Source organism: Mustelus asterias, chromosome 16 (genome assembly GCF_964213995.1).
Source record: "Mustelus asterias chromosome 16, sMusAst1.hap1.1, whole genome shotgun sequence".
NCBI classification, from domain to species: Eukaryota; Metazoa; Chordata; class Chondrichthyes; order Carcharhiniformes; family Triakidae; genus Mustelus; species Mustelus asterias.
In genome coordinates, this window is record NC_135816.1 from 11,380,683 (window position 1) to 11,452,771 (window position 72,089).

The 72,089-nt window shown below is 47.5% G+C and overlaps 1 protein-coding gene across 1 annotated transcript; it reads left to right on the top strand.

Moving 5' to 3' along the window:
- Nucleotides 1-8,117: 8,117 nt before the first annotated feature.
- LOC144505448 (arylsulfatase I-like) lies at nt 8,118-37,332 on the top strand. Its single transcript, XM_078231550.1, has 2 exons — nt 8,118-8,646; nt 35,835-37,332. The coding sequence occupies exons 1-2, from the start codon at nt 8,339-8,341 to the stop codon at nt 37,228-37,230; spliced, it is 1,704 nt and encodes a 567-aa protein (XP_078087676.1). The 5' UTR covers nt 8,118-8,338; the 3' UTR covers nt 37,231-37,332.
- Nucleotides 37,333-72,089: the final 34,757 nt, after the last annotated feature.

The following is a 72,089-nucleotide window of genomic DNA, read 5'->3' on the forward strand; positions in this document are numbered from 1 at the left end:
TGCACGGAGTTGGGGGTAGGGTGTTAGCGTGGATTGGGGATTGGCTATCCAACAGGAAGCAGAGAATTGGAATAAATGGGTGCTTTTCTGGTTGGCAGATGGTGACTAGTGGCGTGCCGCAGGGATCGATACTGGGGCCTCAACTGTTTACTATTTATATAGATGATCTGGAGGAGGGGACTGAGTGTAGGGTAACAAAGTTTGCTGACGACACGAAGGTAAGTGGGAAAGTGAATTGCGTGGAGGTAGCGGAAGGTCTGCAGAGAGATTTGGACAGGCTGAGTGAGTGGGCGAGGATCTGGCAGATGGAGTATAACGTTGGCAAATGCGAGGTTATTCACTTTGGAAGAAATAATAGCAAATTGGATTATTATTTAAATGGAAAAAAATTACAACATGCTACTGTGCAAAGGGACCTGGGGGTCCTTGGGCATGAGTCGCAAAAACTCAGTCTGCAAGTACAACAGGTGATCAAGAAGGTAAATGGGATGTTGGCATTTATCGCGAGGGGGATAGAATATAAAAGCAGAGGAGTCTTGCTGCATCTGTACAAGGCATTGGTGAGGCCGCAGCTGGAATACTGTGTGCAGTTTTGGTCCCCTTACTTGCGAAAGGATATATTGGCCTTGGAGGGAGTGCAGAGAAGGTTCACCAGGTTGATACCGGAGATGAGGGGTGTAGATTATGAGGAGAGATTGAGCAGATTGGGTTTGTACTTGTTGGAGTTTAGAAGGCTGAGGGGTGATCTTATAGAGACCTATAAGATAATGAAGGGGCTGGATAGGGTAGAAGTGGAGAGATTCTTTCCACTTAGAAAGGAAACCAGAACTAGAGGGCACAGCCTCAAAATAAAGGGAGGTCTGTTTAGGACAGAGTTGAGGAGGAACTTCTTCTCTCAGAGGGTGGTGAATCTCTGGAATTCTCTGCCCACTGAAGTGGTGGAGGCTACCTCGTTGAATATGTTGAAGTCCCGGATAGATGGATTTCTGATCAGTAGGGGAATTAAGGGTTATGGGGAGCAGGCAGGTAAGTGGAACTGATCCACTTCAGATCAGCCATGATCTTATTGAATGGCGGGGCAGGCTCGAGGGGCTGGATGGCCTACTCCTGCTCCTATTTCTTATGTTCTTATGTTCTTAAAATACGGAAAGCTCTTTCAAAGCACTAGCATAGGCAGGGTAGCATACCCAAGGTAGAAATGTCAGTTACTGGGGGACCACAGGTTTAAGATAAAGGGGGGAAGGTTTAAAGGAGTTGAGAGAGGCAAGTTTTTTACACAGAGCATGCTAAGTGTCTGGGATGCGTTGCCAGAGGACTTGGTAAAAGCAGATACTATAGCAATGTTTAAGAGGCATCTTGACAGGTACATGAATAGGCAAGGAAAAAAGGGTGGCATGGTGGCACAGTGGTTAGTACTGCTGCCTCACAGTGTCAGGGGCCCGGGTTCAATTCCGGCCCTGGGTCACTGTCTGTGTGGAGTTTGCATGTTCTCCCTGTATCTGCGTGGGTTTCCTCTGGGTGCTCCGACTTCCTCCCACAGTCCAAAGATGTGCTGGTTAGGTTTATTGGCCATGCTAAATTGACCCTTAGTGTCAGGCAGATTAGCAGGGTAAATGTGTGAGGTGACGGGAATAGGGCTTGGGTGGGATTGTAGTCGGTACAAACTCAATGGGTCAAATGGCCTCCTTCTGTACTGTAGGAATTCTATAATTCTATGAAAATCACAAAAAAAAGATACGGATTGCATAGAGACAAAACATTTTTAGGTGAGAAAGGCATCGTGTGTCAGCATAGGCTTGATGGGCCGAAGGGCCTGTTCCTGTGCTGTAGTGTTCTTTGTTCTTTGCTCTTTGGATGATGGATGAAATGGCCTCCTTCTGCGCTGTGCTCTCGGGTGAATTTTCCCATTCTGCCCGCCAGTGGGTGAGGGGCAGACCATGGAAAGGTCCATTGACCTCAGGTGGGATTTTCCGGTTTCAGGGCAAGTATGGTCGGAAAATCCCGTCCTCTACCCTTCTGTGTCAGTTGGAGAAAGAGTGGCATGGCCAGTTTGGTGGGCGAGAGAGGGTGGTTAAGAAGCCCTCATCCTTGCCCACAATCATTCTGAGGTCAGCCACATTTGAGGGGCCAATTCCGCTCGCAAGAACTTCTATCTCACGTCAGTCTGCGGGTTTGGTTCCCAGCTCATCCTGAGGACAAGGCCCAGTCAGTCTATCTTCATATTCCCAGCTCAGTCCCATCACCCTGTTAAGTCAGACAAATCTCCAATTCGCTTAAGTCACCCCTGTCCTCCAGTTGCCCACCGAACCCTCATTTCAATCTCCCTCCTCTTTGGGGGCGGCACAGTGGCACAGTGGTTAGCACTGCTGCCTCAGAGCACCAGGATCAGGGTTCGATTCCCAGCTTGGGTCACTGTCTGTGTGGAGTCTGCACATTCTCCCCATGTCTGAGTGGATTTCCTCCGGGTGCTCCGGCTTCCTCTCACAGTCCGAAAGACGTGCTGGTGAGGCGGATTGGCCATGCTAAATTCTCCCTCAGTGTACCCGAACAGGCGCCGGAGTGTGGCGACTCGGGGATTTTCACAATAACTTCATTGCAGTGTTAAAGTAAGCCTACTTGTGACACTAATAAAGAAAACTATTTTCCCTTTCATTCTTGTCTTGCTGAAAATCTCTAAAACCTCTTCCAGTTGTGTTGAAAGGTCAGTGCAGTGAATCTGCTTCTTTTGGGTATCGGAGTATTTCTAGCTTTTTCTGTTTGTATTTAGAGAAACAATCTGTTCTTCTGGCTGCCCTTGGCCCTAGATTCAGGAATGACACGTGCGTTGGTTTCGGACCACGCCTGACGCAGTCTCTTGGCTCAAGTACACTCTCCTGGGACGGAAGGAAGTTTAAACTCCTGCCAGCTGCCTGATTTATCGCCAGCGCACAAGATACCAGAAAGAATAAAAACCTCAAAAAAACTAAACACAGAGAACACATCCACGCCACATTTGTAATGAGACTTCGCTAGCCCAGCAATTTCTATCCTTCAGTTACCCGTTTACCTGTCAAATCGACTCTTTCTCACATTAACCTTTCACTTTCCCGACAACTGTTGGAGAGAGGCAGAACGAATGAAAGAGAGAAGGAGCGAGGGAAAGAAAAAATAAACAAACAGAAAGGAAAAGAAAACGATGAAAGATAAAGGGCCTGATTTTACCAAAACTTCGCGCCTGTTTTCGGGCGCACAATCGCTGTAAAGTTGGGCGTCGGGCCTAGACTGCGATCTGCACCCAAATCCGAGCAGATCGCGGCTTTACCAACACCCGATTCGGGCCCGGGTCCGGCCCACGCCTGAATCGGGCGGCCCAACAATTTAAATGTATTTGCATGCATTTAAATCGACTTAATGAACCGCGCGCCCAACCCTACCGCCAAATCCCACTTTACCGTCTTCTGGTCCGATCCGCATCTGCGCTGTAATCGACCTGCCGAATAAAAGTCCGAAGTCGCCGCTGCAGCCTCCAAAGAGCGGGGTCAGAGACTGCAACGGCTCCCTGACCCAGGTCATCCTCTGGTCGGTGGGGGGGGAGGGGGGTGAGAGGAGGAGGGGGGGTGTGACATCTCATCCCCTGGGGGATTACTCTTCCCTGCACGGGCAAGAGAGCGGGAGAGATGGCTGTGGCTGGTAGTGTACCAGTGATGGTGTATCCCTTTACAGGCCCAGCTTGGTCCTTCCCCAGTGTCTCCTCTTGGACTTGTACTGATCTTGTAGCCGGTTTTCATGCGGATCCACTGTGGAATCGGCCGGTTCTGCTTCATCTTCTTAGCGAGGAATCGCTTCATCCTGAAGGTTTTGTGGGATGACATGGCCGCACGTCCACTCCGGAAGGAGGGATCGGCCGCAGACAGGCAGCGGAGCCCCCACACCGACCAGAGGATGATGCGTCACACCCCATCTCCTCCCCCCCGCCATGGGATGATCGGTCACACCCCCTCCCACCACCGCCCCCCACCCCCAATGGGTGATTGGTCACACCCCCTCCCCTCCCACCCCCCCCCCCCCCCCCCCCCGAGAGGATGAGACGTCACACCCCCTCCCCTCCCAACTGCACCCCCACCCCGGCCCCCAGAGGATGAGACATCACATCCCCTCTCCTCCCCCCCCACCCCAGGGGACGATCAGTCACACCCCTTTCCCTCCCACTACCCCCCCCGCCCCGCAACCAGAGGATGATCTGGGTCCCACCCCCCCCCCCCCCCCCACACCCGCCCCCCCCACCCCTCCCCTCCCCCCCCCCTGACCAGAGGATGACCGTCAGAGAGCCGCTCTCTCCGCTTTCTGCTTTTTCTTTCTTTCTCACCCGGGCGCTCTGTCAGATTTTTTTCGATCTGCGCATGCGCAGTTCAGAGCTCCGATCGGTCCGCCAGCGCTAAGCCCCGCCCACAGCGCGGATCAAGCCGGAGCCGGCAAAACGCGTATGGGCGCGCTGGAAAGAGGATTCCAGGCGCGGATCTATTTGACGCCCGGATTCGGCACTAAGACTCAAAATGGTAAAATTCCCCCTAAAGTGTGTATCGCACCTTTTGTGGTCGCCAGTAACCCCAAAGATCTGTACAGCCGAGCAAGTATACTTTTGAAGCGTAGTCACTGCTGTAAAACAGCAGCCGGTCTGCGCACAGTAAGATCCCACAAACAACAACTTGATAACGACATGATGTTGGGCTGAGGGGTGAACATTGCTCAGGACACAGGGATGCTCTGTGAGAGAGTTGGTGCAGACTCGATGGGCCGAATGGCCTCCTTCTGCAGTGTAGAAATGTTATGATTCTAACACTATGACACTGGAGAGAACTGCCTCGCTGTTTTATTTTCCAAGTCTGATCTTTTGCCTGGGGCTCAGAGGGCAGACGAGACATCTTGGCTTGATGGTTCACTCAGAAGGCAGCATCTTCGACAGTGTGGCACCCCCACGGTGCTGCGCCAGAGTGCCAGTGTGGTTTCCATGCTCAAGTCCTGGGGTAGGTCTTAACTGTATAACAAGAGAACCAGAGAAAAGTTACAGCACAGAAGGAGGCCATTCAGCCCATCATGTCCATGCCAGTGCAAGGACACCCAGCTGCCCTTTCTAATCCCACCTTCCTGCGCCCGGCCCATAGCCCTGTCACTTACAGCACTGAAGGTGCAGATCCAGGTGCTTTTTAAAAGAGTTTAAGAGTCTCTGTCTCCACCACCAACTTGGGCAGTGAATTCCAGACACCCACCACCCTCTGTGTAAAAGAGTTCTTCTTCATGTCCCCTCTAGTACAGGAGTACAGGAAAGAGATAGAGAATCTGGTAAACTGGTTCAACGACAATAATCTCTCCCTCCATGTCAACAAAATGAAGGCGATAGTCATCGACTTCAGGAAGTGTAGTGGAGGACAAGCCCCTGTCTACATCAATGGGGATGACATAGAAATGGTCAAGTCTTTAGATGTCCAGATCACCAACAATCTGTCCTGGTCCCTCCATTCCGACGCTAGTGTTAAGAAAGCCCACCAATGCCTCTACTTTCTCAGAAGACTAAGGAAATTTAGTATGTCTGCTATGACTCACACCAACCTTTACAGATCCACCATAGAAAGCTTTCTTTTTGGTTGTGTCACAGCTTGGTATGGCTCCTGCTCTCCCCAAGTCTGCAAGAAACTACAGAAGGTCGTGAATGAAGCCCAGATCATCACTCAAACCAGCCTCCCATCCATTGACTCTGTCTACATTTCCCGCTACCTCGGCAAAGCAGCCAGCATAATCAAGGACCCCACACACCTCGGACATTCTCTCTTCCACCTTATTCCGTCGGGAAAAAGATACAAAGGCCTGAGGTCACGTCTAACCGACTCAAGGACAGCTTCTTCCCTCCTGCCATCAGACTTTTGAATGGACTTACCTTATATTAAGTTGATCTTTCTCTACACCAACTATGACTGTAACACTACATTCTGCACAATCTCCTTTCCTTCTCTATGAATGGTATGCTTTGCATAACGCGCAAGAAACAATACTTTTCACTGTATAGTAATACATGTGACAATAATAAATCAAATCAAATCAAAATCTACAACAACTACTGCTACTAAATCTACTACTGCCACTCATCATGAATCTATGTCCCCCGGTTCTAGAATTCTCCACCAAGGGCAACAATTTTATCTTGTCCACTCTATCTCTTCTCTTCTGGTTCAGAGGCATGAAGGGCCACCAACTGGGGCAGATGGAATGAAAGAGAGAGATGGAATAAGGAAAATAGTGCACAGACCACATCTTAGAGGAGTGATTAGGATGGTCTGCACACAATCAGCATGGTAGCTGGGACACCCGCACTGTGGAGAGGTAGGAGAGCAGGTTATTTCTCACAGCCTGAATTGTACAGGCACCCTCCTCTCAGAATCAATGTTTAGCTTTCATTGTAAGCGTATCAAAATAATTAAAAGATATATATAATTAAAGATTATGCAAGTACTGTCACCTTCACTGGCAGAATATTCTGCTAGATTCAGCCATGGTCTTGGTGCCAGGTTTTTTGACCACCCATGTGCCACCTCGATACAACTGGCATAAAATACTCACAAAGGGTGGCATGGTGGCACAGTGGTTAGCGCTGTAGCCTCACAGCTCCAGGGACCTGGGTTCGATTCCGGCCTTGGGGTCACTGTCTGTGCAGAGTTTGCACATTCTCCCCATGTCTGCGTGGGTTTCCTCCGGGTGCTCCGGTTTCCTCCCACAGTCCAAAGATGTGCGGTTTAAGTGGATTGGACATGTGAAATGCGCGAGATTAAGGAGTTAGGGGAGGGAAGAGCCTGGGTGGAATGCTTTTTCGGAGACTCGATGGGCTGAATGGCCTCTTTCTGCATTGTAAGGATTCTATGGGGCGGAGGCTGTGGTGGGGATGGGATGGTGGTGGGGGTGTGGGCAGGGGGGAGGGTGCAGGGAGTCGGCCCAATTTGGGTACATAAAATCTAGCTCAGAGCTGGGGGTTTCTCATCTGCTTTTATTTATTCGTTCCATGAGTGCCTCTGGCTAGGCCGGCATTTATTGCCCATCCCTAACTGCCCCTTGAGAAGGTGATGGTGAGCTAAGTTCTTGAACCCCTGCAGTCTATGCGGTGTAGGTACACCCACAGAGCTGTTAGGGAGGATGTTCCAGGATTTTGACCCAGTGACAATGAAGGAACAGCGATATATTTCCAAGTCAGGGTGGTGAGGGAAACTTGTGAGTGGTGTTGTTCCCAGGTATCTGCTGCCCTTGTCCTTCGAGATGGTCGAGGAGCTGTTTTTTCTAAAGTTTTTTTATCAGCGTCACAAGCAGGCTTGCATTAACACTGCAACGAAGTTACTGTGAAAATCTCCTAGTTGCCACACTCCGGCTCCTGTTCGGGTACACTGAGGGAGAATTTAGCATGGCCAATGCACCCTAATCAGCACGTCTTTCAGACTGCGGGTGGAAACCGGAGAACCCGGAGGAAACCCATGCAGACACGGGGAGAACATGTGGACTCTGCACAGACAGTGACCCAAGCCGGGAATCGAACCCGGGTCCCTGGCGTTGTGAGGCAGCAGCGCTAACCGCTGTGCCACCGTGCCGCCTGCCTTGATAGATTGCGAACCAGTCCAACGCCAGCATCTCCACATCATTGATAGATTGATGCAGTGCATCTTGTAGATGGTACACACGACTGCCGCTGTGTGTCTGGAGGGAGTGAGTGTTTAAAGTAGCAATCTAGCGGGACTGCTGTGGTTCAGTTTCAGTTTGAGCTGTGACAATTTCCATTTTCTCACTATTTTAAAGAAAAAGGAGTCCCTGTGACTCCATCCCTGTGAGCACAGCGGGGAATGGTTTTCATTTCAAACACATTCCTTGCTGGTGTGGGTTGGGGACAGCAAAGGCTGTGAATATTGACACAGCTGAAACTCACTCTTAGAACCCTGCTGAGAGGGTGAATGAATGAATGAATGGGTGGGCGACACCGATTGGCAGTTCAATCAGCCAGTAGCAGGTGGGAAGGAGGTGCCCGCCCACAGCAGCAAGCCAATCAGAGAGGAGGGGGCGGAGCCAGCGTTGCAACAAGGCGGGATGGGTTCAGGGGCAGTTATAATGCTGGGCACTTTAAATGTGTCAGAACAGATTAAATAGCTGTCCCAGAGTCAGGATCGGGTTAGATTAAACCCCCGCGAGTCTTCTGCTGCCGGGACAATTTGAAACGAGCCCTTCTGAGTTTTTAAAGCCCTTGAAAAAAACTTTGGGAAAAGTTTGCAGAAACTTTTTTGGGAAGTTTGCCTGTAGCAATGTTTGGGGGACTGTAAGTGCGGGTGAAGCCATGGCTGTGTACACTCTGACCGGCTTTTCTCTGGTGAGTTTGCTGTCCTTCGGTTACTTGTCCTGGGACTGGATGAAAGCCGGGTCGAGCGGCAGGAAGGTGCCAGCCCCGGCGGGCGACGGTGCCAAGGAGAAGCCCCACATCATCTTCATCCTGGCCGACGACCTGGGCTACCACGACATCGGATACCACAATTCAGACATCCGCACCCCCACCATGGACCGCCTGGCTGCCGAGGGGGTCCAACTGGAGAATTACTACATCCAACCCATCTGTACCCCATCCAGGAGTCAGCTCATTACAGGGAGGTGAGTGTTCCAGAAAGTCTCCCAAATACCTCCCAACATTTAACCTCTCAGTTACTGCTGCAGAATGGGGATTTTCATTTGATTTATTATTGTCACATGTATTGGGATACAGTGAAAAGTAATGCGCGCTATACAGACAAAACAAACCGTTCAAAGAGTACATAGGGGTGCGCACTATACAGACACTGTACCGTTCATTGAGTACATAAAGGAGGAAGGAAGGGGAGGATGCAGAAGGAAGTGTTACAGTCATAGCTAGGGTGTAGAGAAAGATCAACTTAGTGCGAGGTAGGTCCATTGAAAAGTGTGATGGCAGCATTTTTAGGATATGGAGCTGGGGCAGCACAATGGCACAGTAGTCAGCACTGCGGCCTCACAGCGCCAGGGACCTGGGTTCGATTCCCGGCTTGGGTCACTGTCTGTGCGGAGTGTACACGTTCTCCCCGTGTCTGCGTGGGTTTCCTCCGGGTGTTCTGATTTCCTTCCACAGTCCGAAAGACATGCTGGTGAATTGGCCATGCTAAATTCTCCCTCAGTGTACCCGGACAGGCGCCGGAGTGTGGCGACTAGGGGATTTTCACAGTAACTTCAGTGCAGTATTAATATAAACCTACTTGTGACACTAATACTTAAAAACTTGAAACTGTCTCAATCTCGGGGTTAATGAATTAAGATTCAAGGTTCGAGTCCTGGCGGGCTCGGTGTGATAATTTAGGGTGGCACGGTAGCACAGTGGTTAGCACTGATGCCTCACAGCTCCAGGAACCTGGGTTCGATTCCCGGCTTGGGTCACTGTCTGTGTGGAGTTTGCACATTCTCCTCGTGTCTGCGTGGGTTTCCTCCGGGTGCTCCGGTTTCCTCCCACAGTCCAAAGATGTGTGGGTTAGGTTGAATGGCCAGGTTAAAAATTGCCCCTGAGAGTCCTGAGATGCGTAGGTTAGAGGGATTAGCGGGTAAATATGTGGGGGTAGGGCCTGGATGGGATTGTGGTCGGTGCAGGCTCGATGGGCCGAATGGCCTCCTTCTGCACTGTAGGGTTTCTATGATGATTTCTTTCTAAGATCATATAATGCACAGAAGGAGGCCATTCGGTCCAGTGCATCTGGGATGGCCCTCTGCAACTCACCACATCCCACTCCCCTGCCTGTTCTCCCTCACCTTGCAAACTCTTTTCAAATAATGATCCTGTTCCCTTTTGGAAACCACGGTTGAGGGTGCATTCACAGGCAGTGCGTTCCAGACCATAATCACTCGTTCTGTAAAGTGTCTTGGTCTTGCCTTGCAACCATCATGGTGTAATGGAGGAAATGTAGCCACCGGTTCTTGCACAGCAAGATCTCACCATCAGCCATTGGACAATAGACCGCATCAATCAAAACAGAAACCTTTGGAAAATTTCAGCAGCTGAGGCAGGAGAAACCACGGTAACATTGTGCAGGCGAATGATCATTCTTCAGGAATGGTTGACCAGATAGTCAGATTTTTGGACTCTCAGGGAATAAAGGTATATCGGGAATGGGAAGGAAAAAGGAGTTGAAGGCTAAGATCATCCATGATAGGATTGAGCAGTGGAGGAGGCTTGATGGGTTGAATGGCCTACTTCTGCTCCTATCTCTCATGTTCTTGTGAGTTTTGATCGAGGGATTCAAATGTGAGGGGTCAGAACAGAATAGATCAGGAGAAACCATTTCCAAGGTGAAGAATCAAGAACTAGAGGACACAGATTGAAGAACCAAAGGAGACTTGAAGAAAAGCATTTTGACACAGCAAGTGGTTAGGATCTGGAATTAGGATCAGGCACTTTTCCCGGTTTTCCAAAGGGAATTGTTTCAAAATCTGAAGAGAAAGAAATATATGGGATTACAGAGAAAAGAGCAGTGAGATGAGCAGAGTTACTCTTGCAGGGGGCCAGTACTGACATGAAAGACTGAATGGCCTCCTCCTTGTGTGTTTCATAGAAGCATAGAATCCTACAGTGCAGAAAGAGGCCATTTGGCCCATTGAGTCTGCACCGACCACAATCCCACCCAGGCCCTATCCTCATAACCCCATACATTTACCCTAGCTAGTTCCCCTGACACTAAGGGGCAATTTCCCAAAGCCAATCCACCTAACCCGCACATCTTTGGACTGTGGGAGGAAACTGGAGCACCCGGAGGAAACCCACGCAGACACGGGGAGAACATGCAGACTCTGCACAGACAGTGACCCAAGGCCGGAATCGAACCCGGGTCCCTGGCGCTGTGAGGCAGCAGTAATCTGCTTTGTTAGTGATGTTGATGGAGGATTAAAAATTGTTCTCGGACATCGGGGAGAACCAGCACCCCCCACCACCCCACAACCGTCCCACCGTATACACCCTGCACCCCACCCATTCCGCACCGCTCTTTCAAATAGTGGACACGAGATATTTTCTTTTACATCTCTACCTCAGAAGCAATTGGAGCCTCATGGAGTCGTGTGTGAGGGTGGCTCCTCTGACAGCGTAGCTTTCCTTCAGCAGTGCACTGCAAGTGTCAACCTGCATTCTGTGCTTTGGTGTTTGGAGTGAGGCTGGAAGCCACATCAGTGTGCTACCCAATAAACCAGGGCTATGCTGTTAAAAAGAGGAAATAATTTGATTCTAATTGACTTTAATTTGTACATTTATATAATTATTATATTTAATCGCAACCCTGCAGCGGAGCCAGAACTCCGGGTTTGAATCTCACATCAGGACTTGATGGCCAAGGAAGGTGCGTTCATACCACGGTCAAACAGGTTGTGTATCAACCTGGAAATCCTTCCAAAGCATGCCAATGGCCAGTGGTAAGGACAGAGGTGATTCCTGGTCAGCCATTGTGTTTCTCATTCTTTCTCATGGGGTGTGGGTGTTGTAGAAAGTTCTGCATTTGTTTTCCATCCCTAATTACCCCTGAACTGAGTGGTTTACCACACCATTTCAGCTGACAATTCAGAGTCAACCACATTGCTGTGGGTCTGGGGGTCACATGTAGGCCAATCAGGTGAGGGTGGCAGATTTCCTTCCCTAAAGGACATTAGTAAACCAGTTGGGCTTTTACATAGAAATATAGAAGATAGGAGCAGGAAGAGGCCATTTGGCCCTTCGAGCCTGCTCCGCCATTCATCACAATCATGGCTGATCGTCCAACTCAATAGCCTAATCCTGCTTTCTCCCCATAACCTTTGATCCCATTCATCCCAAGTGCTATATCCAGCCGCCTCTTGAATACATTCAATGTTTTGGCATCAACTACTTCCTGTGGTAATGAATTCCACAGGCTCACCACTCTTTGGGTGAAGAAATGTCTCCTCACCTCCGTCCTAAATGGTCTACCCTGAATCCTCAGACTGTGAGCCCTGGTTCTGGATGCCCCCACCATCGGGAATATCCTCCCTGTATCTGCCCTGTCTTGTCCTGTTAGAATTTATAAGTCTCTATGCGATTCCCCCCGTTTCATTGTTAATTGAACTTAAATGCTGTGATGAGATTTGAACCCATCTCTCCAAATTATTAGCCTGAACTTTTGGATTACTAGTCCAATGACATTACCATCACACCACCATCTCCTCATGCCATGTGATGGGAAGAATGTTGGAGTCCAGAGTACAACATGCTTTGATTTAATTTGATTTATTATTGTCACATGTATTAGTATACAGTGAAAAGTATTGTTTCTTGCGCGCTATACAGACAAAGCATACTGTTCATAGAGAAGGAAACAAGAGAGTGCAGATATAGTGTTACAGTCATAGCTAGGGTGTAGAGAAAGATCAACTTAATGCGAGGTAGGTCCATTCAAAAGTCTGACGACAGCAGGGAAGAAGCTGTTCTTGAGTCGGTTGGGACATGACCTCAGACTTTTTTCCCGGCGGAGGAAGGTGGAAGAGAGAATGTCCGGGATGCGTGGGGTCCTTAATTATGCTGGGCTGCTTTGCCGAGGCAGCGGGAAGTGTAGAGCCTGCATCTTCACTTTCTGTGATTTGCGTACCGGCGTACCCAGCTCCATTTCCCAGTCCCTCAGCATTTTAAAAATTCATTTGTGGGACATGGGTGTCGCTGCCAGGCCAGAATTTATTGCCCATCCCTAGTTGCCCGAGAGCAGTTGAGAATCAACCACATTGCACGTGTAGGCCAGACCGGATACGGATGGCAAATTTCCTTCCCTAAAGGACATTAGTGAACCAGATGGGTTTTTCCGACAATCGGCAATGGTTTCATGGTCATCAGTAGATTCTTAATTCCAGATATTTTTTTATTGAATTCAAGTTCCACCATCTGCTGTGGCAGGATTCGAACCCGGGACCCCAGAACATTAGCTGAGTTTCTGGATTCATAGTCTAGTGATAATACCACTAGGCCATCACCTCTCCATATATTAAAAAAAAAAATTCTGCCTTTTTCTTCCTCTTACCAGAGCGGGTAACTTTACACTCCCTGCATTTATACTCCATCTGGTGTGTTACCCACTCACTTAACCTCTCCATAATCACAGCGTATTTTCCAATCGAGCTTTGTATCGTCAGTAAACCTGGATACATTACACTCAATCTCCTCATCTAAGTAATCTGCAATAATGCCTCAAACTAAAACCCAGCGTAAAGAGGACACAGCTTCAAAAGCAAATACAGCATCTGATGTTGAGAGTTCTTTAGGCAAGTGTGACCAGCATGTGAAATAGGTTGATAATGACAGCACAAAGCCTCAGAATCCCATCCATTGACTCTCTGTGCCGAGGGTGCACCGCAGTGCTGATGGTGCACTGCAGTGCCAAGGGTGACCACGGTGCCGAGGGACCGCCGCAGTTCCAAGGGTGACCACGGTGCCGAGGGACCGCCGCAGTGCCAAGGGTGACCACGGTGCCGAGGGACCGCCGCAGTGCCAAGGGTGCACCACGGTGCCGAGGGACCGCCGCAGTGCCAAGGGTGCACCACGGTGCCAAGGGACCGCCGCAGTTCTGAGGGTGTGCTGCATTATCAGAAGAGCTCTCTTTTGGATGAGCTGTTAAGCTAAGTCCACCCTCTAGGATGGACAGGAAAGATCCTGGAACAAGGGCAGGGGAGTCCGCCCAGATCTCGTGGCCGATATTTATCTGTTAACCATCGAACTACAGAATCCCTACAGTGCAGAAAGAGGCCATTCAGCCCATCTAGTCTGCACTGACTCTCTCTCCTATCCCCATATCTCCATGCATTTAGCTAACACTCAGACTTTGGGATTAGCACAGCCAATCCACCTAAACTGAACATCTTTGGACTTGTTTATATAAATGGTGAAGAACAGGTTTGTAAGGGCGGCACGGTAGCACAGTGGTTAGCACTGCTGCTTCACAGCTCCAGGGACCTGGGTTCGATTCCCGGCTTGGTCAATGTCCGTGTGGAGTTTGCACATTCTCCTCGTGTCTGTGTGGGTTTCCTCCGGGTGCTCCGTATTCCTCCCACAGTCCAAAGATGTGTGGGTTAGGTTGATTGGCCATGCTAAGAATTGCCCTTAGTGTCCTGAGATGCATTGGTTAGAGGGATTAGTGGGTAAATATGTAGGGATGTGGGGGTAGGGCCTGGGTGGGATTGTGGTCGGTGTAGACTCGATGGGCCGAATGGCCTCTTTTTGTACTGTAGGCTTTCTTTGATTCTATGAAGATCTGTGCAAAGCAGATGATCTGGTCATTATCACATTGCTGTCTGTGGGAGCTTGCTGTGCACCGTTTGGCTCTTGCATTTCCTGATCATAACAGAGACTTCAAAAGAGTAATTGGCTCCAAAGTACTTTGAGACGTCTAGTGGTGAGGAATCATAAAAAAATCACTGCAGTGCAGAAGGAGGCCATTCGAGTGTGCACCGATTCTCTGACGGAACACCTTGCCAAGGCCCTGTCCCCGTATCCCCACACATTTACCCGCTAATCTCCCTAACCTACACATCCTCAGACACTCAGGCGCAATTTAACATGGCCAATCCATCTAATCTGCACATCTCTGGACTGTGGGAGGAAATCAGAGCACCCGGAGGAAACCCACGCAGACACAGGGAGAACGTGCAAACTCCACACAGACAAGTGACCCGAGGCCGGAATTGAACCTGCGTCCCTGGCACTGTGAGGCAGCAGTGCTAACCACTGTGCCACCTGTAATAAGTCTGCAGAGGCAGCGATCCCTTCACCAAAATCCCTTTATTTACAATTCCAGCAGCAGTACACAGAGTGCTCGCAGTCAGCAGTCTACCTTCGGGAGTGCCAGAGGAACTGACACACCCGATTAAAGTCAAGTAAATAAAGTTACATTAACACTGCAATGAAGTTACTGTGAAATTCCCCTAGTCACCACACTTTGGCGCCTGTTTGGGTCAATGATTTGATTTGATTTGATTTATTATTGTCACATGTATTAACATACAGTGAAAAGTATTGTTTCTTGCGCGCTATACAGACAAAGCATACCGTTCATAGAGAAGGAAAGGAGAGAGTGCAGAATGTAGTGTTACAGTCATAGCTAGGATGTAGAGAAAGATCAACTTAATGCAAGGTAAGTCCATTCAAAAGTTTGACAGCAGCAGGGAAGAAGCTGTTCTTGGACCTAACCAGCACATCTTTCAGACTGTGGGAGGAAACTGGAGCACCTGGAGGAAACCCACGCAGACACGGGGAGAACACACAGACAGTGACCCAAGCCGGGAATCGAACCCGGGTCCCTGGCGCTGTGAGGCAGCAGTTCTAACCACTGTGCCGCCCAAGGCAAAGACTCCCTGATTGGCCCATCAATTGGATCCTTAATCAGGGAGTTCACACTCCAATAGGCCAACCTCAATGGCCTGATTGAAGTCATTACATCACCCTTGCACAATATAAATGTCAACTGTTTTCCTACACTTTACAGAAAGGGTAACACCTCCACCATTAAACAACCTCCCCATGTGGATTCCAGTCCCTGTGTTCACTCACTCCTCCACATAGGAATTCTATAAGTAGTTATCGCAGCGCTATGCCCTTCTGAATCTAACTTTCGAGTTCACTTGTTATTTTCACTTGTCTTTTTAAATTAACTTCCCCACTCCTCTCTCGTGCAAGCTACATCAGTCAGTACAATTTTTTAATTCATTCATAGGACATGGGCGTCGCTGGCTGGACCAGTATTCATTGCTCATCCCTGACTGCCCTTGAACTGAGTGTCTCGCTAGGCCCCTTCAGAGGGGCATTTAAAATTCAACCACATTGCTGTGGCTCTGGAGTCACATGTAGGCCAGACTGGGTAAGGAAGGCAGATTTCCTTCCCTAAAGGACATGGTGAACCAGATGGGTTTTACTGACAATCGTCCTCATTCCGGATTTTTATTGAATTCAACTTTAATTATCTGCTGTGATGGGATTTGATCATAGATTCCCTACAGTTCAGAAGAAGGCCGTTTGGCCCATCGAGCTTCCACTGACAACAATCCCACCCTTTCCCCCTAACCCTACATATTTACCCTCCTAATTCCCCCGAAACCAGGGTCAATTTAGCATGGCCAATCAACCTAACCCGCACATCTTTGGACTGTGGGAGGCAACTGGAGCACCCGGAGGAAACCCACGCAGACACGGGGAGAACATGTAAACTCTACACAGACAGTGACCCAAGTCGGGAATCGAACCCGGGTCCTCACTGTGAGGCAGCAGTGCTAACCGCTCTGCCACTGTGCCGCACATCTCCCCAGAGCATTACCCCGGGTCTCTGGATTACTTGTCTAGTGACTATACCCTTGTGCTATTGGGGAGGAGGAGTTAGGTGTGTATTTCTGCCCCTTTTTCTCTGACAAAATAATAACAGACAAATTGGCAGATACTCCCCTGTGGAAGTATGGCCGCTGACTGCAGCACCTTTCAGGGGCTGGCGAACCAGTGATGACCGAATGGCCATGAGTGATCTGCATCACTTCTAGTGATTGCTGCCAGAAAGCCCTTGTGGGTGGACCTCTGAGGAGGACCCCGTCCTGCAGCATCTTCTGGGAGAACAGCCCCTTCACAGGTCAGGTTTGTCTACGAAGGGCGGCCATTTTGAAGAGTCTCCAATAACCGTCAAAGGGACGAGGGAGGAAATGTTAAATGTTTCTTTTAGCAAAATCTCTGTAGTTGCAAATTGAAGAAAAGATTGAAAATGAGTAATATCTGCAGATGTGGAGTGATTGATGCTGGATGATGATTCAGCTGGCCAAGACACAGCTCATTTCACAATGCTCACAGCCTGAATTATACCCAGTAATCAAAAAAAAAGTACTTCCTGAAGTATCGTGGATCAAAACACTGCAAAAAATGGGTTTCGCATTAAATAAAACTCTTCAAGCTCTCGACAAACTTGGGCTGGATATCATTTAAGCAGTGCTTGATATATATAGCTTTTCACCTCCCACAGGTCTTTTCAATCTTTTGCACTGTTGGCCTTCCTTAAACTTTTTAATAACGTTATAAAGTGATCTTAGAATAAAGTGATATTGCAATCTAATCCTCAATTCCCACTCCTTCAACCCGTTTAGTATTTAATCAAGGTTTATCCAACAACACAGTGCTGCGTTATCAGAGGTGCCTTCTTCCGGTGAGATATTAAACTTAAGAATAGGGGGTAGGCCATTCAGCCCTTCGATCCTGTGCAGTCACTGTTTTGGTGTAGGAATCACAGCAGCCAAGCAAAGCCCCACACATAGCACGGAAATAGTGACTACATCTTCTGCTTTCAGTGAGGTTTGTTGAGGATTGGATACTGGTTGCAGGGAGGAACTCTCTTGCTCTTCCCCAGACCGTTGTTGCAGAATCTTTCATGTCTACCTGAAAGGCACAGATGGAGCCTTGTTCTAACATCTCATCTTACCTACAGCGCCGCTGACTGTGCAGCACTCCCTCAGTACTGTACTGCAGGGTCAGCTTCCATTTTGTGTTCAAGTCTCTGGGAGCTGGAGTTGAACCCATTACCTCTGACTGTCAGGCACTGAGTCACAGCTGACACTGGACAACGAAACAGGAATAGGCCCTAACAGCAAAAAAAAACAGAAAATGCTGGAAAGTCTCAGCAGGTCTGACAGCATTTGCGGAGGGAGAACAGAGCCAACGTTTCGAGTCTGGGTTACCCTTCGTCAGAACTGAAAATGAGGAGGTCAAATTGAATTCTTTCCAGCATTCCATTGGATTGTGGATCTGTATGCTACCATCATTTACACGCCTCTGCACTCTAACCTTTGATACTTTAGCCCAACAAGTATCTATCAATCTCTGACTGAATTGGTGGAATTTTACCACCTCACCCGCCCGAGGCGAGTAGGATCCTGCCCAAGGCCAATGGAGGAATCCGTTCTGCGAGCCGCGCCCGCTCCGATTCTGGGGCAAGCGAGGTGGTAAAGTTCCAGCCAATAGCTGCAATTGACCCCATATAGGCATAGCTATCTGGAGGAGAGAATCCCACATTTCCGTGTGAAACGTTGCACCCTTTCTGAATTAGATTAGCTCTAATTCTAAGATTGTGCCCCCACCCCACCTCACCCACTCCGCCTGCCATCTTGAAACCTCTCCAACCAGAGGAGGGGCCGCATGGTGGCACAGTGGTTAGATGGGCGGCACCTTACCACCCAGTGGTTAGCACTGCTGTCTCACAGCGCCAGGGACCCAGGTTCGATTCCGGCCTCGGGTCACTCTATCTTGTGTGGAGTTTGCATGTTCTCCCCGTGTCTGCGTGGGTTTCCTCTGGGTGCTCTGGTTTCCTCTCACACTCCAAAGATGTGCGGGTTACGTTGATTGGCAATGCTAAATTTGCTCCTTAATGTCAGGGTGATTAGCAGGGTAAATAGATGGGGTTACATGGATTACATGGGTGGGATTATGGTCAGTGCAGGCTTGATGGGCCAAATGGCCTCCTTCTGCACTGTAGGGATTCTATGATTCTATGAATCATTCTCTCTCTCTCTCTATCCGCCCTACAAGTTAAGCTGAGGCTGTTCCTGTCTGGTGACATCAGAAACCCATGGCAGTATGTTGAAGAAGAACAGGGGAAGTTCTCCCCGATGCCCTGGGTCAGTACTTATCCCTCAAGCAACGTCATTTTAAACTGAGAACCTGACCATATATCGGCTTGCTGCATGCGCGAATTGTTGCTGCGTGATCGTAGGCAACAACAGTGGCTGCATTTCACAATGCACCGCAAATTAAACAGTTGGAGATGTTCCTAAGACAAGTGATAAAGTGCAGCGTCGATGCAAGTTCCTTCTTTGTAAATCTTAACTGTTCTTTGGCAAATCTTTTCCAAATGACGGGGCCAAGTGCCTGAATTAACTCTGCTATCTAATGCTCTTTATGAAGAAGCAGTGCTGGTTCTGATGATGGACAGTTCTGCATTACGTATTTATTTGAAGAAGTTTAACCAGGATATCCTGGTGGCCTTTTGCCAGGGCTGTGACGCTGCATCTTCTCCACTCAGTCGGGTTGCTTCAGCCTGTGGCCCCGACTTAAAGCGGCAACAACCAATACTTCAAAAATAATGCACGCCGCCCAGGGCCTATTAAACTAAATTAATGTTTATTTATTAGTCACAAGTAAGGCTTACATTAACACTACAATGAAGTTACTGTGAAATTCCCCTAATTGCCACAATCCGGCACCTGTTCAGGTCAATGCACCTAACCAGCACATCTTTCAGAATGTGGGAGGAAACCGGAGCACCCGGAGGAAACCCACGCAGACACGGGGAGAAGGTGCAGACTCCGCACAGACAGTGACCCAAGGCAGGAATTGAACCCAGATCCCTGGCACTGTGAAGCAGCAGTGCTAACCACTGTGCTACCATGCTGCCCACACTCTACTTAAAATAACGTTTAATAAGAACATAAGAACTAGGAGCAGGAGTTGGCCATCTGGCCCCTCGAGCCTGCTCCGCCATTCAATAAGATCATGGCTGATCTTTTCGTGGACTCAGCTCCACTTACCCGCCCGCTCACCATAACCCTTAATTCCTTTACTGTTCCAAAATTTATCTGTCCTTGCTTTAAAAACATTCAATGAGGTAGCCTCAACTGCTTCACTGGGCAGGGAATTCCACAGATTCACAACCCTTTGGGTGAAGAAGTTCCTCCTCAACTCAGTCCTAAATCTGCTCCCCTTTATTTTGAGGCTATGCCCCCTCGTTCTAGTTTCACCCACCAGTGGAAACAACTTCCCTGCTTCTAGCTTATCTATTCCCTTCATAATCTTATATGTTTCTATAAGATCTCCCTTCATTCTTCTGAATTCCAATGAGTATAGCCCCAGTCTACTCAGTCTCTCCTCATAAGCCAACTCTCTCAACTCCGGAATCAACCTAGTGAATCTCCTCTGCACTCCCTCCAGTGCCAGTATATCCTTTCTCAAGTAAGGAGACCAAAACTGTACACAGTACTCCAGGTGTGACCTCGCCAGCACCTTATACAGCTGCAACATAACCTCACTGTTTTTAAACTGTTTTTAAAATGACTACACGCTCAGCTTAAAGTGCAGTAAGAAGTCTCACAACACCAGATTAAAGTCCAACAGGTTTATTTGGCAGCACTAGCTTTCGGAGCCTCAAGCTCCTTCTTCAGGTGAGTGAGGACTTGGAATAAACCTGTTGGACTTTAACCTGGTGTTGTGAGACTTCTTACTGTGCTTACCCCAGTCCAACGCGGCATCTTCACATCACAGCTTAAAGTGGCCATGCATCTTTAAAGTGACCCTTCCCTGTTTAAAGTAACTCAGCTGTTTAAAGTTGACAGAGTTAATAAAATTCCCAATGAAAAGAATAGCAGGAGAGTGAACAGAGATTGATTTTTGTTTTTATTTAACTTTCTCTCAATAATACGATGCCTAAACTTCAGCATATTTATCACTGTAATTTCAGTGCTCATTCCTGTATCATCCCCCATTGGCTGGAAACAAGTTAAAAGAAAAATAACTGTTAGTTTCAGGAGACTGAAACTTCACTAAATCTAAGAGGAACGCCTCAATTTCCACTACCATCCAACAATAGATAGAAAATCAATATTTATAACAAACTGATGCATTCTCATGTCATAGGGCCCGATTTTACCAAAATTTCGGGCGCAAAATCGTGGTGAAGTTGGGCGTCGGGCCTAAAACGTGGTCCAGACCCGACCCAAGGCCAATCGTGCCTCTACCAACAGCCGATCCGGGCGCCGATCCGGCGCGCGCCCGAATCGGCCAGCGGGCTGATTTAAATGCATTTGCATGCATTTAAATCGGCATAATGAAGCCCACGCCCAACTTACCCAAGGATTCCCACTTTACGAGGCTCCGATCCGATCGGCGCCCGCGCATTTACCGTGTCGCTGAATTCAAGTCCGATAGGGCTTCAACTCAGCAACTGAACCGCCGAATCGCCCCCCGACTACCCTTCGCAGACCGCCCCCGTGAACCACCCCGGCAGCCGCCCCCCCCCCCCCCCCCCCCCCCACCACCCCCAGGGAAGAGACGTCACATCCCTCCCCCCCCCCCAGGGAAAAGACACCACATCCGCCACCCCCCCCCCCCCCACCCACCTACCCTCCCCCCCGCCTCCCCCCCCTCAGGGAAGAGACATCACATCCCCCCCCCGCCCCCCACCAAGGAAAGTCAGAGGCAGCGCAGACAGCAGTGCTGTCGGGGCTGCCTTTGACTCTCGCGCTCGGCCGCGCTGAGTGCTGTCGGCTCCGGGCTGCGCATGCCCAGTTCGGTGCTCCGACAGATGCAAATGCGCTAGGCCCCGCCCACTGGACCCACGCCGAAAAAAGGGGTATGGGGGCGCTGGAGCGCAGCTGCCGGGCGCGGGTCTGATTTACGACCGCACCCGGCACTTAGAGCCGATTTGGTAAAATCGGCCCCATAGAATCCCTACAGTGCAGAAGGAGGCCATTCAGCCCATCGAGTCTGCACCGACTCTCCGAATAGCACCTTTCCCGCACATTTACCATAGCCAATCCACCTAACCTACACGTCTTTGGAATGTGGGAGGAAACCAGAGCACCCGGAGGAAACCCACACAGGCATGTGGAGAACGTGCAGACTCCATACAGTCACCCGAGGCCGGAATCGAATCCGGGTCCCTGGCGCTGTGAGGCAGCAGTGCTAACCACTGTGCCACCGTGCCGCCCAGAAACACAGAAAGCTGAAAGAAAAACAAACCAGAGAAAATACTGAAAGATAAGAGGGAAAAAAAAGAAAAAGAAAGATTCTCCCCCGCCATGGCTCAGTGCGATGCATTACTCTGTACGGTGCAGAGAGACTATAACCGAGAGAGTCCCATTACCCATTACCATGCACCATGGCCTTGCATTCATTCAACATAGAAACATAGAAAAACTACAGCACAAACAGGCCCTTCGGCCCACAAGTTGTGCCGAACACATCCCTACCTTCTAGACCTACCTATAACCCCCCATCCTATTATGCTCCATGTACTCATCCAGGAGTCTCTTAAAAGACCCTATTGAGTTCGCCTCCACCACCACCGACGGCAGCCGATTCCACTCGCCCACCACCCTCTGTGTGAAAAACTTACCCCTAACATCTCCCCTGTACCTACCCCCCAGCCCCCAACATTTGTCACTTAATCTCTCTCGCCCTCCACCCTATCTCAAACCTTTCCTTTTTATTCTTCTTCCCACCCTCCCCACTTTCACTTGCTCCAAACCTGTTGGCCGGAACTTTCCGGCTGTTCCTGCCGGCGGGATACTCTGGATCTCCTGTTTAAAAACAAGGGGTCTCCCATTTCAGATGGGGATCAGGAGAAATGGTTCCTCTCAGAGGGACGTTCCTTTAGAATTCTCTTCCCCGGAGAGTGGTAGAGACTGGGACAATGAATAATTTTAAGGCAGGGGATAGATAGATTCTTGACTAACAGGGGAATCAAAGGTTACTGGAGGTCGGCGGAATGTGGGATTGAGAGAATCAGAGCAGCCATGATCGTATTGAATGGGGGAGCAGGCTCGAGGGCCGAATGGCCTCCTCCTGCGCCGGGTTGGTATGTGACATTTATTTAATTGTATTTGTGCTTTTGATAAGAGCCATTTCAGTACAGTGGCAAGGGCAGGTACCTGATTGGAGGGATTCAAAGATGGGAAGGTTTATGAAGCTGGAGGATTGTCAGGAAGGAGTAAGTTCCAGAGATAGGGAATGGGTGAATTCCCTATCACTAAAATGCAACTAACCGGGGTTACCATTGACCAGAAACCCAACTGGACTCACCACATAAACACAGTGGCTACAAGAGCAGGTCAGAGGCTAGGAATACTGCGGTGAGTAATCCACCTCCTGACTCCCCAAAGCCTGTCCACCATCTACAAGGCACAAGTCAGGAGTGCGATGGAATACTCCCCACTTGCCTGGATGGGTGCAGTTCCAACAACACTCAAGAAGCTCAACACCATCCAGGACAAAGCAGCCCCGCCTGATTGGCACCACATCCACAAACATTCATTTCCTCCATCACCGACGCTCAGTAGCAACAGTGTGTACTATCTACAAGATGCACTGCAGCAATTCACCAAAGATCCTTCGACAGCACCTTCCAAACCCATGACCACTTCCATCTAGAAGGACAAGGGCAGCAGATTCATGGGAACACCACTATCTGCAAGTTCCCCTCCAAGCCACTCACCATCCTGACTTGGAAATATATCACCGGTCCCTCGCAGTCGCTGGGTCAAAATCCTGGAATTCCCTCCCTAACGGCATTGTGGGTCAACCCACATCACGCGGACTGCAGCGATTCAATCAGGCAGCTCACCACCACCTTCTCAAGGGGCAACTAGGGATGGGCAATAAATGCTGGCCAGCCAGCGACACCCATGTCCCACGGGATGAATAAAAGAAAAAAATCTTTGGGAGAATTCAGCAGGAGGATGGGAATTTTATAATTGAGGCCTGGCTGGCGTAGGAATGAAAGCCAATGAGCACAGGGAGTGATCGGAATATAGGAATTGTAACTCGGGACACGGAGAGTTGAATCTTGGATGAGCTCAGGTTTTTGGAAGGTTGAAAGTGGGAGACTTGCCAAGAGAGCTGTGGAATCGTTGGAACGCAGCACAGTCTGAGATCTGAATCTTTAGGTTTTCCTGGCGAGTTTAGTGCTGCAGCAGCATTGGACTAACCTACTGACCTAATTCAAAACCTCACCCTCTGTTTATTGACTGGTTTACATTTCTAAAGAGCTGTTTACACATTGTAAGGCGAGTTACATTCATAAATTAAAACCTGATTAGACGTTGACCCTCCAGTGGCGAACAGAATGGGTCGCAGCTTCTTTTCAAAATACCTTCCCTCATCTCTGTGAACTCATCAAAGTAACATTTCCCAAGAGCAGCAAGTTGTCTGATTCATTGGCAGCGCTCTTCCCTCTGAGCAACCTGGCCCATAGCTCACAGATTCAAAGATCATTTCAACTAATGAAGCTACCCAGCAAAAGGGCCAAAGAGACTGATTAAGAAGGGGAAAAAGGGGAGTATGAAAGTAAGCTCACAGGGAACATAAAAACCGACTGTAAAAGTTTCTATAGATATGTAAAGAGAAAAAGATTTACAAAAGTGAATGTAGGCCCCTTACAGTCAGAAACGGGAGAATTCATAACGGGGAATAAAGAAATGGCTGAGGAATTACATTTGTACTTTACTTCAGTCTTCACAAAGGAAGACATGAATAATGTACGAGAAGTGTTGAAAGGAACCTGTTTTAATGAGGAGCTGAAGGAAATCAGCATTAGTAGAGAAATGGTTTTGGGGAAATTGCTGGGATTAAAGGTGGATGAATCTCCAGGTCCTGATAATCTTCATCCCAGAATACTTAAGGAAGTGGCCCTTGGAATAATAGGTCCACTGGTGGTTATTTTCCAAAATCCTTTGGAATCTGGCATAGTTCCTACAGATTGGAGGGTCGCTAATGTAAGCCCGTTATTCAAAAAAGGAGGTAGAGAAAAAACAGGGAACTATAGACCAGTGAGCCTAACGTCGGTACTGGGGAAGTTGCTGGAGTCCATTATCAAGGATTACATAACTTGGCATTTGGAAGGCAGTGGAATAATCAGACAAAGTCAGCATGGAGTTACAAGAGGGAAATCATGCTTGATGAATCTATTGGAACCTTTTGAGGATGTAACTAGTAAAATTGACTGAGGAGAACCAGTGGATGTGGTTTATTTAGACTTTCAGAAAGCTTCTGACAAAGTCTCACATAACAGACTACTATGTAAAGTTAAAGCACATGGGATTGCAGGTAATGTCTTGAGATGGATAGAAAGCTGGTTAGCAGATAGGAAGCAAAGAATTGGCATAAATGGGTCTTTTGCTGATTGGCAGTCAGTGACTAATGGGATTCCACAGGAATCCGTGCTAGGACCCCAACTGTTCACATTATATACTAATGATTTGGAAGAGGGAACTGAATGTAATATCTCCAAATTTGCAGATGATACAAAGTTGGGTGGGATGGTGAGCTGTGAGGAGGATGCAGAGATTCTTCAGCGTGATTTGGACAGGCTGAGTGTGTGGGCGTGTGCATGGCAGATGCAGTATGATGTGGATAAATGTGAGGTTATCCATTTTGGTAGCAATAATAGGAAGACAGATTATTACTTGAATGGGTATAAATTGAGAGAGGTGGATACTCAACAAAACCTTGGCACCCTCGTGCATCAGTTGCTGAAAGTAAGCACGCAGGTGCAGCAGGCAGTGAAGAAGGCAAATGGTATGTTGGCCTTCATAGCGAGAGGATTTGAGTATCAGAATCGGGATGTTTTGCTGCAATTGTATAGGGCGTTGGTGAGGCTACACCTGGCGTATTGTGTGCAGTTTTGGTGTCCTTATCTGAGGAAGGATGTCCTTGCTATAGAGGGAGTACAGCGAAGGTTTACCAGGGTGATTTTTGGGATGGCAGGTCTGTCATATGAGGACAAAGTCAGTTAGGATTATATTCACTGGAGTTTAGAAGAGTGACAGGAGGGTCTCATAGAAACTTATAAAATTCTAACAGGGTTAGACAGGGTAGATTCAGACAGAATGTTCCCAATGGTGGGGGAGTCCAGGACTAGGGGTCATAGTTTGAGGCTAAGGGGTAAACCGTTTAGAACTGAGGTGAGGAGAAATCTGTTTCTATAGGCTATTGAGTTGGATGATCAGCTATGATCTGAAGGAATGGCGGAGCAGGCTCGAAGGGCCGAATGGCCTCCTCCTGCTCCTATCTTCTATGTTTCTATGTTTAAATGCTTTTGCTACCAAATAAACCTGTTGGACTTTAACCTGGTGTTGTTAAACTTCTTACTAAATTTCTTCACCCAGAGGGTGGTGAATGTGTGGAGTTCACTACAAAGGGAAGTAGTTGAGGCTAAAACTTAATCTAATTTCAAGAAGAAATTAAATATAGCTCTTGGGGCTAAAGAGACCAAGGGATACAGGGGGAAGGGAAGAGAAGGGGGAATCAGAATATTGAATTTGATGATCAGCCATGATCAAGATGAATGGCGGAACAGGCTTGAAGGGCCGAATGGTCTCCTCCTGCTTCTAGTTTCTATGTGTCTATGAAAGCAGGAGACAGTAACCCCCTGCCTCCCACCTCCTGCACCCCGCAGGGCTGACAGTAGCAGAGACGCAGACGCAGAGAAGGGGCATCAGTTCAAAAGCCAGTGAGCAACAAATGGTTTCATGGCTGTCGGATCCAGGGAGGATTTGTGAATTAATGAGGCAATCATTTCATTTCAGTTTTAGATTCACCTGCTTTTTAAAAAATTAATTCACGGGATGTGGGTGTCATTGGCTGTGCCAGTATTTATTGCCACCCGTAATTGCCCTTCAGAAGGTGGCGGTGAGCTGCCTTCTTGAACCGCTGCAGTCGCAGAGGTGTCGGTACACCCACAGTGCTGTTAGGGAGGGAGTTCCAGGATTTTGACCCAGTGACAGTGAAGGAACAGTAATATATTTCCAAGTCAGGATGTTGAGTGACTTGGAGGGAAATCTCCGGGTAGTGGTGTTCCCAGGAATCCACCACCCTTGTCCTTCTAGATGTTGGTGGTTGTGGGTTTGGAAGGTGCTGCCTAAGGAGCCTTGGTGAGTTCCTGCAGTGCATCTTGTAGATGGTACACACAACTGCCACTGTTTGTCGCTCATGGTTGGAGTGGATGTTTGTGGATGTGGTGCCAATCAAGTGGGGCTGCTTTGCCCTGGATGGCGTCAAGCTTCTTGAGTGTTGTTGGAGCTGCACCCATCAGGCAAGTGGGGGGAGTATTCCATCACACTCCTGACTTGTGCCGTGTAGATGGTGGACAGACTTTGGGGAGTCAGGAGGTGAGTTACTCACTGCAGGATTCCTAGCCTTTGACCTGCTCTTTTAGCTCCAGTATTTATATGAGGTCCAGTTTAGTTTCTGGTCAATGGTGAACCCCCACAGGATGATGATAGCGGAGGATTTAGCAATGGTAGCGCCATTGAATGACAATTGGTTAGATCCCCTCCTGTTGGAGATGGTCATTGCCTGGCACCTGTGTGGTGCGGATGTCACTTGTCACCCCCATCGTTTCCACCCCTGTGAACACAATCACTGTGGCTGAGGTACAGCCCCTGATGTAAGGGTACAACTCCCAAGTACTGGGGTGTCACGCCTCGTGTTGGATTTGGTCCCAGGTGCTGAGGTGCCATTCGAGTTCCAGATGGAGGGAAAAGGCCTCAGATGTTGGAGTGGAAACCGGTGTTTTGGGCAACATCACCCTGTGGCAGAGAGCTCTCCCAGATGTTTGGGAACAGTTCCAGGTGTTTGGGAGCAGTCACCTCCTCTTGCTCAACTGGTCATCTTGCGCAACGTAGACGGTGAACGTGATCTGCTTGAACTGCCCTGTTCGGCACCGATCTTGTCCACCGCGTCCATACCTGGGGCCACATGCAGCCCACCTGGGTTCTGAGTGCGGCCCCCACAAGACATTTTGTTGACCGTTTCCCAGGCGCAGAGTTGTCACATTCCACTGATTTCTGTCCATGTAGTTTTTTTCCAACCGGAATGACTGAAGTAATTCGCACATAAAGCAAGTGTGAGTGAAGTGAGGTGCGTGCTGATTGCTCACAACATTGACTGTGAGAGCCGTGCGCTCTCTCTGTGTCCAAAGTGTCAATATTTCTTCTGTTTTTACCATTTGACGTTGATACAGTTCTTTTAATAAATAAATGATTTTCAGAATTCATCATTAAATATTCAGAATATATTAAATGTATTTAATCTTATTCATGGGGTCATGATTAGTGAACAAGCACGGTAGCACAGTGGTTAGCACTGCTGCTTCACAGCACCAGGGACCCGGGTTCAATTCTGGCCTCGGGTCACTGTCTGTGTGGAGTTTGCACATTCTCCTCGTGTCTATGTGGGTTTCCTCCGGGTGCTCCAGTTTCCTCCCGCACTCCAAAGATGTGTGGGTTAGGTTGATTGGCCATGTTAAATTGCCCCTTAGTGTCAGGGGGACGAGCGGGGTAAATGTGTGGGGTTAGGGGATAGGGCCTTGTTGGGATTGTGGTCGGTGCAGACTCGATGGGCCCAATGGCCTCCTCCTGTAAGGAATCTATGATTTAAATCTTGCAGCCTGCTGAGATGAAGGAGGGTCACTCATGCCAATGATGTGTAGATTGGTTGGATTGACCATGGTAAATATGCAAGGTTACGGGGACAGGGTGAGGGGGGCAAGCCTGGGTAAGATTATCTTTCGGAGAGTGGGTGCAGTCTCGATGGGCTGAATGGCCTCTTTCTGCACTGCAGGGATCCTGTGGTTCTATGTAGCCCGCTCACTAGCCTAGGTTGCCTATCACTGGTCTACACCCATACACATGCGTCTTACAATTGTGCATTTTTCCGAATCCTGGGATTCTGAGCCTGGGAGAGACCCTCATTTTGCCGACCTCTAACTCACAGATCATAGAATCCCTACTGTGCAGAAGGAGGCCATTCGGCCCATCAAGTCTGCACCGACCACAATCTCACCCAGGCCCTATTCCCGGACCGGACCCCACATATTTACTCTGCTAATCCTCCTTACACTGTGGGTTAATTTAGCATGGCCAATCAACCTAACCTGCACACCTTTGGACTGTGAGAGGAAACCGGAGCACCTGGAGGAAACCCACGCAGACACGGGGAGAATGTGCAGACTCCACACAGAGAGTGACCCGAGGCCGGAATTGAACCCGGGTCTCTGGTGCTGTGAGGCAGCAGTGCTAACCACTGTGCCACTGTGCTACCTTCCGGCCACCCAGCTTGAGAGAGTTTAACTGCGACAAAGACAAAGGACTGAACCTTTGGGATCGCTGTGCTCTGAGTGATCATTTGTTCCACATCAGAGAGATCATCGACCCTCTGGATCATCGAAAGATCCTTTATATTATAATAATCCTCTTCATTCTAATGACTAAATGAAGATTTGAGCTCCAAGCATCGCAACATTTGAAAAAGCCATGATGTGGAGTGGCCGGCGTTGGACTGACGTGGGCACAGTAAGTAGTTTCACAACGCTAGGTTAAAGTCCAACAGGTTTATCTGGTAGCACGAGCTTTCGGAGCGCTGCCCCTTCATCAGGTGAGTGAAGAGTCATGTTCACAAACAGGGCATATAAAGACACAAACTCAGTTACAAGATAATGGTTGGAATACGAGTATTAACAGATAATCAAGTCTTAAAGGTACAGACAATGTGAGTGGAGAGAGCGTTAAGCACAGGTTAAAGAGGTGTGAATTGTCTCCAGACAGGACAGTTAGTGAGATTTTTCAAGCCCAGGCAAGTCGTGGGGGTTACAGATAGTGTGACATGAACCCAAGATCCCGGTTGAGGCCGTCCTCATGTGTGCAGAACTTGGCTATCAGTTTCTGCTCAGCGATTCTGCGTTGTCGTGTGTCGTGAAGGCCGCCTTGGAGAATGCCCGAAGATCAGAGGCCGAATGCCCATGACTGCTGAAGTGTTCCCCATACTGGAAGGGAACACTCCTGCCTGGTGATTGTCGAGCGATCGATACGCGCCAAATTTAATTTGCAGTTAAAATTCTACGATCCATTGCGTTAATTTAGAAAATGCCACTTCAGAAGCCTGTAAAAAAACCCACCTCTCCACATCCACTCCCGATCGAATTAATCGCCGGGTGAGTCTGTAATTGGACCTGTTTGTGAGACACTCTGGAAATTAAGCTTCTTTTTTAGATGGAAGAACACTTAATGGTTAGCTTTTCAAAATTTATTTTAAATTTACCGAAACGGACTATTGCACCAGTGTAACTATTAAATGTTTCTGTATGTATTTTAAAGTTATTTTCAGTTATTTGAAATTGAGCTGCTCCTAATTGTGGACCAGACGGCGAGTAATGTGGTTACATTTGTGCTGTGCACATTTCCAAGCTGTGTCAATAAAGCTGCCCCAATAAAGTTTATTCATTAGTGTCACAAGTAGGCTTACATTAACACTGCAATGAAGTCACTGTGAAAATCCCCAAGTTGTCACACTACAGCACCTGTTCAGGTACACTGAGGGAGAATTTAACATGACCAATTCACCTAACCGGCATGTCTTTTGGACTGTGGGAGAAAACCGGATCACCCGGAGGAAACCCATGCAGACACGGGGAGAACTTGCAGACTCCGCACAGACAGTGACCCAAGCTGGGAATCGAGCCCGGGTCCCTGGCATTGTGAGGCAGCAGTCTAACCACTGTGCCACCATGCCACCCGCTCTCTCTAAATATAACTCTCTTCAAATATATCACTAAAAATTTATTAAAGCAAAATTAAAATTAGTTCTTATGTTCTTATACGCCTCTAGTCTAAAGTTGTCTCTTCCTGTTCAGATGCATAATCTAAATATCTAAGTAAAGAAATGACTATTTTGGTAGAATAATGTGCGTGAACATCCCTGCTTTTTTTTTTCCAATGTCGCCGTTTGATTAAAATAAAACTTCAGTAACATTCTCCGTTTGCCTCAGGACTTGAAAATCTCCCAACATCTTGTCCAAATGAAATAGTTGAGGGGGAACCAGTAAGGGAATCTGCTGAAGTCAAGTGAGTTTTTGATCAGAGCAAAACATTCGGAGCATCCACTGTCAAAGATTTCAAATTTAATTCTTCAGGAACTGTTTATCTTCCAATCTGAGTTGGTGAGCCAAAAGCAACAGGAGTTTGTTATCCTGGTTTGCCCTCACAGTGCAAACCTTGCACCATTGAAGCCCCTTGTTGGTTTGAGAAAGGAATTTTCTTTTCCATTTATCGCCAGGATGTGGGCATCACTAACAAGACAAGCATTTATTGCCCATTTCCAATTCCTCCTGAGAGAGTGGCGGTGAACTATCTTCCTGACGGAGCGGTTTGGATTGTTTTCTCTCGAGCAGAGAAGGCCGAGGGGGGACGGGGGGGGACATGATTGAGGTGTATAAGATTATGAGGGGTATGGCCAGGGCGAGTAGGGAGCAGCTGTTCCCCTTGGTTGAGGGGGTCATTCACGAGGGGGCAGAGTGTGAGGGACAGGAGATTCAGAGAGGATTTGAGGAAAAACTTTTCCACTCAGAGGGTGGTGGGAATCTGGAATGCACTGCCTGGGAGGGTTTGATTTTTGATTTCATTTATTATTGTGACATGTATTGACATACAGTGAAAAGTATTGTTTCTTGCGCGCTATACAGACAAATATACCGTTCATAGAGAAGGAAAGGAGGGAGTGCAGAATGTAGTGTTACAGTCATAGCTAGGGTGTAGAGATCAACTTAATGCGAGGTAGGTCCAGTCAAAAGTCTGATGGCAGCAGGGAAGAAGCTGTTCTTGAGTCGGTTGGTACGTGATCTCAGACCTTTATATCTTTTTCCCAACGAAAGAAGGTGGAAAAGAGAATGTCCGGGGTGCGTGGGGATCCTTGATTATGCTGGCTGCTTTTCCGAGGCAGCGGGAAGTGTGGACAGAGTCAATGGATGGGAGGCTGGTTTGCGTGATGGACTGGGCTTTATTCACCACCTTTTGTAGTTCCTTGCGGTCTTGGGTAGAGCGGGAGCCATACCAAGCTGTGATACAACCGGAAAGAATGCTTTCTATGGTGCACCTGTAGACGTTGGTGAGAGTTGTAGCCGACATGCCAAATTTCCCTAGCCTCCTGAGATAGTAGAGGCGTTGGTGGACTTTCTTAACTATAACATCGGCATGGAGGGACCAGGATAGGCAGCTGGTGATCTGGACACCTAAAAACTTGAAGGTTTTGACCATTTCTACTTCGTCCCCATTGATGTAGACAGGGGCATGTTCTCCTCTACGTTGCCTGAAGTCGATGACAACCTACAAGTGCAGGAAAATGGGATTAGCGTGCTTTTAGTGGTAGTTATTTTCGGTGCAGGTTTGATGGGCCGAAGGGCATTTTTTGCACTGTATGCCTCTATGATTTGCTACAGGCCATTTCAGAGGGCAGTTAAGAGTCAACCACATTGTGGCTGTGGAGTCTATGGGCCCAGAGCAGTTAAGGGCATATTAGTGAACCAGATGGGGTTTTATGATGACCATGGCTGACATTAGCTTTGTTTGTTTAATTTGTGGAATTTAAATAGCCCAGCTGCATTGTGGAATTATTGGGGCGGCATGGTGGCACAGTGATTGGCACTGCTGCCTCACAGCGCTAGGGGCCCTGGTTTGATTCTGGCCTTGGGTCACTGTCTATGCGGAGTCTGCATGTTCTCCTCGTGTCTGCGTGGGTTTCCTCCGGGTGCTTCGGTTTCCTCCCACAGTCCAAAGATGTGCAGGTTAGGTGGATTGGCCGTGCTAATTTACCCCTCAGTGTTCAAAGATGTGCAGGTGCGGGGGACTGACGGGGTAAATACATGGGGTTACGGGAATAGGGCCTGGTTGGGATGCTCTATCAGAGAATTGATGGGCTGAATGGCCTCCTTTTGCACTGTCAGGATTCTATGATTCTATTATTTTCAGTCCTTGATAGATATTTAAGAGTTATCACTGTCTAATCAATCAGTGCAAACTGCAATCAACAAAAAATGCTGGAAAATCTCATCCAGACTCAAAACATTGGCTCTATTCTCTCTCCGCAGGTGCTGTCAGACCTGCTGAGATTTTCCAGCATTTTCTGCTTTTGTTTCAGATTCCAGCATCCGCAGTATTTTGCTTTTATCAACTGTAATCAATATGGTGGAATGTTAAGTTTAATCAGGGTTTAAGATGGAATATAACCCACCAGCTGTACAACAAAAACATGCCACCATGATCATTAGAAACTTGTCCAGATTGGGCAGGATGGCTGGCAAACAGAAATGGCTCCTTCTTTCATTTTCCACTTCCCTTCCCGGTGCCCCAAGTCTTCTCGACTTCTCGAATCCCTTGGGAATGTTTGACCGGAGCCTTCCTTCAGAATTCTCCTCAACCGCCTGACTGCTCTCTGCTCTTCCAGGGTGATGTGGAGATGCCGGCGTTGGACTGGGGTGGGCACAGTAAAAAGTCTCTCAACACATCACTCAACTGATGAAGGAGCAGCGCTCCGAAAGCTCGTGATACCGAATAAAACTGTTGGACTTTAACCTGGTGTTGTGAGACTTCTTACTGTGCTCTTCCAGAGTCTCTTAGCTTAGAATAAAAGCAAAACACTGCAGATGCTGGAAACCTGCAAGTGAAAACAGAAAATGCTGGAAAATCTCAGCAGGACTGGCAGCATCTGTGGAGAGAGAATAGAGCCAACATTTCGAGTTGAATACAACTCTACAGAAGCTGTATCTATTTCAGCCTGATTCTCTATACATAATTCAGCAAAGAGAATTCATTCCCCTCAATTTCCTTCATATTGCAAACTATACCAAGAAGCCTCTTGCAGCCCGCAATTAGTTTGAGAAAATAATCTTTTTTTCCCTACACCTGGAATATTGTGTGCAGCTTTGGCCTCCTTATCTGAGGAAGGATGTTCTTGCTATAGAGGGAGTGCAGTGAAGTTTTCCCAGACTGATTCCTGGGATGGCGGGACTGATGTATGAGGAGAGATTGAGTTGGTTAGGATTGTATTCACTGGAGTTTAGACGAATGAGGAGGGAGCTCATAGAAACCTATAAAATTCTAACAGGACTAGACAGGGTCGATGCAGCGAGGATGTTCCCGATGGTGGGGGAGTCCAGAACCAGGAGTCACAGTCTAAGGATATGGGTAGACCATTTAGTCATGATGTGGAGATGCCGGCGTTGGACTGGGGTAAACACAGTAAGAAGTTTAACAACACCAGGTTAAAGTCTAACAGGTTTATTTGGTAGCAAAAGCCACGAGCTTTCGGAACAGGCTGTCCCTTCGTCAGGTGGGTGGGAGTTCCCACTCACTCCCACCCACCTGACAAAGGGACAGCCTGTTCCGAAAGCTCGTGGCTTTTGCTACCAAATAAACCTGTTAGACTTTAACCTGGTGTTGTTAGACTTCTTACTAGACCATTTAGGACTGAGGTGAGAAGAAATTTCTTCACCCAGAAAGTGGTAAACCTGTGGAATTCACTACCACAGAAAGCAGTTGAGGTTAAAACATTATATGTTTTCAATAAGAGGTTAGATTTAGCTCTTGGGGTTAAAGGGATCAAAGGATATGGGGGTAAAGTGGGAACTGGTTACTGAACTGGATGATTAGCCGTGATCATAATGAATGGTGGAACAGGCTCGAAGGGCCGAATGGCCTCCTCCTGCTCCTATTTTCTATGTTTCTATGAAAGGATGTGGACATCACCAGTAAGACCGGTAGTTATTAATGTCTGACATGCAGAATAGAATGATCTGCTGATAGGGTGAGATGAAATGGGAGAGGGGGAAGTGGGGCCGAATGGCCCGTCTCTTGTCTGAGTGTTTAAGGTGGTGAATGGGGTGCCGATGAGTTGATCTTGGGTGGAATCAAGATGTACAAAATGCAAATGCTGGAGTTGCGGATAGCGGTGAAGATTGTCAGAGAATACAGCAGGATGTAGATAGGCTGGAGAATTGGGCGGAAAAATGGCAGATGGAATTTAATCTGGACAAATGCAAAGTGATATATTTTGGTCGATCCAATTCAGGTGGGAGCTATAAAATAAATGGTAGAACAATCGGGAGCATAGACACACAGAGAGATCTAGGAGTACAGGTCCACAGAGTGGCAGCACAGGCGGAAAAGGTGGTGAAGACAGCATATGGCACGCTTGCCTTCATCGGACGGGGCATCAAGTATAAGAATTGGCAAATTATGCTACAGTTGTATAAAATGTTGGCCAGGCCACATTTGGAATCCTGTGTCCAATTCTGGTCACCACATTACCAGAACAATGCGATGGCTTTGGAGGGAGTGCAGAAAAGGTTACCAGGATGTTGCCGGGTATGGAGGGTATTAGCTATGAGGAGAGTTTGAATAAACTGGGATTGTTCTCCCTGGAAAGACGGAGGCTGAGGGGCAACCTGATAGAAGTTTATAAAATTATGAGAGGTATAGATAGGGTGAACAGTTGGAAGATTTTTCCCAGGGCGGAAATGACAATTACAAGGGGGCACAAGCTCAAGGTAAGGGGGGAAAAGGTTCAGTAGAGATGTGTGGGGGAAGTTTTTTACACAGAGGGTGGTGGGGGCCTGGAATGCACTGCCAAGTGAGGGGGTTGAGGCAGATACGTTAGCGACATTTAAGACTTATCTGGATAGACACATGAGCAGGGGGGGAATAGAGGGATACAGGCGATCTAGATAGGACAACATGATCGGTGCAGGCTTGGCGGGCCGAAGGGCCTGTTCCTGTGCTGTACTGTTCTTTGCCTCCACAACAACTCTTAACACAGAGAGCATTTCCTGTGACAGAAATGTTGACAGGCAGACGGCAGCGATTTGGGACAATTGACGTAAGAACCAGAGGCAACAGGAAGAAGGATTTGTTTTTACAAAGAGTGGTTAGGATTTGGAATACATTGCCTGGCAAGATGGTGGAAGCAAACTCAATCGTAGCCGTTAGCAGGGAATTTGATCAATTCCTCGATGTGCAGGGTTTGGGGAAAGAGCAGGGGAGTGGGACTGGCTGAACAGCTGTTTGAAACAGCTGGCACAAATACGATGGGCTGAATGGCCTCTTGCTTCACAAGGATGTTGTACCATTCTGTAATTGCCAAGTGATGTGTTGTCTGCTCTCTGTTATGATAAGGCATTGTACGAAACCATTCCTTTATCCTCAGTTCAGTGATGGATTATTTTTTGGCTCTTCCGCAGGTACCAGATACATACGGGTCTCCAGCACTCCATCATTCGTCCAAGGCAACCCAACTGCTTGCCGCTTGATCAGGTGACCCTGCCGCAGAAGCTGCAGGAAGCTGGCTACTCCACCCACATGATTGGGAAATGGCACCTGGGCTTCTATAAGAAGGAGTGCTTGCCCACCAGGAGGGGCTTCGACACGTTCTTTGGCACGCTGACTGGCAGCACGGACTACTACACCTACGACAACTGTGACGGCCCGGGGGTCTGTGGCTTTGACCTTCATGACGGAGAGAACGTGGCGTGGGAGTACACTGGGAAATATTCCACATCCCTCTACGCCCAGAAGGTGACTAAGATCCTGGCCTCGCACAGCCCCAAGGAGCCTCTGTTCATCTACGTGGCTTTCCAGGCCGTGCACACTCCCCTGCAGTCGCCGAAGGAATACATCTATCAGTACAGGTCCTTCGGAAACGTGGCTCGGAGGAAGTACGCAGCCATGGTCACCTGTATGGACGAAGCCATCAAGAACATTACCCTGGCCCTCAAGAAATACGGCTACTACGACAACAGCATCCTCATCTTCTCGACTGATAATGGAGGGCAGCCTTTCTGGGGGGGCAGCAACTGGCCTCTCCGAGGCCGCAAGGGCACCTATTGGGAAGGTGGCATCAGAGGCATTGGGTTCGTCCACAGCCCTTTGATCAAGAAGAAACGACGGGTGAGCAAATCACTCGTGCACATCACCGACTGGTACCCCACCCTGGTGTCACTGGCACGGGGCAACATCACGGTGAGCCCCCCGCTCGATGGCTACAATCTGTGGTCCACCATCAGCGAAGGCAAGAAGTCCCCCCGGACCGAGATCCTACACAACATTGACCCATTGCACAGCCACGCCAAGTTCGGCTCCTGGGAGGAAGGGTACAGCCTCTGGAACACTGCCATCCAGGCTGCCATCCGGGTGGGCAATTGGAAACTACTGACCGGGGACCCAGGGTACAGCGACTGGATCCCGCTGCAGACATTGCCCACGCTGCCCGGGAGCTGGTGGAACCTGGAGAGGCAGAGGGCGGGCCACCGGAGATCGGTGTGGCTCTTCAACATCACGGCGGACCCTTATGAGCGCGAGGAGATCTCCGGCAAGCACCCCCGGGTGGTCAAGCGGCTGCTGTCCCGGCTAGCCTATTACGACAGCACCGCCATTCCGGTGAGGTATCCGGCTGAGGACCCCCGAGCTAACCCGGAACTCAACGGGGGGGCCTGGGGGCCCTGGGCTAGCGAGGACGACGAGGAGCAACGGGAGAAGAGCACGGTGAAACACAAGAGCAGGAAAAAGCCTTGCAAGATCTGCAAGCTGAAATCGTTCTTTAAGAAACTGAACACAAGAATAATGTCCAACAGGATATAGAGAAAGCTCACTGACTCAACTCAGACTCACCAATTGTGTATACGTGTAAGATAGACATTTAAGTAAAGGGTTGAGTTTCTCATGACTCACTTCAGTTGCTGACCATTCGGCCCCCTCTGGGGTATATATTTCCCTTCCTCTGTTGAATCTGCACTCTCCGAATCTGTCTCTTCCCCACTGCTCTCCCCCCCACCCCCCCCCCCCCCCCCCCCCCCCCGAGGCTAGTAACAAGCCAAAATGCATTGATCTATCGGGATTAGTCACATTGTCGAGTTTGTGCTACCTGGAGTACAGAAGGTGGACGATCTAGTGGGGGGCGTTTAAAATGCATGAAGGACCTGACAGCGTGGATAGAGAGAAACGTGTACCCTCTGGTGGGTGGAATACAGAACAAGGAGACACGCGCCGGAATTCTACCGCCCCGCCCCCAACAGAATCGGAGCGGGAGAGGGGTGGACAACAGGAACCTCCGTTGACCTCGGGCGGGGTTTTCCGATCTCGCTCAAGCGAGGCCATAAAATCCCGCCCTTAACCTTCATATTACAGCTCGACTGTTGAAGGGTGATGTCAGGAAGCACGGCTTCACACACAGGGCAGAGGAAACCCGAAACTTTCACCCCCCTCCCCCGCTCCAAAAAAAAACTATTGAGGCTGGAGGGGTGTCAATTGGGAATTTCAAAGCTGAGATTTATGTTGGGACAGGAGGATTAAGGGTTTGGAACAAAGGCAGGTCAATGGAGTTAAGATAGAGATGGGCCATGATCAAACTGAATGGTGGGACAGACTGGAAGGGCTGAATGGCCTCCTCCAATTCTTCTGGTCCTCTTTGTCAGGCAATTTTTCTTCTCTCTTTGCCTTCCTTGAATCATTCGAAGGGAACCAGGTGGCGCCCTGAGTTAAGTCGCGATTTTTACTCTCGGAACAGGTCCAAGTGCTGAAGGTCCCTCCTGTCTCCCGGTTGATCTGATAAACCAAGCGTATCAATATATGGAAAGAAAAGAGAAAATGCTGGAATAACTCAGCAGTTTAGGCAGTGTCTGCGGAGAGAGAAACAGAGGTAACGGGCCTAGATTTTCTTCCCTCAGTTAGGTACGCAGAGTTGCAGGATTTCCTGTGGGTGGCACGGTGGCACAGTGGTTAGCACTGCTGCCTCACAGCGCCAGGGAACCAGGTTCAATTCCCGCCTTGGGTCACTGTCTGTGTGGAGTTTGCACGTTCTCCCCGTGTCTGCATGGGTTTCCCTCCGGGTGCTCCGGTTTCCTCCCACAGTCCAAAGATGTGCGGGTTAGGTGGATTGGCCATGCTAAATTGACCCTTAGTATCAGGGGGACCAGCTAGGGTAAATGCATGGGGTTGTGGGGAAAAGGGCTGAGTGGGATTGTGGTTGGTGCAGATTTGATGGGCCGAATGATCTCCTTCTGCACTGTGGGATTCTATGATTCCTGGTTCTATAAAGAACTAAGAAAATTACAGCACAGGGAACAGGCCCTTCAGCCCTCCAAGCCCTTGCCCATCATGATGCCCTAACAAAAAACCTTCTGCCCTTACTCGGTCTGTGTCCCTCTATTCCCTCCCTATTCATGCACCCATCCAGATGCCTCTTAAATGTTGCTAGTGTGTCTGCTTCCACCACCTCCTCTGGCAGCACGGTCCAGGCACCCACCACTCTCTGTGTGAAAAACTCCCCCCGCACATCTCCCTTAAACTTTCCCCCCCCTTACTTTGAACCTGTGCCCCCTGCAAACCCGACTTTTAAAAATGGATTTTCAGTCAGGGAGGTTGGTCGGTGGGGTGGGTGACAGTGGCCTTAAATGAGAGTGGGGGCAGATGACCCTGGAAGAAGTGTGGAGACTGCCAGGTACAGAGGAGCTCTGGGTGGAAGGCCTGCCTCAGTGCATCAACACATGTTTCAATAAATAAATAAAAAGATTAAAACAAAAAACAGCCATCACCCTTTAACCCATGACCTCTACTCAGCTTCATGGCCCTAATACCCCCATTCCAACTTGGTGCTAACTCATACCAACTATGCATTCCACCCACCGCCTGCGGCCCTTCCCAGCTGACCAAGTATGCTTTGATACTCCCTTCATAGCTGGGCAGTTCTTTGACAGTTCCTTGACAGCTGGACAGTCCATGACAGCTGGACACCTCCAGTGTGTTTGTGTTCAAATCAAATTAAATTTTAAATATCCCAAAGAATGCCTTGCCTCTCCCACAGGGGGACATTCCTTTCCAAAAGTTGTCCTGGGGCTCTATCCAGAAGGGTCCCCTGCCTATCCAAGTGAATTACATATGAATATATAAATTAGGAGCACGAGGAAGCCGCTCACCCCCTCAAGCCTGCTCCGCCATCCAATAAAATCATGGCTGATCTGATTCTGGCCGTAACTCCACATTCCGCCTGACCTGGTAACCTTTGACCCCCTTGTTAATCAAGAATCTATCTACCTCTGCCTTAAAGATATTAATTGACTCTGCCCCCACCACTCTTTGGAGTTGAGATTCATGACCCCCAAGAGGAAAAACTTCTCATCTCTGTCATAAGTGGGAGATCCCTTATTTTTAAAGCGTGCCCCCTAGTTCCAGTCTCTCCCACTAGGGGAAACATACTTTCAGCATCCACCCTGTCAAGGCCTCTCAGGACCTTGTATGTTTCAATAAGTTCACCTCTTAATCTTCTAAACACTAATGGGTACAATCCAGGATTATTTCCTCGGAAGGTAACAGCCATCCCAGGTGTCAGTCAAGTGAACCTTTTCTGAGTTGCTTCTGATACATTTCTATCCTTTCATAAATAAGGAGACCAAAACGGTACACAGCTCTCTCGATATGGTCTCACCAACATGCTGTACAACTATACAAAAACAACCCAACTTTTATATTCCATTCCCCTTACAACAAACGATTGCACTCCATTCATCTTCCTAATTATTCGCTGTACCTGCATACTAACTTTTCCTGATTAATGCACCAATGCAGCCAGATCCCTCTGTACCTCAGATTTCTGTAATCTCCCTCCATTTAAATAATACGCTGCTTTCCTATTCTTCCTGCCAAAGTGGTCAAGTTCACATTTCCCCACGTTATACCCCATCTGCCACACTCGCTCGCTCCTCGTACGGGGCTGGGATTTTCCAGTGCCACTGAGAGTGAGTGGAGTTTTGGCCAGAATGCCAAATTTTCCATTCTCACTTGCAACAGGTCCTGCCGCGGTTGAGACTGGAGGATCCCGCCTCTGATGTCCTCTTCGCAACTCACTTTTCTACTTACTTTAGCGACCGTATGTTCGGTCCCTTCCTCCTGGTCATTGATATAAATTGTAAATAGCTGAGACCCCAGCACAGATCTCTGTGGCACTCCACTTATTACATCTTACCAACCCGAAGAGATCCCTTTATTCCACCTCTATGTTTTTTGTATCCTTTATCCATGCTAATATGTTACCCCTGATACTATGAATTCTAAGTAACCTTCGATGTGGCACCTTATCAAATGCCTTTTGAACATCCAAGTACATCACATCTACAGGTCCCACATTGCTTGTTACTTTCTCAAAGAACTCCAATAATTTAGTAAACATTTTCCCCTTTGGATAAGACTACATTGACTCTGTCTGATTGCAGTGGATATCCCGCTATAACCTCCTCAATAATAAACTACAGTGGTTTTCTTTTTCCACCCCCGATTCCCAGTTATTTCTGGGATGTTATTTGTTCCACTATATTGAAAATTGATGCAAAATATCTCCTCAGCTTATCCACCATTTCCTTGTTCTTCATTATTAATTCTCCATTCTCACTCTCTCCAGAGGAACAATTTGACTTATTCTTTTCCTTTTTAAATACCTCTTGAAACTCCCACTATCTGTTTTAATAATTTTCGCCACCTTTCTCTCAGACTCTAATTCCCTCTCCTTATTAATCTTTTAGTCATTCTCTGCTGTTCTTTACATTCTGTCCAATTTTCTGACCTGCCCATCTTTGCAGAATGATATACCTTTTCCTTCAATTTGAAACTATTCTTGTCTTCTTTAGTTGGCCATGGATGGTGCATCCTTCCCTGAGAGTCTTTCTTTCTCCCTGGAATGTATCTTTTCTGAGTGTTCTGAAATATCTCCTTAAATGTTGGATGAGCACTTGGCACACCATAACATTCAAGGCGAAGGGCCAAGTGCTGGCAAGTGGGATTAGGTGGGCAGGTCAGGGCATTTAATGCGTCGCTGCAGACTCGATGGGCTGAAGGGCCTCTTCTGCACTGTAGTATTCTGTAATTGTCATTGCTCTTATTCTTACGTTGCTCTTTTACCTCATCTTCTCTACTTAATTTGACCTCTTGCCCCCACTATTTCATTTAAAGCCCTCTTTACCTCTCCGGTTATATTATCCGCCACAACACTCGCCTCAGCACGGTTCAGATGAGGTCCATCCCAACAGAACAGCTCCCACTTTCCTCAGTACTGGTGCCTGTACCCAATGAGTCGGAACCCATTTCTCCCACACCACCATTTGAGCCCCACATTTAGCTCTTTAATCTGATTTACCCTATGCCAATTTGCTCGCGGCTTAGGGAGTAATATAGAGATTATTACCATTTGAGATTCTGCATTATAATTTAGCTCCTGGTTATTTGTACTCCCTCAGGAGAACATCTCACCTAGTTTTATCAATGTCATTGGTACTTGTATAGAATCATAGAATCCCTACAATGCTGAAGGAGGCTATTCGGTCCATCGGGTCTGCACTGACTACAATCCCATCCAGGCCCTACTCCCCCTAACCCCACGTATTTACCCTGCTCATTCCCCTGTCATTATGGGGCAATTTACCATGGCCAATAAGGCTAACCCGCATATCTTAGGACTTTGAGTTGACCAAGACCACCGGATTCCTCTGCCTCCCCCTGAAAGTTTCTCTCCAGCCCATGTCTCAAACCCTGACATGCAGCAGGCAATTCAACCGTCTGGACTCTCACTCTTGGCTGCAGAAAACTGTGCCTCGCCCCCTGACTATATGGTTCCCAACTATCTCTACATTCCAATTTGCATCGCCCCAGTTGAATGGCCTCCTGTACCATGATGCCACAGTCAGTTCGCCCATCCACCCTGAGACCACCAATATCCCAGCAGTCACTGAGACAATGGTAAAGGCCGAGACTCCTCCACTTGTACCTTCTTGACCCCCATACCTGCCTCACTCGAGATCACACTCTCCTGTCCCTGACCAGTGACCAATCAGAAAACCCTATCCTAAGGGGTGTGACTGCCTCCTGGTACAAAGTGTCCAGGTAACCTTACCCATCCTGGATTCATTGCAGTATCTGCACCTTGGGCTCCTCAAGCCGCAGACACTTTCTGTAAACCTATTTTCTCTGAATCACTCCAGTGCCCCACACTCTGCAGCTGCAACACAACACTGGCCTTACCATTCTTATTATGTGTTAATTCATTTTAATTAATTTATAAATTAATAAGCACCGCTATCCCAATAACCTTTGCTATTGCTACTGAACCTTACGACAACTAATAAAACTTTACCATTACTAACAAAATACACAAGTTTTAGAATCATAGAATCCGACAGTGCAGAAGGAAGCCATTCGGCCCATCGAGTCTGCACCAACCACAATCCCATCCAGGTCCTATCCCCATAACCTATTTACCCTGCTAGTCCCCCTAACACGAAGGGTCAATTTAACATGGCCAATCAACCTAACCTGCACACCTTTGGACTTGTGAAGATAAACAAGGAAAATATTCACTTGCCTGTTTTCCTGCTTTGATTTCAATCAGAATGCCGCTACTCTGGAGCTACAGAGCGGACTGGATCGGTGCTGCTGACTGCCTCCACCTCCTCTTTCCGCTTGCTTCTCCAGGTACCTCCTGGCCCTCTTTTCCCCAAGACTTCAATCCCTAAAAAATGGATTTCCACCATCTGCCGTGGTGGGGTTTGAACCCATGTCCCCAGAGCATTTGTCTTGGTCCCTGGATCACGGGTCCAAGTGACATTACCACTATGCCACAAATTTCACCCACTCAACCCAAAAAGAAAGGCAGAAGATAGCCTTTCTGTTTTTATTCCAGCTGTCCAGCATTGATATCATTCCCCATTTTGTTTATCAGTGACTTGTCTTCCGGAAGATTCCATGTCAGGATGCCTCCATTAACTGCAGAATGTAGAATCTTCATTTCTTGAAGTGGCACGGTGGCACAGTGGGTTAGCACTGATGCCTCACAGCACCAGGGACACGGATTCGATTCCCGGCTTGGGTCACTCTCTGTGTGGAGTTGGCACATTCTCCCCATGTCCACATGGGTTTTCTCCGGGTGCTCCGATTTCCCTCCACAGTCCAAAAATGTATGGCTAAGGTGAATTAACCCGAACAGGCACCGGAGTGTGGCGACTAGGGAAATTTCACAGTAACTTCATTGCAGTGTTAATGTAAGCCTTACTTGTCACACTAATAAATAAACTTTACTTTACTTTTTCACTTCCTCCTGGGTACTGCCATCCCCGTCAGTTCCGAGTTCAATGTCCCAATCATGACCCTGTTCACCACATTGTAATTGCACTGACGTAGGCTGTACAATGCTTGAGAATACTCTATATCTAACTCCGTGCTGTACCTGTCCTGGGAGTGTTTGATGGGGACAGTGTAGAGGGAGCTTTACTCTGTATCTAACCCCGTGCTGTACCTGTCCTGGGAGTGTTTGATGGGGACAGAGCAGAGGGAGCTTTACTCTGTATCCAACCCCATGCTGTACATGTCCTGCGGGTGTTTGATGGAGGACAATATAGAGGGAGCTTTACTTTGTATCTACCCCGTGCTGTACCTGTCCTGGGAGTGTTTGATGGGGATAGTGTGTGGAGCTTTACTTTGCATCTAACCCCATGCTGAACCTGTCCTGGGAGTGTTGGATGGGGACAGTGTAGAGGGAGCTTTACTCTGTATCCAGTCTGAAAGATGTGCTGACTAGGTGCATTGGTCATGCTAAATTCTCCCTCAGTGTACCCGAACAGGTGCCGGGGAGTGGCGACTAGGGGATTTTCACAGTAACTTCATTGCAATGTTAATGTAAGCCTACTTCTGACTAGTAAATGAACTTTACTTTAACCCTGTGCTGTACCTGTCCTGGGAGTGTTTGATGGGGGACAGTGTAGAGGGAGCTTTACTCTGTATCTAACCCTGTGCTGTAGCTGTCCTGGGCGTGTTTGATGAGGTCAGTGTAGAGGGAGCTTTATTCTGTATCTAACTCCGTGCTGTACCTGTCCTGGGAGTGTTTGATGGGGACAGTGTAGAGAGAGCTTGACTCTGTATCTAACCCCGTGCTGTACCTGTCCTGGGAGTGTTTGATGGGGGACAGTGTAGAGGGAGCTTTACTCTGTATCTAACCCCGTGCTGTACCTGTCCTGGGAGTGTTTGATGGGGGACAGTGTAGAGGGAGCTTTACTCTGTATCTAACCCCATGCTGTACCTGTTCTGGGAGTGTTTGATGAGGTCAGTGTAGAGGGAGCTTTATTCTGTATCTAACTCCGTGCTGTACCTGTCCTGGGAGTGTTTGATGGGGACAGTGTAGAGGGAGCTTTACTCTGTATCTAACCCCGTGCTGTACCTGTCCTGGGAGTGTTTGATGGGGACAGTGTAGAGAGAGCTTGACTCTGTATCTAACCCCGTGATGTACCTGTCCTGGGAGTGTTTGATGGGGACAGTGTAGAGGGAGCTTTACTTTGTATCTAACCCCGTGCTGTACCTGTCCTGGGAGTGTTTGATGGGGACAGTGTGGAGGGAGCTTTACTCTGTATCTAACCCCGTGCTGTATCTGTCCTGGGAGTGTTTGATGGGATCAGTGTAGAGGGAGCTTTACCATCTATTGATGTTGTGCACTGTGAATATTTGACGTAGCATGAACATTCTTCACCTTGAAGAGCAGAAAAGAGTGTTAAAAGGTTTTTGTAATATGCCAAGTAAATAAAATGCTGCTATTAATATTTGATATCAAAATAGCAATTTAGCCTCTTCCCATTGACTGAGTGGTGTACCTTTGCACAGAAAGACATTTTCAATCAATCAATTGAGGAGAATGCATTTGAATGAAAAGTAGCTGATGGAGGAATGGATGGATCCACAGATTGGGTTGAGATATCGAGGACTCAGAGAAGATGCATGTGGAATACACCCCCCCGCTTGAACCTGATTGGCTGAAGGGCCTGTTTCTGTGCTGTAAATTGGATGTAATTCTGTGTAATTATGATCGACAATGGCATAGAGAAAAGTCAAGCTTCTGTTTGGTGGCATTTGGCATCTTTGGGCTTGGCAGGATTTAGAACAAAGAACAAAGAACATTACAGCTCAGGAACAACCCTCCAAGCCTGCACCGATCATGATGCCTGTCTAAACTAAAAACCGTATGCACTTCGAGTCCGTATCCTTCCATTCCCATCCTATTCATGAATTCGTCTAGTTGCCCCTTTAAATGCTGCTCCCACCACCTCCCCGGGCAGCACGTTCCAGACATTCACCACCCTCTGTGTAAAAAAACCTGTCTCGCACATCTCCTCTAACTTTTCCTCACGCACCTTAAACCTCTGTCCCCGAGTACTTGACTTTTCTACCCAAGGAAAGAGCATCTGACTATCCACTCTGTCCATGTCACTCATAATCTTGTAAACCTCTATCAGGTCACCCCTCAACCTCTGTTGTTCTAGTGAGGACAAACTGAGTTTATCCAACCTCTCCTCATAGCTAATATCCTCCATACCAGGCAACATCCTGGTAAACCTCTTCTGTACCCTTTCCAAAGCATCCACATCCTTCTGGTCGTGTGGCGACCAGAATTGAACACTGTATTCTAAGTGAGGCCTAACTAAGGTTCTGTACAGCTGCAGCATGACCTGCCAATTTTTATACTCAATGCCCCGACCGATGAAGGCAAGCATGCCGTATGCCTTCTTGACTACCTTATCCACCTGCATTGCCACTTTCAGTGATCGGTGGACATGTACGCCCAGATCTTTCTGCCTGTCGATACTCCTAAGGGTTTTACCATTTACTGTATAATTCCTACACGCATTGGACTTTCCAAATGCATTACCTCACACTTGTCCGGGTTAAACACCATCTGCCATTTCTCTGCCCAAGTCTCCAACCAGTCTATATCTTGCTGTATCCTCTGACAATCCTCTTCACTATCCGCATCTCCACCAATTTTTGTGTTGTCTGCAAACTTACTAATCAGACGAGCTACATTTTCCTCCAAATCATTTCTATATACTACAAACAACAAAGGCCCCAGAACTGATCCCTGTGGAACACCGCTAATCACAGCCTTCCATTCAGAAAAGCTCCTCTCTACTGCTACCCTCTGTCTTCTATGGCCAAGCCAGTTTTGTATCCATTTTGCCAGCTCTCCTCTGATCCCGTGTGACTTCACCTTTCGTACCAGTCTACCATGAGGTACCTTGTCAAAGGCTTTACTGAAGTCCATGTATACAACATCCACTGCCTTTCCCTCATCTATCATCTTTGTCACTTCCTCGAAAAACTCGACCAAGTTTGTGAGGCACGACCTCCCCTTCAGAAAACCAAGCTGCCTATCACTAATAAGTCCATTTGTTTCCAAATTTGAGTAAATCCTGTCCCTAAGAATCTTTTCCAATAATTTCCCTACCAATGACGTAAAGCTCACTGGCCTATAATATCCTGGATTATCTCTGCTGCCCTTCTTAAATAATGGAACAACATTAACTATCCTCCAATCCTTTGGAACTTCACCTATAGCCAATGAGGATACAAAGATTTCTGTCAAGGCCCCAGCAATTTCTGCCCTTGTCTCCCACCTGGTTAGTTGGCTTGGCTTTGCTAGGTTTGGCTTGGCTTAGCTTGGCTGGATTTGGTTTGGCCTGGTTCGACTTGGCTTGGCTGGGTTTGGATTGGTTGAGTTTGGTTTGGCTCGGCTTAGCCTGGCTTGGCTTAGCTTTACTCGGTTCGTTTGGATTAGTTTAGCTTGGAGTGTTCAGATCTCTGATTAATATGACTGGGGTTTTCCCCGTTCTAGTAGCTGTGTCTATTTCTAACTGGAAATGCAAACCTATTGAACTTCAAGCACAGTTGAGTGAACATTTCATTTTTACTGTGGTAAAAACATAAAAAATGGTTGGGAGGCAATAAACAGAGGGATTCACGAGGGAATGGACTGAATGTACACCAGCTAGACTTAACTAGTCGTGTGTAACAATATCAAGAACAACAACAACTAACTGCATTCATATAGCAAATCTAACATATTAAGTGTCCCAAGGTTCTTCATGCACAGGCAATCAGACAAACAAATTGACATTGAGCCAAAGAAAGAGACATTGGGACAAGCGACCAAAGGCTTGGTCAAAGAAATAGATTATAAAGAACATCCTTAAGGAAGAGAGGAAGGAAAGGTTTAGAGAGGGAATTCCTGAGTTTGTTTTCTAGGTGTTTGAAGGTGTGGCTCCCAATGGTGATCTGCATTTGAGTGCGACCCCAGCCTCACTGCAACGTGTTTTACTCTCAACCCTCCTCACAAGTGGCCTGGCAAACAACTTGGCTGTGGGAACCAGTGTCAGTGATGCAACATCAGGGCCCACAACCAGGGGCGGGCATTAGAAACCAGCCTTGCCAGTGTAGGTGATTTTATCTCTCAAATTCGGGGAGTGAGGATTATGATAGTCATAATCCGACACTAAACTCAACACCTTCATTGAGAATTTTAAACAAAACAGTTTCTATTAAATAATCGTTGCCCCTCAGGTGGTCAATGTGAGATGCCTCTGGGATGATCTTTGACAAGATCTTCACTGCTACTCTTCCAGTCGATCGGAATCTTCCTTTGAGTGCTCCGGTGTGGGACTTTTCCGGGTTTACCGTTTGTGAAAGAGCTCATGCACAAGTCTTTTCTGAATGTGGATTGGTTGTTGTGTACATGATGGACTGTCAGTGGATTCAAGGTGTCCTAAGTTGTCTTTGCTGATTTCAGCTAGTTTATAGCGATGAACAGTTCTAATCAAATTGTCCGATTCAATTCGTAGAATTCCTACAGTGCAGAAAAGGCCATTTGGCCCATCAAGTCTGCGCCGACTCTCTGACGGAGTATTTCACCCAGGCCCTATCCCCTTGTCCCATCACCACAACCCCACATATTTTTCACGGTTAATCCATCTAACCTGTACACCTTTGAACTGTGGGAGGAAACCAAAGCACCCGGAAGAAACCCATGCCAACATGGGGAGAACATGCAAAATCCACACAGACAGCATATGTGGGCGGCACGGTGGCACCATGGTTAGCACTGCTGCCTCACAGTGCCAGGGACCCGGGTTCAATTCCGGCCTTGGGTCACTGTCTGTGTGGAGTTTATACATTCTCCCCATGTCTGCGTGGGTTTCCTCCGGGTGCTCCGGTTTCCTCCCACAGTCCAAAGATGTGCGGGTTAGGTTGATTGGCCGTGCTAAATTGCCCCTTAATGTTAGGGGGATTAGCAGGGTAAATACATGGGTTACAGGTGTAGGGCCTGCATGGGATTGTTGTCAGTACAGGCTCTATGGGCCGAATGGCTTCCTGCACTGTAGGGATTCTATGACCTATGACAGTATCCCAAGGCCGGAATTGAACCAGGGTCCCTGAACCAGGGTGTTGTGAGGCAGCAGTGCTAACCACTGTGCCACCGTGCTGCCGAATACCACTTCTGCAGTATCGCTGCAACTGACAGGTACCGATGAACTTAGCAGTATGGCACTCGTCCAGTTTCCATGCAATATGGCTGCATTTGTGAACCATTCTCTGTTCTAGTCTTTTAGTCCATTACGTCATTCTGGGTGACAGAGTAGGAAATGGCAGAGATTAAAGATCGCTCTGAGCTCATCGCCAGTCCACTAACCCTTTCTTTAGAATAGAGACAACCACATCTATAAGAGGTACATGATCCCATTTACTCTTACTGTCAGTTTTTAGGATTTAAGGGACAAACTTACGCAGACACAGGCTTTTAGCCTCAAAGTGATTAAAAAACCCACTCTCAATCCCAATACAAGAGCTTTAAACCAGCATAATGAAACTGCCCAACACTCAAGACAACAACTTATTATTGAAAAACCTCCATGAAAAACCAGTCAAAACTTTACATTTCTGCCCAAACTTCAACCAAAACACCCTCAGGATTTAGTTGCTACCCTTAAACTACCCTTAAACCTCAATATCCTTCGGGTCTGGCTGATATTTACAACTCCCCACATGGTTGGTCATTCCGGTGCAAGCAGTAGGTCCGTGAATCAGGGTGACTGTTCCTACTCTGGTAAAGAAAGAATCCCTACAGTGCAGAAGGAGGCCATTTGGCCCATTGAGTCTGTACCGACCACAATCCCACCCAGGCCCTATTCCCGTAACCCCACACATTTACCCTGCTAATCCCCCTGACACTCGGGTCAATTTAGCACGGCCAATCAACCTAACCCGCACATCTTTGTCTCTGGTGACTGCATTGCAAGACTCAACTGTCCTAGCCTTTTTATTACAAAAACTTTATCAAAAATATCAAAGTATATTTCCTGGAGACATCCTGGTTGGATGGTTAACACCATTTATTCCCTTTTAACCAGGTTCTCGCCTTAGTCCAGACAAACCCCATTCATCATGATGTTGTTTCCATTCAGGTGTGCTCTCTCTGGCTCCCAAGTTGAAGTTTCTCCTCAGCTGTAGTTTGATGTTTGGTTGTATAGTGTTGTTGTCTGGCACAATCAACTCTGATAATCTCCCAGTTTCTTCAGTTGGACTGTCAGATGGTCACTATTTTGCATCTTTGAGATGGTAATATCCCAGTGTCTTGGTTTCATTGTCAATATGTTTTGAAGATTAACCCCTTACAGTACAGTTGAGTTTCAGCCTGTTTGTTTGCAATAGTAATGTAGGATTTAGGAGCAGAAGGAGGCAAATTCAGCCCTTCGAGCCTGCTCCGCCATTCAATCAGATCATGGCTGATCTCTCCCTGGTCTCAAATCCACCTCCCCACCTGTTCCCGTATCCCCTTATCCCTTTTTAATATTAGAAATATATCTATCTCCATCTTGAAACCATTCAATAATTCAGACTCCACCGCGCGATGGGGCAGCGAGTTCCACAAATTCACCACCCTCTGCGAGAAGTAGTTCCTCCTCATCTCAGTTTTAAATCCACCGCCTCTCAGCCTATACCTGTGACCTCTTGTTGTGGATTGCCCCATAAGAGGAAACATTTGGTCTACATTTACTTTATCAATCCCTTTTAAAGTTTTATATACCTCGATCAGATCCCCTCTCATCCTTCTAAACTCCGGCGAGTACAAACCCAAACTGTTTAATCTCTCCTCATACGTCAACCCCTTCATCCCCGGAATCAACCTGGTGAACCTCCTCTGAACTGCCTCCAATGCCAACACATTCCTCCTCCAATAAGGAGATCAAAACTGGACACAATACTTCAGATGTGGTCTCACCAATTTATTTACATCCATGAAACTTTTGGGGTTTTATATTTAATACTAGTCCAATTGGAAGGGATTCTGACCTGAGGCATTCCAAGAATGAATGAAACAAAAATCCAGGAGACTTGTTTTAACTTGGCATGGAGTGAAAGGACCATTCAGTTAACTGGTTATATGTGGCAATGATTGGTTTATTTTTAATTTGTTCATGGGATGTGGGTATTCCTGGCTGGGCCAGCATTTATAGCCCATCCCTGAGGGCATTTAAGAGCCGACCACATTGCTGTGGGTCTAGAGTCACATGTGGGCCAGACCAGGTACGGACAGCAGGTTTGCTCCCCTAAAGGAACATTAACGAGCCAGGTGGGTTTTTACAACAATCAGCAATGGTTTCATGATCATTATTTGTTTTTATTGAATTCAAAATTCACCATCTGCCCTTGGTGAGATTCGAACCCGGGTCCCCAGAACAATACCCTCGGTCTCTGCATTACTAGTCCAGTGACAGTGGTTAGCACTGCTGCCTCATAGCGCCAGGGACCCAGGTTCGATTCCCAGCTCGGGTCACTGTCTGTGTGGAGTTTGCACATTCTCCCCATGTCTGCGTGGGTTTCCTCCAGGTGCTCCGGTTTCCTCCTACAGTATAAAGATGTGCAAGTTAGGTGGATTGACCATGATAAATTGACCCTGAGTGTCAGGGGGATGAGCTAGGGTGAATGCATGGCGTTATGGGGATAGGGCCTGGGTGGCATTGTGGTCGGTGCAGACTTGATGGGCTGAATGGCCTCCTTCTGCACTGTCGGATTCTATGACCACTACGCCACTGCATCCCCCAGTTTATCGACCAGCATTTCAGGACTTCCTTGTTCGCGTGTTAACTTACCCGCACTAAAGTCTTTGTACCCCCATCATGTGAGCAGTTGTTCACTTATCCACATGATCATTTCCCCCTCTCCCCTTTCCCCGAGGAGATAGTAATTATTTCGGAGCAGAGACCTCGGCACATTTTACCAGGGAGACGGTGTCAAAGCCTCTGGACACGGATTCCTTCCATTAATCCCGGCCGGGGACATTTAACTTTCTCCTTTTCCAAGCAGCGCCCTGACTGGTTGTAGCTGAGGTGTATCCCGGACGGAGAGATTAACCCGGGAATGTCCAAATCTCATGGTGCAGAGCCGCAGTGACAACTCTGTTCAAATTGGGAATGTGCATTGATTTTTGTCGGCCATTTTTGAAGCAATTCATATTTTTTTAAAATGAGGATTGTCTCTTTTTCAAATTGTCAACACGTCTTGTGTTGCTCAGAGGCTCCCCCGATCTGTCGTATACAGGTACCACAACATTCTGTACAGTAACCGTGGAAACCAGTGCTGCCCTCCCACTGCTGGGACCTATCAAATTCATGGAACGATGCCATTTGGCCCATCGAGTCTGCGCCAACTCTTACCCAAGCTTACCCCGTAACCCCACGTATTTACCCCACTAATCCCCCCTAACCTATATATCTTGGGACACGGGGCAATTTAGCACGGTAAGAAGTCTCACAACACCAGGTTAAAGTCCAACAGGTTTATTTGGTAGCACAAGCCCCAAGCTTCCGGAGCGCTGCTCCTTCACCAGGTGAGTGGGAGTTCTGTTCACCAACAGGGCATATATAGATACAAACCTAGCATGACCAATCCACCTAACCAGCACACTTTTGGAATGTGGGAGGAAACGGGAGCACCCGGAGGAAACCCACGCAGACACGGGGAGAATGTGCAAACACCACACAGACAGCCTGAGGCCGGAATTGAACCCGGGTTCCCTGGTGCTGTGAGGCAGCAGTGTTAACCACCGTGCCACCGTGCCACCCACATTGAATTGGCTCTCATTGAAAAACATGGTCATCATTCTTCATTACGCTGTCTGTGAGGTTTCATGGGAAGCAAATGGCGGGACTTTCCTGTAATTTAAAGGGTTAAAACCCTCCAGGCAATTTAATTATTACTTTGAGACATTAAAGTAAATCCCAAATTTCAATTAGAGTGCGTCCGTGAGGTTTTTGATGTTGTGGAATTTCTGGGGAATGAATGAAGAGTCGGACCAATTATATTTAAGAGCAGTTTCTGATGATGTTCATTGACTTTTGTCATCCGCTGCCGGTAAACTGAACCAATGAGAAGAGGGATAGCTGATCAATATTTCAACCAATATGTTTTTTCCTCGTGCTTTGTCTTCCTTCCGTTCCACTTTTCCCTCTCTTCTCCAAGACAATTAGGGATAAATATTGTCCGAGCCAACGCCCCAAGAATGAATATTAAAAAATGGACGGGTGCAGCGATGACATTTTAGAAGCTCAACGCTATCCAGGACAGAGAAATCTGCTTGGTCAAAAGCCTGCTTCTGACCTCAATCTCTGACCCCTCCATCACCGCCTCACCAAGGACGTAGTCTTCACTCGCTACGGGATTTACTCGAGGGAAACTATTTCTGCTGTTTGGGGAGTTAAGAGCTTGAGTCGAAAAATTAGAGCTAGTCCTCTCAGGTGTGAAGTTAAGAAGCACCTCTTCATGCAGAGGAAAGGGTTAAATCTGGTAGTTTCTGGATGGGCCAAATGGCCACCTTCTGCACTGTAACAATTCTGAGATTCCGAAGCACAAAATGCTGTTGTAACCATGATGTAACATCACATGACCGAGTACCAGAGCTCTGGAGGGAGAAGATGTCCCAGTTCCAAAGATGTACATTGAGCTGTAAATAAATGATAATGCTTTTAACAAACTGCAGCCTGGAGTAGCTTACTTAAGGGAAGTAGACAAACTCTGAGGAACCCCTTCTAGACCCTGAAAACATGAAAAGACACTTCACACAGAGGCTGGCAGAAGTTTGGGACCCTCTTCAAATGGCAAATCATCCCGGATCAACTGTTAAGTTTTAAAGTTTATTTATTAATGTCACAAGCAGGCTTACATTAATACTGCAATGAAGTTACTGTGAAAATCCCCGAGTCGCCACACTCCGGCGCCTGTTCAGGTACACTGAGGGAGAATGTAGCATGGCCACTGCACCTTAACCTTTTGGACTGTGGGAGGAAACTGGAGTACCCGGAGGAAACCCACGCAGACATGGGGAGAAATGCAGCCTCTGCATAGACAGTGACGCAAGTCGGGAATTGAACCCAGCTAACTACTGTGCCACCGTGCTGACCTGAGGTTGATGGATGTTTGTTAACAATTGTTTGATCACAGATCGACCATGATCTAGATGAATGGTGGAACATTCTAGAAGGGTTGGAAGACCTCTTCCTGTTTTATGTCCCTATGTCCTACCAGTGGAAAGACAAGAGCAGCGGGTACATGGGGCGCAATCTTATGAAACAGATTCTAAGTGCCAACCGAGCGAGAAAACCGGAGAGATTCACATTGGTTTATTGAGCGAGCTACGAGTCACAATCTTATGGCACTTAATGCAAAAACTGTGCCAGGATGCCATTGTGATCTCCCAGTGTGCTCAGTGCATATTTAAATGATCTCATTAATCTTTAAATTGGCTTTGCGCCCTTTCATCTCTCACCCGACTGTACCACCTCACCTCGCCGAAAATCGGGTGGGACGAAGTCGCACCCATGGTGACCGTCACCTCCAGATACCCATTAGAGTTACGCACAACATCCTACTTGGTAATGTATTAGGTATCCTTCGATCATCGCGAGGTGAACTTCCAGGAAGTAGTTACCTATTCCCATCATGGAAGCTTCATCGACACATAATTCAAATTGCTTGTCGTTTAAGAAACTGCCTCAACGTCACCTTTTCATGACAATGAGGAATGGGCAATAATCGTCAGGCTTGTCCTGAGAACGAACCTTTAAATGCAATGTTCTATTGTTCTTGCTGCCGGATATATTATCATTACGTTTATGACTAAAGAGATCTCCCATTCTTAATGTACAGAAATGTGGCCTCATGTTCACTACTTGTGGTAATGCATCAATGCTCAAGGTTAAACAATCTTCAGCTGCATCAATGACCTTCCTCCCATCCAAAGTTCAGAAGTGGGGATGTTCGCTGATGACTGCACAATACCCAACACCATTCACGGCTCCTCTGATACAGAAGCAGCCCATATCCAAATGCAACAAAGCCTGGAACAACACCCAGGCTTGGGCTGATGATTGGCAAGTATCATTCCTGCCACACAAGTGACCAGCCGATAACCATTTACAACAAAAGAGAATCAGACCATCTCCCCTCGATGTTCAATGGCATTGTCATTGCTGGGTGCCTCCTCTGTCAACATCCTGGGGGAATCCAGAAACTGAACTGGATCCAGCATATAAATATTGTGGGGTTCACTCCCAGTTCCTGCTGGGGTGGAGTTGTGAACTACCTCCCTGACTTTCCTGTGGAGGAGGTCGCGATACTGCAGGTCAGACCTGCTCCAGGCAGAGAACTAAAGACGAAGTATAACCAAGTGTTACCTGTAAATAAAAAAAGGAGGATGCTGGGAAATTGTGGCAAATTCCAATCAGAGATCAACAGAAGCAAGGGTGGCCATTTTTAGGAATATATATTTTTTAAGAACAGTACAGCACAGAACAGGTCCTTCAGCCCACGATGTTGTGCCGAGCTTTATCTGAAACCAAGATCAAGCTATCCCACTCCCTATCATCCTGGTGTGCTCCATGTGCCTATCCAATAACCGCTTAAATGTTCCTAAAGTGTCTGACTCCACTATCACTGCAGGCAGTCCATTCCACACCGCAACCACTCTCTGCGTAAAGAACCTACCTCTGATATCCTTCCTATATCTCCCACCACGAACCCTATAGTTATGCCCCCTTGTAATAGCTCCATCCACCCGAGGAAATAGTCTTTGAACGTTCACTCTGTCTATCCCCTTCATCATTTTATAAACCTCTATTAAGTCTCCCCTCAGCCTCCTCCGCTCCAGAGAGAACAGCCCTAGCTCCCTCAACCTTTCCTCATAGGACCTACCCTCCAAACCAGGCAGCATCCTGGTAAATCTCCTCTGCACTCTTTCCAGCGCTTCCACATCCTTCTTATAGTGAGGTGACCAGAACTGCACACAATATTCCAAATGTGGTCTCACCAAGGTCCTGTAAAGTTGCAGCATTACCCCACGGCTCTTAAACTCCAACCCCCTGTTAATAAAAGCTAACACACTATAGGCCTTCTTCACAGCTCTATCCACTTGAGTGGCAACCTTTAGAGATCTGTGGATATGGACCCCAAGATCTCTCTGTTCCTCCACAGTCTTCAGAACCCTACCTTTGACCCTGTAATCCACATTTAAATTAGTCCTACCAAAATGAATCACCTCACATTTATCAGGGTTAAACTCCATTTGCCATTTTTCAGCCCAGCTTTGCATCCTATCTATGTCTCTTTGCAGCCTACAACAGCCCTCCACCTCATCCACTACTCCACCAATCTTGGTGTCATCAGCAAATTTACTGATCCACCCTTCAGCCCCCTCCTCTAAGTCATTAATAAAAATCACAAAGAGCAGAGGACCAAGCACTGATCCCTGCGGCACTCCGCTAGCAACCTGCCTCCAGTCCGAAAATTTTCCATCCACCATTTGTTTAAGGAATGTGGGTGTCTCTGGCTAGACCAGCATTTATTGCCCACCTCCAATTGCCCTGAAAAGGTGATGGTGTTCTGTCTTCTTGAATGGTTGCAGTTAGGGAGAGAGTTCCAGAATTTTGACCCAGTGGCAGTGTAGGAACGGGGATATATTTCCCAATCAGGATGGCGTGTGGCAGTGGTGTAATAGGAAACTTTGAGTGCAGGGGCTCTTCAGAAAACAAGTTCGCCAAACAAGTTACAAAGCTGCAATTATGTTGTTTTCCAGTGTATTAATCTTTTTAGTCCCCAAACATTTGTAAAATCCACTATTTTAAATGAATTTATTCATGCCAGCGGGCATTTTATCTTGAACCATGGGTTGGTTTGAAACATTACCATAAGTAGAATTTCATAGAACAAAGAAAATTACAGCACAGGAACAGGTCCTTCGGCCCTCCAAGCCTGCACCGACCATGCTGCCCGTCTGAACTAAAGTCCCCTACCCTTCCGGGGACCATATCCCTCTATTCCCATCCTATTCATGTATTTGTCAAGACGCCCCTTAAAAGTCACTATCGTATCTGCTTCCGCTACCTCCCCCGGCAACGAGTTCCAGGCACCCACCACCCTCTGGGTAAAAAAGCTTGCCTTGTACATCTCCTTTAAACCTTGCCCCTCACCTTAAACCTGTGCCCCCTAGTAATTGACTCTTCCACCGTGGGAAAAAGCTTCTGACTATCCACTCTGTCCATGCCCCTATAACCTTCTAGACTTCTATCAGGTCGTCCCTCAACCTCCGTCATTCCAGTGAGAACAAACCCAGTTTCTCCAACCTCTCCTCATAGCTAATGCCCTCCATACCAGGCAACATCCTGGTAAATCTTTTCTGTACCCTCTCCAAAGCCTCCACATCCTTCTGGTAGTGTGGCGACCAGAATTGAACACTACATTCCAAGTGCGGCCTAACTAAGGTTCTATAAAGCTGCAACGTGAAGCTATTTATTATGCAATTTAACTATTTAATTCAATCCTATTGAAAACACAAACTACAGAAAACTTTACTCACTTCTGACTGGGAGAAGGTATATGGAGGGATCACTGCTCCTCTGCATTTATATTTATAATCTAGAGTGTACAGGGATGAATTTCACAATTTGAAGATGGTGGAAGACTTGGAAGGATTGTGAGCTGTTAGGAGGGTAGGTTCAGGAGGATATAGACAGATTGGTAGAACAGGCAGACACATGATAAATGAAATTGAATGCAGGGATGTGTGAAGTGTTAGGGACCAGATCAGAAACACCATGACCATTATGAAGTTTGACTCGACCCCAACTATTTTTGATTTTGGCATTAATGTGAGGATAAAGTGATTCACTCCAGGTGCGATTCTATTGACCCGTTATGAAGCTTTTATTAAAATAAACTTTATTTAACAATACAGTTTAACTATGACCAGAAGAATTAGCATAACTTTTACCAACTGAAACATTTAAACATGACGTGATACAATTCTTAACTGCTAGCCTATCTCTATTAGTTCCAATTTAAGTAATATTCCTCACAGATGTAAACTCCTCTTCAAAATCAGTTAGCAAACAACAGGCTTATGTGCTGGTATGCAGGCTGCTAGTTCTTCAGTCTTCAGAAAACCTCTGGAGAGAGATACCTATTTTCTAGCAGATCCCACACTGTAGTCTCCAGAGAGAGGGAAAAGAGCTCCTCCTCCTTGCAGACCCAAGCAGAAACTGCCTGCTTGTCCCTGTGAGTGCAACTCCTTTTGCACATGACTTGGTTTCTGTTAGTCAACCTAATCAAACCCTACTCTGAGACCCCAGGGGACAACACAAAAAAAAGCAAAATTGCATTAGCTCAGACTAAAACAAACACCCTAATAACTAGGATCAATTATTCTTCTGCATTCACAGCATATGGGCTGCCTAGAGCAGACAGAGCGGCACCGTTTAAACACAGTTGAATTTTAACATATTCCTCCCAAGAACCACGATATAAATACATTTCTTAAAGACGCAGTGTCATCACAGAAGTGATGTATTTTGGTTACAAGAACAATAAGAGGTGACAAAATGAATAAAGGGTACAATTCTAAAGGGATTGCAGGAGCAGAGGGACCCGGGTGTGCGTGTGCACAGATCATCGAAGGTGGCAGGGCAGGTTGAGAAAGCATTTAGTAAATTATACAGAATCCCATGTCATATACATAGGCGCACAGGGTATAAAAGCAAGTGAGATATGAACCTTTGTAACACATTGGTTCAGACCCAACGGGAAGGAATTAAAAAATAATAATTTGTGGGATGTGGGCGTCACTGGCCAGACCAGCATTTATTGCCCATCCCTCATTCCCCTTGAGAAGGTGGTGTTGAGCTGCGGTCCCTTCAGTGTAGGCACACCCACAGTGCAGTTAGGGAGGGAATTCCAGAATTTTGACTCAGCGACAGGGAAGGAACGGCCCATATATTTCCAAGTCAGGGTGGCGAGTGACGTGAAGGCTTTAAAAAAAGGTGCAGAAAAAACTGTTCCAAGGACGAGAGGCTTTGGTTCTATGGATAGATAGCCGGCTTCTGATTAGGCAGCACGGTGGCACAGTGTCCTGTGTTTCTGTGTCCTGGACCAATAAAAACATGGTTATTTATCACATTGGTGCTTGTGCAAATTGGTAACTGCATTTCCAACGTGACAACGTGCTGCCCCGAACTGTAGAATTCTGAATTGTATCTACAATTCGGGGCGACACGGTGGCACAGTGGTTAGCACTGCAGCCCCACAGCGCCAGGGGCCCGGGTTTAATTCCCGGCTTGGATCACAGTCTGTACACATTCTCCCTGTGTCTGCATGGGTTTTCTCCAGGTACTCTGGTTTCCTCCCACAGTCTGAAAGATGTGCAGCTTAGGTACATTGGCCATGCTAAATTCTCCCTTAGTGTACCCGAACAGGCGCCGGAGTGTGGCGACTAGGGGATTTTCACAGTAACTTCACTGCAGTGTTAATGTAAGCCTACTTGTGACACTAATTAACATTTAAGCTCTCAGAGGCAAGGCATCCTGTCACTGGGGGGCAGAAATGTACCTGAGTTTTTCACCTCAACAAATCCCTCTGGAAGCAAGTTCCATTTTCCAATGGTTTACTGAATTGTGAAAATATTCCTAAACTCCTTCCTCCGGCTTTCAAATCAGCAGAGCAATAAAGTCATAAATATTGTTATAGCCTGTGGAAAGATACATTCCAATATTTCTCCTGAGAAAAATAAATTTAATCTGTATAAAACAGCCTCATAAAAATAATTAGTGTTCCCCGTGCTGGCTCCAGCTGTATAAATACATCGCTGTATAAACAAATTTCTGCGATCGCTATATCGCCAAGAATTCTTGCTCCTTTAGGCTCAGCGGCCGACTTCACTAGCTCCTAAAGTCGTTGGTTCAGGTGCCACACCGGAGACCCGTGGGTCCCTAATCCAGGCCGACATTCCGGTGTAGGACGGAGCGAGTGTTGCAGGAGGTGACCCTCTTTAGGGTGAAGCATGGAATCAAATCCCAGGCTGGAATTCTCCGACCTCACCCGCGACTGGGGTTCTCCGGTCCCGCTGCTGTGAATGGAGATTTGGGCTGATCGGGACAAATTCTCTGCTGGCAGCGGGAACAGAGACCAGAGAATTCTAGCCCCTGCCTGTTCTCTCAGGTGAACGTAAAGGATCCCACGTCCGTTATCCAAGAAGACCAGGAAAGTTCTCCCCGGTATCTGGGAGAAGAAACATCCTTCAACCAAGATGACTGAAGAAGTTTACCTGGTCATTATAGCATTGCTGCTGTGGGATCTTCCTGTGCACAGAATGTCCGCCATGTTTCCAGCATTACACAATGACTGCACTTCAGAGGTATTTGATTGACTTTGGAAATACACTGGCACGTTCTCAAGTTATGAAAGGCAGTATAGAAATTCCAGTTGGTTTTTTCACTTTATTTATCCTTGACCAAAGAAATCTCAGATATCACTCTCAAGTTCAGATCAGGGTCCAGCTTGTCTCATTAGCTTTACAGAGAGTAACTTTCTTCACAGGGTTATACAGCACAGATTGGAGCCGGTTAGCTCAGTTGACCAGAAGGTTGGCATCCGGTTCCAGGTAATGCCAACTGATCCGACTCCTGCTCTGGCCGGGGTAGATATGGGACCTGCCTCGTGGCCCTGCTCCCTGAGAACGGAAGGCAGGAGCAAACTGCCTAGAAAACAGCCCAGGATGAAGCTTCAGCAGACAATGAGCCAAGGACCTGCCTTCAGGCAGAGTACAGCACAGGAAAGCAGGCCATTTGGCCCGAAAAGCCCAAGCTGTTATTTAAACCGCACATGAGCCATTTCCCATTCTTCCTCATCTAACTCTATTCCTTTCTCCCTCTTGTGCTTACCTAACATCCTGTTAAATGGACCTATGTTATTTACAACTACTTCTCGTGGTAATGAGTTCCACATTCTCATTGCTGTCTATTCCCTGAATTCCCTATCGCATTTCTTGGTGATGATATTATTTTGACGTTTGCAGCATTGCTCCCGCTCCACAAGTGGAAACATCCTCTCCGCAACCATTCAGGAGAAAAGAAACCCAGATTGTTTATCTGCCCTTGACAATCTCAATGTCAACAAAATGAAGGAGATTGTCATCGACTTCAGAAAGAGTAAAGGAGAATATGTCCCTGTCTACATCAAAGGGGACGATGTAGAAAGGGTTGAGAGCTTCAAGTTTTTAGATGTCCAGATCACCGACAACCTGTCCTGGTCCCCCCGTGGCGACACGATAGTTAAGAAAGCCCACCAACGCCTCTACTTTCTCAGAAAACTAAGAAAATTTGGCATGTCAGCTACAACTCTCACCAACTGTTCCAGCATAGAACCATAGAAAGCATTCTTTCTGGTTGTATCACAGCTTGGTATGGCTTCTGCTCTGCCCAAGACCGCAAGGAACTCAAAAGGTCGTGAATGTAGCCCAATCCATCATGGAAACCAGCCTCCCATCCATTGACTCTGTCTACGCTTCCCGTTGCCTCAGAAAAGCAGCCAGCATAATTAAGGACACCACGCACCCCGGACATTCTCTCTTCCACCTTCTTCCTTCGGGAAAAAGATACAAAAGTCTGAGGTCACGTACCAACCGACTCAAGAACAGCTTCTTCCCTGCTGCTGTCAGACTTTTGAATGGACCTACCTTGCATTAAGTTGATCTTTCTCTACACCCTAGCTATGACTGTAATACTACATTCTGCACTCTCTCGCTTCCTTCTCTATGAACGGTATGTTTTGTCTGTATAGCGCACAAGAAATAATGCTTTTCACTGTATATGAATACATGTGACAATAATAAATCAAGTCAACTCAAATAACCTTTGTTAACAGTCTTGGCATCCTCCCTGTCAATCCTGAGTGCACTCTCTGCCATGCCCCTATATTCTTTTAATAACATTTGATCATTTCAACCAGTGAAAGTACAGAAAGAGCCTCAATTTTCCAGGACCAGTCACAGGTCCATTGACTTCTGCGGGACTGGAATATCCTGCTGGCAGGCGAGGCTGGAAAATCCCACACCCATTACTCTCCACTGAATTCCCAAGCACAGCAACAAATCACAAGTGACCTTTTACGTGACGGGTCTGCCTCTCACTTCCAGTCGAAGCCTCAGAATAAGCTCCCAGTGATGTTCTGTGGTTTCGCCATCTTCCTTATTGATCTTTCTCTTCTGCAGATGTGACCATTGATTTGCCAGGAGATTCTAGTCAATTCAATGTGTGACAAGAATTGCGAAATGCCTGACAAGGGCTTATTTGCCCGCCAATCCCAGCATCAACTCCGGGTGCTCCGGTTTCCTCACACAGTCCGAAAGACGCGCTGGTGAGGTGCATTGGCCATGCTAAATTCTCCCTCAGTGTACCCAGCCGGAGTGTGACGACTGGGGGATTTTCACAGTAATTTCATTGCAGTGTTAATGGAAGCCTACTTGTGACAATAATACTTAAAATTTAAACTTAAACTCATGGTTTAAGAGAAATGGACCTAATCAGCACGTCTTTTGGACATGGTTTAAGAGCCGTGGGGTTATGCTGCAACTGTACAGGACCTTGGTGAGACCACATTTGGAATATTGTGTGCAGTTCTGGTCACCTCACTATAAGAAGGATGTGGAAGCGCTGGAAAGAGTGCAGAGGAGATTTACCAGGATGCTGCCTGGTTTGGAGGGTAGGTCTTATGAGGAAAGGTTGAGGGAGCTAGGGCTGTTCTCTCTGGAGCGGAGGAGGCTGAGGGGAGAATTAATAGAGGTTTATAAAATGATGAAGGGGATAGACAGAGTGAACGTTCAAAGACTATTTCCTCGGGTGGATGGAGCTATTACAAGGGGGCATAACTAGAGGGTTCGTGGTGGGAGATACAGGAAAGATATCAGAGGTAGGTTCTTTACGCAGAGAGTGGTTGGGGTGTGGAATGGACTGCCTGCAGTGATAGTGGAGTCAGACACTTTAGGAACATTTAAGCGGTTATTGGATAGGCACATGGAGCACACCAGGATGATAGGGAGTGGGATAGCTTGATCTTGGTTTCAGATAAAGCTCGGCACAACATCGTGGGCCGAAGGGCCTGTTCTGTGCTGTACTGTTCTATGTTCTATGTTTAGATTGAACAGGAGAGGAGTCTTCCACACCTTAATGCTCGATTAGTATTCCGCATCATGCATCTAACCAGAATGTCCAAAAGACGTGCTGATTAGGTCCATTGGCCATGCTAATTCTCCCTCAGTGTTACCTGAACAGGCGCCGTACTGTGGCGACTAGGGGATTTTCACAGTAACTTCATTGCAGTGTTAATGTGAGGCTACTTGTGACCAATGAATAAATAAACCTTAAACTTCAAGTTGTATTCAGGAAGGTGGCTCACCACTTTACTCAAAGGCAATCAGGATGGGCAATAAATGCTGACCTTAGAGTGAATCTCACATTCCGTAATTGAATGAATAAACAAAAGGAATAATTGCAATGAATGGTTACACCGCTGATCCACAGAGCAGCACTGATCCAGAAAGTGTGATTCCACTGTAACACGCTAACGGTTAAAGGGTTGGTGATGAAGATGGATTGACACGAAACAGACCAAGCTCATAAACTTTTCAATAATGATAACACTGGGATCAGCCTCTCCAGCTTTGACTCTGCGTTAATACTGACAGTGAATCCCTACTTTATGAACAGTGAGATCAAGTATTTCAGATTTCAATATTATTGAATTATGCTGTTTGAACAAGAATTGTCCTGTGTACCTGCCCAAAATTGCTGCCTCAATCAACACTGGTCTTTGCTAATATTGGTTTTGAGAATCTTGCTGTCTGTAGTGTAGGCGCTGACCTTAGTTTCCATAGTGACTCACCTCCTGGTTCCCCGAAGCCTGTCCACCATCTCCAAGCCGCCAGTCAGGAATGTGATGGAATATTCCCCACTTGTCTGGAAGACTGCAGCTCCAACAACACTCGAGAGATTCAACACTATCCAGCACTCGGCAGCCGCGCTTGGTGGACAAGTCATCCACTGCCTTAAACACTCACTCTTGCCACTGAGAACAAGTTATCTGGTCATGTACACATTACGCAAGTTAGTCAGCACATTCCCTACATTACAACACTGTCGCCATGTCCCCCACATTACAACACTGAATTAATTCCCACGTTCCATGCATTACAACGTTGGTTGAAATGTCCCTGCCTTTCCCATGACAACAGGGTCCTCCCGAGGGTGTGAACAGCGGGAAAGCCTGTTGACAGCAGTGGGGCCTTAAAACACACTGCTGCAGGCGGGGGTTGGCGGTTGGGGGGGGAGGGTGGTTGGGGGGGGGGGGGTGAAAAATCCCACCCATTGGCGTCATTTCAAAAATACTATGAAGTGCTTTGTGATGAGCTGTAGAAGGCGCTGTGTAGATGCCGTCTCCTTCTTTCCCTCCCCTTTTTCCCTTTTGCTCTCACCATTTCTGCTATCTCGCTTTCAAGGACTGCAGTGACTCAGAGAAACAGCCCACCACCACCACCTTCTCTGCAGAGACTGCCAATAAACGTTAGCCGGTGTCACCCACATCGCAAGGAAAATGCCACGATTTAACTCCCCGGGATGAGGCTGACACAACAAGCCGTGGAAGAAGTGCAAAAAAAAACAAAAAAAGTAGTTTTAATCCCTTGTTCAGCTTCTCAGCAGAAGTAAATCATCAATCGCCCTTTGATCCAAATCAGCTACATGCTTCTGTGTGTCACAAAGGAACACTCTGGAGTTTGAGAGTGACAATACCAATAAAAGCACTCCCTCAGATGGAATATGTATTCATCTGAAACATGAAGCTGGGCTGAGTCAGAGCTCGAAAGAGTGAATTTGAAATGGGTATTTGTGTACAATAATTCTAAAGATATCTGATTCCTCCGGCTCTCTTCCAGATCTTTGCAGATTTACATATGGGGAGGAGGGTTACATAACACAGTGTGGGACAGTTGGGCGATAGGGGCTAAACTGTTGTGTGCATTCTCAGCGAATTTGCACTGCACCTCGTCTAACATCAGTGTCTGCTGTCAATCACATTTAGCCTGTGACCCTGAGCTATACTGCTGGCTCCCCACTGCCCTACGTTCAAAGGAAGTGGGCCATGTGTGTTTAAGGATGCTACCATAGTTCCGTTAAATATCACTGAGTCATGGAATATCATTCTTAAAAATGTCTCTGCATTAATTTGCAGTCAATTAATACAACCTCACCCAACTCCTTAGCAACCTGGAAACAGATTCATCCCGTTATCACTGATATAACCTCCTGCCAACTACGAAGGGTGGGAGATCTCCCCTGCACCTCTTTCACCCCCTCCAACACCGCCTCACCCCCCCCCCCCCCCCCAGCCCTCTCATGCCAGCCCATTAAGGCAGCTCCTCCCCCTCCGCCAGCCACTAATCCTGATTATGATCCTCCTCCCATTAGTCTTCCTAACTGACTGGCTAATGGCTGTGGAGTGAATGTACAAGAAGCAAATGAGACCCTGTCATTATGTGTGTTGGAGCCTCCATGATGTTGGTCTTGATTGGTTCTGTGGTTGATTTTAGCCTCGTTCGCACCCTCTCCATAAATATCTCCCAAGTCCAGCTCCAACACTTCGACACAGAGTGGGCGGCACGGTGGCACAGTGGTTAGCACTGCTGCCTCATTGCACCAGGGACCTGGGGTTCGATTCCCGGCTTGGGTCAATGTCGTTGCGGAGTTCGCATATTTTCCCCATGTCTGTGTGGGTTTCCTCCGGGTGCTCCGGTTTCCTCCCACAGTCCAAAAGATGTGCTGGTTAGGTGCATTGGCCGTGCTAAATTTTCCCTCAGTGTACCCGAACAGGCGCCAGAGTGTGGCGACTAGGGGATTTTCACAGTAACTTCATTGCACTATTAATATAAAGCCACTTGTGAAAGTAATGAATAAACATAAGCAAGCCTGATGTTCTTGTTGCTGATGGGCCGAATGGCCTCTCTCTGCACTGTGGAGGTCTATGATTCTATGAGTTGGTGCACTTTTCTCATAGAGTCTTTCTTTCTCAATGAATATATCACTATTGAGAGTTACGAAATATCTCCTTGAATCTCTGCCACTCCTTTTCTACTGTCTTAACCTTTAATCTATTTGCTGAGTTGATTTTGTCACCATACCTTTGTAATTGCCTTTATTGATATCAAATCAAATTCTTTGTTTTTTTTCTTAACAATCCACCAGGTAACTTTGATTTCAACATATCAGTGGGGATGGCCAAGGTCGATAAAGTGAATTGTAATTAAGTTTAAAGTTTATTTATTAGTCACAAGTAGGTTTACATTAACACTGCAATAAAGTTACTATGAAAATCCCCTAGTTGCCACACTCCGGCGCCTGTTCAGTTTCACTGAGGGAGAATTTAGCATGGCCAATGCACTCTAACCAGCAAGTCTTTTGGACTGTGGAAGGAAACCGGAGCACCTGGAGGAAACCCGCACAGACACAGGGAGAACGTGCAGACTCTGCACAGACAGTAACCCAACCCAGGTCCCTGATGTTGTGAGACAGCAGTGCTAACCACTGTGCCACCTTGCCATCCATGGTGTTTAGAAAGAGCCTCAGACTTGTATAAGACAGAAAGCCTCAATCATATTAAATGGATGGAGGATGGGGAGTGATCATATGCTCTTCTTCGGAACAGTCTGAAAGTAACAGAACTGTTGGGAAGCAGTGCCAGACTGATCCAGGGAAAGATCTAAAAGCCCTCAAGAAAACAATTTGAGAAAGGTCCAAATCAACGGAGACTAGTCGAAACCAAATCAGAAGTGCCTTCCAAAATCTCTTCTACTGTTTGGCTGAAGATGATGTCATGAGCTATGAATGCATTGTGGTAAGTTTATCACTGAAAGGTTAGGGCCTGAGGTACTTCTTGAGAAAGCAATAATTTAAGTGTGAATGGCTGGCAAAGGCTGGAAAACTTTGATGTCATTTGCATTCAACTGCATTCATTTGCACTCATTTGACATTAGTTGCACTCAGAAGCAATCATTTAACATGGCAAGTGTCGCAACTGACAGCATTGCCATTGACTGCCCCAAACCGCAGTGCTGAGACTTTTCTGATCAGCAAAATCATTTGCCTTAAGTGTTTTGACACCAAAAAACGATCATGGACTTTGGGTGAGATTTTCTGCCCCTCCGGCAGTGTAATTTCCGGCAGTGGGATTTTAATCCCGCCAATATCCACGGTATTTTGAAGACCATGCACCCTCTGCCACTGGCGAGAAACGTGCCATGGGAAGGTCACCATCAATGGGGCTGGAAAATCCAGTAAGAAGTTTAACAACACCAGGTTAAACTTCTTACTGTGTTTACCCCAGTCCAACGCCGGCATCTCCACATCTGGAAAATCCCACAGGCAGGGAGGGTTGGAAAACTTTGGCCTTTATTTTCCATAATTCTGAATTTCGAAAGCTTCAAACATCCTAAAACTAGGCTATCTTTAGGAAAAGCAGTCTATTTTAACATATAGTTGTATAAGCTAGTTTTATGATTTTCTTTATAACCTATAACCTAGTGAAGCAGAACACTGCCCCCCACCCACCACTGCCCCCTGCACCGCCCACCACTGCCCCCTGCACCGCCCACAACCCCACTGATTACAGCAGTTTTCTCCCCCATCGCCCTTCCCTTTGTCCCCTCCACCCCATCTCTTCTACCCCCTTCTCCATCATCTTTTCCCTCCTCCTTATTCTTCCCCCCAGCTCTTCCAACCCTCCTCTGTCTCTCTCTCTCTCTCCCTCATAGAATCATCATAGAATCTCTACAGTGCAGAAGAGGCCATTCGGCCCATCGAGTCTGCACCGACTCTCCAACAGAACTTCTTACCCAGGCCTTCACCCCTGCCCTTTCCCCATAATCCTGCACAGTTTCCATGGCTAATCCATCTAACATACAAACGTTGGGAAACTAAGGGACGTTTTTAGCATGGCCAATCCACCCAACTTGCATTCTAAGTTTACTAAGTTTATTGATTAGTGTCACAAGTAAGGCTTACATTAACACTGCAATGAAGTTACTGTGAAAATCCCCTAGTCGCCACACTCCGGTGCCTGTTCGGGTACACTGAGGGAGAATTTAGCGGCCAATGCACCCTAACCAGCACGTCTTTCAGAATGTGGGAGGAAACGGGAGCACCCGGAGGAAACCCATGCAGACACGGGGAGAACATGCAGACTTCATTCCCACCTCTCTCTCCCCTCTCTCTGACCCTCTCTTTATCTTCATCCCCTCACCTCTCCCCATTCATCCTCTCTTCCCCCAACCCTCGTCCCTCTCTTCCCCCCCCCTACACCTCACCTCCCCTCCCGCAGCAACCCCCCCCCACCCCCCCCCCCACCCCCCCCCCCCCACCCCCGGTGAGATCACGTTGCAGGGCCAGTTGGAACTGGGACTGTAGGTGAGGCTGCTCTGTTGTAGTTTCCAACCGGCGCAAACCAGCAATGACTGCAGGAGAGAAATAAAGTCACCAGTATTAGTGAAGACAGTGGGGAGGGGGGTGGTTGGGGATGTGGGGGGGAGGTGGTGGGTGTTACTGCGGAGTCCCAAGGCTCTGGGGTTCAGTGGTGGGTCCCCAATGCCCATTCTTCAGCAGCCCCTCAAAGCAGAGGGGGGGAGGGGGGATTGTTCGCCCCAAGATTGGGTTGGGGGTCGTAGGTGATGTATAGTCCAAGATGGAATGGGGGTAAACCCCAAGTCTGTGTTGGGGGGAATGGGGTTTGTGATGAAGGCTCCCAGAGTAGGCGGAGTGTGGGGATCAGCAGTGAATGCTGAGAGTGGATTGGTTGGTAGGGAGAGGGAAGGGAGGCACAGAGACACCAAGAAACATCTTTCTTCCCAGAATGGCAATTCATGAATTAATAAAAGGAATTAAGAATTGATTGGAGGGGGCGGGGTGGGGAGGGTGAAGAGGGGTGGGGGGGGGGGGGTCGTTTCTGATGGTCCTTTCAAACATTTAAGGTAGAAAGTGAAAAGATTTTTTAAACTAAATGAAACAAGTTCATAAATTCAGATATTATTTAAGATGTGGAGATGCCGGCGTTGGACTGGGGTGGGCACAGTAAGAAGTCTCACAACACCAGGCTAAAGTCCAACAGGTTTATTTGGAATCACCAGCTTTCGGAGCGCTGCTCCTTCCTCAGGTGAGTGGAGAGTTGAGTTCACAAACACAGCACATATAGACAGAGATGCAATTTACAAGATAATGGTTGGAATGCGAGTCTTTACAAGTAATCAAATCTTTACAGGTACAGACAATGTGAGTGGAGAGAGGGTTAATCACAGGTTAAAGAGGTGTGAATTGTCTCAAGCCAGAACAGTTTGTGAGATTTTGCAAGCCCAGGCCAAATGATGGAGGTTACACATCGTGTGTCATGAACCCAAGATCCCGGTTGAGGCCGTCCTCATGCGTGTGGAACTTGGCTATCATATCATATTATTTATGTAATTAATTTACTTGTGTTTTTCAAAGTAGGCTGCTGAGCGCACTTGACGTACTTGAGCGTATCTGATAGTTCCAAATGCGTTGAATGCCTTTGAACGCACTTGATGTCCAAGATGACAAAATGCTGCAGACTGCATGAAAAACTGACTGCAAGTCTCAACATTTGATGTCACATGGTCGCTAATTATTTATGAGCATATTTGAATACAACATTGCCTGGAAAGAGTGACCTGGATGCACCGTCTGAAAGGGAAGTGGAAGCAGATTCGATAATAAATTCAAAAGAGAATCGGATAAATACTAGAAGGAGAAGCAACTATGGCACTGAAAGTCGGGGTTGCGGGGAGCTGAGTGGAAATAATTGGCTGGCTCTTTCCAGGAGCCGGCACAGACACGATGGGGCCAAACGGCCTCCTTCCATGTCTGCATCATCCTATAGCTCTATGTTCTCTGGATTCAGTCCATACCTGTAGATTCCTAGTCTAATAAAATAACCACTGAACTATGCTACCCAACCATTACAGAAGAAGGAATTGGCAAAATTCAAGCTCTTGGCTGGTATGTAGCGGCCCCTGCTGGGAGACACGTGCATGTCGACTGAGGTTACTCGTGTCCTACTGGAGGGCAAATCAATAATATTAGTTAAAGTTATTTAATCGCCACAAGCAAGGCTTACATTAACATTGGAATTAAGTTACTGTGAAAATCCCCTAGTCACCACACTCCGGCGCCTGTTTGGGTCAATGCACCTAACCAGCACGTCTTTCAGAATGTGGGAGGAAACCGGAGCACCCGGAGGAAACCCACGCAGACACGGGGAGAACATGCAAACTCCACACAGACAGTGACCCAAGTGGGAATCGAACCCTGAGCCCTGGCGCTGTGAAGCAGCAGTGCTAACCACCATGCCAGTGTGCCATCCCCAATCAATCCTTTGCAGGAGGAAGCCTGATGGAAAAGTAGCTCCGGGAAGAGCTGTCAGTGAGATTAAAAAGTTACATTTTCAAGATCGAATGCCCTTTGCGAATTTCAGGAAGTAGACTTTCTTGCTCCCACAACCGCTGGATGGCCTGGTTGCTCTATAAAATATAGAATGGACGGCTGGGAGTTGACAGAAACCTGTACCCGGTGCCCTCTGGCAATGGCAAATCGTCAGTTAGCTCTCCGCACCATCTACAAAGACCATTTGTTTCCAAGACAGTGTCTCAGCGGTCCTTCAGCCCAAGGACAATCCCACAAGGGAACAAGCTGCCTCAAGAAATAGTAAGAAGTCTCACAACACCCGGTTAAAGTCCAACAGGTTTATTTGGTAGCCTGTTGGACTTTAACCTGGTGTTGTGAGACTTCTTATTGTGTTCACCCCAGTCCAACGCCGGCATCTCCACATCAAGAAATAGTCACAGCTCCAGTCACTGGACATCTCCAAGACTCAATTTACAGATTATTTCCTTTTAAATATTTCATTATCAGGAGGGCCCTTTCAGCAGGTCCTGCCGGGTTTATATACCATGAGGGGTTTGGGGGGGTCCAATGGAGAGTGGTCCTGCCAGGTTTATATACCGTGAGGGGGGGGGTGTCTGGTGGTGGGGGGGGGGATCTACATAATTACATTTAAATTGATTAGAATGCATTGAAAGCAGGTTCACTCCCATTAGGGGCGTGAACTTCATTATGTTGCTGGCGAGGGATGGGGTGAATCTCCGTTTTTTGTGCCCCCGTCACTAATCCCACACACTCAGACTCCGGGATCAAGATCCTGCCATCGGAAATCAGAAAATAAAGTCTGATTTGATTTGATTTGATTTATTATTGTCACGTGTATTAACATACAGTGAAAAGTATTGTTTCTTGCACGCTATACAGACAGAGCATACCGTTCATAGAGAAGGAAAGGAGAGAGTGCAGAATGTGGTGTTACAGTCATAGCTGGGGTGTAGAGAAAGACCAACTTAGTGCAAGGTGGGTCCATTCAAAAGTCTGACAGCAGCAGGGAAGAAGCTGTTCTTGAGTTGGTTGGGACTTTTGTATCTTTTTCCCGAAGGAAGAAGATGGAAGAGAGAATGTCCGGGGTGCATGGGGTCCTTAATTATGCTGGCTGCTTTTCCGAGGCAGCGAGAAGTGTAGACAGAGTCAATGGATGGGAGGTTGGTTTGCGTGATGGATTGGGCTTCATTCACGAGCCATTTGTAGTTTCTTGCGGTCTTGGGCAGAGCAGGGGCCATACCAAGCTGTGATACAACCAGAAAGAATGCTTTCTATGGTGCACCTGTCAAGGTTGGTGAGAGTCATAGCTGACATGCCAAATTTCCTTAGTCTTCTGAGAAAGCAGAGGCGTTGGTGGACTTTCTTAACTATAGTGTCGACATGGGGAGACCAGGACAGGTTGTTGGTGATCTGGATGGGAGTCAATGGATGGAAGGCTGTTTGTCTGACAGTCAAGCTTCATCTAGTCGGGTAGTGAGTCTTTTTGCTTTCCAACTGGTGTAGGAAGGTGAGGGCGTCACAGGGATGGATGTGTTGGCCGACTAGTGGCTGGAGCATGGGGGCCAAGTCATGTGATGCAACCTCCAGGAATATATTGAATCACCCTGAGGTTCAAGGACATGAATATTGCAATATTGAGATATTGATGATATCTCACCATGTGGATCACCACAAGCAGCCGTGATTGAATTAACTGCAGGATCCTGCTTCCGACACCATGAAGTAGCTTCATAGTCTGCAGCATCTTAAGAGCTAGTCTTTATTCACAAGTCATAACTACATATA

Excerpts from the sequence above, each read along its gene's own strand:
- LOC144505448 (XM_078231550.1), top strand. The coding sequence starts at position 8,339 with ATGGCTGTGTACACTCTGACCGGCTTTTCTCTGGTGAGTTTGCTGTCC. Across the intron at positions 8,647-35,834 it reads AGTCAGCTCATTACAGGGAG|GTACCAGATACATACGGGTC; the intron begins GTGAGTGTTCCA and ends GCTCTTCCGCAG.